Source organism: Salmo salar, chromosome 09, assembly GCF_965601325.2.
Source record: "Salmo salar chromosome 09, fSalSal1, whole genome shotgun sequence".
NCBI classification, from domain to species: Eukaryota; Metazoa; Chordata; class Actinopteri; order Salmoniformes; family Salmonidae; genus Salmo; species Salmo salar.
Window position 1 is genome coordinate 123,277,989 of NC_138299.1, and position 72,089 is coordinate 123,350,077.

At 43.0% G+C, this 72,089-nt stretch overlaps 2 protein-coding genes across 4 annotated transcripts in view; both read right to left on the bottom strand.

The window, feature by feature from the left end:
• Positions 1–2,844: 2,844 nt before the first annotated feature.
• Positions 2,845–27,573, bottom strand: LOC106612694 (G-protein coupled receptor 4). Its single transcript, XM_014214112.3, has 2 exons — positions 27,176–27,573; positions 2,845–5,054 (listed from the first exon to the last, which is right to left on the bottom strand). Exon 2 carries the CDS (start codon positions 4,542–4,544, stop codon positions 3,399–3,401), a length of 1,146 nt encoding a protein of 381 aa, XP_014069587.1. The 5' UTR covers positions 4,545–5,054; positions 27,176–27,573; the 3' UTR covers positions 2,845–3,398.
• A 19,056-nt stretch (positions 27,574–46,629) lies between these two features.
• LOC106612693 (echinoderm microtubule-associated protein-like 2) overlaps positions 46,630–72,089 on the bottom strand; it is a 35,435-nt gene continuing 9,975 nt past the window's right edge. Inside the window, exons 1-22 of one of the 3 annotated variants that reach the window (XM_045724393.2) lie at positions 68,546–68,704; positions 66,330–66,536; positions 63,901–64,033; positions 63,539–63,643; positions 57,701–57,723; positions 54,892–55,021; positions 54,292–54,441; positions 53,386–53,455; positions 52,979–53,089; positions 51,307–51,402; positions 50,943–51,077; positions 50,712–50,811; positions 50,372–50,526; positions 49,419–49,544; positions 49,082–49,213; positions 48,778–48,845; positions 48,486–48,574; positions 48,220–48,317; positions 48,029–48,116; positions 47,838–47,933; positions 47,350–47,480; positions 46,630–47,121 (exon numbers count right to left, since the gene is read on the bottom strand). In XM_045724393.2, coding sequence (XP_045580349.1) covers positions 46,996–47,121; positions 47,350–47,480; positions 47,838–47,933; positions 48,029–48,116; positions 48,220–48,317; positions 48,486–48,574; positions 48,778–48,845; positions 49,082–49,213; positions 49,419–49,544; positions 50,372–50,526; positions 50,712–50,811; positions 50,943–51,077; positions 51,307–51,402; positions 52,979–53,089; positions 53,386–53,455; positions 54,292–54,441; positions 54,892–55,021; positions 57,701–57,723; positions 63,539–63,643; positions 63,901–64,033; positions 66,330–66,536; positions 68,546–68,552 — 2,376 coding nt within the window. In that variant the 5' untranslated portion in view covers positions 68,553–68,704 and the 3' untranslated portion in view covers positions 46,630–46,995. Of the gene's footprint in view, positions 47,122–47,349; positions 47,481–47,837; positions 47,934–48,028; positions 48,117–48,219; positions 48,318–48,485; positions 48,575–48,777; positions 48,846–49,081; positions 49,214–49,418; positions 49,545–50,371; positions 50,527–50,711; positions 50,812–50,942; positions 51,078–51,306; positions 51,403–52,978; positions 53,090–53,385; positions 53,456–54,291; positions 54,442–54,891; positions 55,022–57,700; positions 57,724–62,096; positions 62,332–63,538; positions 63,644–63,900; positions 64,034–66,329; positions 66,537–68,545; positions 68,705–72,089 lie in introns of those variants that run through there. The other 2 variants (XM_014214108.3, XM_014214111.3) reach the window with 2 other exon arrangements.

The following is a 72,089-nucleotide window of genomic DNA, read 5'->3' on the forward strand; positions in this document are numbered from 1 at the left end:
AGATGAGACCAAAATGGAGCTCTTTGGCATCTTCTCAACTCGCCGTGTTTGGTGGAGGAGGAATGCTGCCTATGACCCCAAGAACACCATCCCCACCGTCAAACATGGAGGTGGAAACATTATGCTTTGGGGGTGATTTTCTGCTAAGGGGACAGGACAACTTCACCGCATCAAAGGAACGATGGACGGGGCCATGTACCGTCAAATCTTGGGTGAGAACCTCCGTCCCTCAGCCAGGGCATTGAAAATGGGTCGTGGATGGGTATTCCAGCATGACAATGACCCAAAACACATGGCCAAGGCAACAAAGGAGTGGCTCAAGAAGAAGCACATTAAGGTCCTGGAGTGGCCTAGCCAGTCTCCAGACCTTTATCCCATAGAAAATCTGTGGAGGGAGCTGAAGGTTCGAGTTGCCAAACATCAGCCTCGAAACCTTAATGACTTGGAGAAGATCTGCAAAGAGGAGTGGGACAAAATCCCTCCCAAGATGTGTGCAAACCTGGTGGCCAACTACAAGAAACATCTGACCTCTGTGATTGCCAACAAGGGTTTTGCCACCAAGTACTAAGTCATGTTTGCAGAGGGGTCAAATACTTATTTCCCTCATTAAAATGCAAATCAATTTATAACATTTTTGACATGCGTTTTTCTGGATTTTTGTTGTTGTTATTCTGTCTCTCACTGTTCAAATAAACCTACCATTAAAATTATAGACTGATCATTTCTTTGTCAGTGGGCAAACATACAAAATCAGCAGGGGATCAAATACTTTTTTCCCTCACTGTACTATTCGTATGATATGTTATGAACTGCAATTCGTGCAATATGTTACAAATTTGAAATACATATTATATGTTATGAATTCCCATTTGTTGTGGCTAACGTTAGCTAGGCTAGGGGTTTGTGTTAAGGTTAGGAGTTAGGTTAAAGGGTTAAGGTTAGGGTTAGCTAACATGCTAAGTTGTTGCAAAGTAGCTAAAATATACTAGGTGGTTGTTGCTAATTAGCTTAAATACCCAAGTTGTCCGTGATGAGATTCGAACATGCAACCTTTGGTTTGCTAGACGGTCACATTATATGGCAACCCATCCACATCAACCAACCACCCTCCTTTTGTTTGCGGGCTCTATTTCTTTTATGCCAACTTTTATTCTTTGGCCTTGCACCCCACTAAAGGATGTGCGTTTGATGACACTTTAATACCATACCAAACATAAAATATTATACTAATTTGAGTGGCAAGCATTTTCATTTACTATGTTATGACTAGTCTATGAGACCAGGCTGCTCTGACAGTGTGTCCTACTGTACCATACAAATGAATGGGTTAATTTGGGTAAAAACGTACAGTAATTTCAAGCTTGGGTTCCTCAGAGAGTAATATAGTATACCACTTATCATATGCATGACAATCCCAAATACAGTAGCAATACACTACAAAGATCAGTATTCACATGGGTTTATGATGCCAATGAATTAGCAATGGAAGACCTTGTTTCTGCAGTTTGTGTTTTATCTGTAGGTTGGCAGGACGCATTGGAGAGACCTGTTTGTGGTAAAATGAGTTGAAAGCAATACAGCGTGATTTGTTCCGCCGATTCTAAGCGGTGCTCACTAAAGCAAGTGGTGGGCTGTCATGCTAAGATTACACAAGTGTAATAATACAGAAATGACTGTTTCGGTTACAGCATGGCCATTATTAAATCTGATTAAGAGGCCTAAGCCAATAACAACAACAAACATCAGTGGAATGGAATAGTCTAAGGCTGTGATATTTTACTGGTCGTTCGTTCTCTGAGTATTTTTGTGACGAGAGCTCCTTTAGAAATAACATTTTGTACATACTCCAGACAAACCTAGTGTATGTCACTTGCTTACACCTCCTCCTGAATTTTCCACAGTTAGGTGATTCAAAATCAATTTTAAGACATAGCTTAATCTAATCTAAACACTCATTCGTATTTCCATATTGACTTAACAAAGTAGGTCACCAGGCTCGCTTTAAACCCAGTAATATCAAATAAAACATAACCTGCCTCTCGGAGATAAGACGCCCATTGTATTTGGACTAATGACCTTAATCATTTCCATGTCATTGAGCAAAACCATTAAAACCATGGAGGCAGAGTGAAAGGCTGCAGATGGCCTCAATCTGATCTGGGAAACATTTGACTGGCAGAGCTGTGATCGCATCTGATTAGGAATCTCACTGGTTCATTAGCAGGTAAGCGGTGATGATGAGGGTGATAACTGCCTTGCCCTGCTTACTTTAAATAGGCACATCATGCAGGTCTTGCAATGCCAATGTAGTGTAGACCTGGATCTATTTATTTGTATTTTATTTCACCTTTATTGAACTTGCTCTGTACTGTCACCATTAGGAGTTAAGTCTCCCTGATATCTCAAGAACACCCACCCTCCGCGTGCAACAATGTGACAGTCCGATCGACGGTCCATCAGGCACAGGGCGGGGGAACAGTGGAATTACCCATCATCCTCATTCTCACATCAGGGAATGGTGTGATATTGCAGTGTGAATGTCATTACGTGTGATTTTCAGATATGACTGACAAGACACAAGAAATGTCAATGGTGACATTAATCTTAAGTGTTTGTTATTCTAGCTATTCAAATAGGCACCAACTGCAAGACAATATACAGTAGCCTTAAGTGTATGACAATGAACATTGAAGAAAGACACAGAGACAACACTGTTATCAGGCCCATGGTCAACACTCTAATGCTTTTACGGCAACACATCAACCGTACAGTTGACCCTCCGACTTCGGTTTCCTGACATGATATTTGTTCAATGTACCATTACAGCAGACACAACACAGTTGAAACGATGATATACTTAATTTATTTCCCAGTGAAATTGTCGCACAAAGACACATAGCATTGTGCTTCACTCTCTGGCTGACAGAACACATTTAGGATTTTTGGAGCTGTTACAAGGCATCTGGAGGCTCATTGAAAGAGAAATGTAAACATGTCAAATCCATTGTTAGATAACCTTGTCCCACCCAGAACACATACCTACTATAGATGATGAGGTGGAGAAAGAAACCGTTTGATGGCAAACATCCTTAGTTTCACTTTGCATCACATCTATGCGACTGAACTTACTGTGGTCTTTCTTACGGTCGTCACAATGTACTCGTGGTCAATCTTGATTTGATTATTTTCATCTGTATCAAACACATTTCAATCACAGTTTACCATTTGAGGTACATAATATGAGGTGTCATCCCCAAAACTGATAAAACAGCTCAAAGATTTCACATGAGAATTCTAAAATCTCTCCCACATTCTATTCTACATAAACTCAATCATCCCCCACTTCCACATAGTCTTGTGTTTTCTCATGTCCGCCCATTGCGGATCAGGATGGCTGTTCATTTCTTAACACTGAGTATGGTCATCTGAAGACAGTCCTCTTTGAGGGCCACCAGCTCTGTCTTGTAGGTGCTGGCCTTGACCTCGCTGTACAGGCCCATCTGCTTTTTAGTGGACAGTGGTGTCTCCAAGGTGACAGATCCAGCTGTCAGTGCGTCAGCTGGCGAGGACGAGTTCCGCTTGAAGACCCCCAGCAGGGTGGTGAGCGCGTGACCAACGTCATGGCGTGCGCCCTCGTTAACAAAACAATAGAGGATGGGGTCAGCCACACAGTTCAGGCTGGTGAGCGCCAGCGCCACGTGATAGGCTGCAAACAGGTCCTCCTCTGCGCCACAGTCGCAGGGCTTCTGGAGGAAGAGGATGCTGCGACACAGGAGGAGCACGTGGTATGGCCCGAAGCATAGCAATACGATCAGGATTAGGCTCAGAGCCAGGCGCTTGATCTTGGCCTTCTCGTGGCACTCCGTGGACACATTGCCGCGCACCGCCCGCAGAATGCCCCGGTAAGCACCCAGCATGAGCAGCCAGGGAACCAGGAAACCCAGAAAGGTCCGGTAAAGGTTCATGCCCGCCACCCAGTCTTGCATGGGGTACTTCTCGAAGCAGAAGGTGTGGTTGAAACGGTCCTGGAAGAGCTCGTCGTGGAAGAGGGGTGCAGAGTTGGCCACTATTTCGATGGTCCACACCACGGAACTGACCAGCACGGCGGTTTTGACCCGCCGGACCTTGGCGAATTTGAGCGGGTAGGCCACGGCCAGGTATCGGTCGATGGAGATGCAGCAGAGGAAGGCGATGCTGACGTAGATGTTGGTGTAGAAGATGAAGCCGAAGAGCTTGCAGGAATTCTGGCCGTGAATCCAGTCGTCGTGCTGGAGGAAGTAGTCGATCCATAGGGGCAGGGTGCCGATGTAGAGGAGGTCAGCCACGGAGAGGTTGATCAAGTAGATGCCCAGCTCGTTTTTCTGCTTCACCTGCAAGTAAGCAGCCCACAGAGCCATGCAGTTGGTGGGCAGGCCCAGGACGATGACAATGATGTACAGCGTAGGCTGGAAGTACTGGTCGATCTTCGAGTCCACATTGCAGAAGGAAATGTTGCACATTGTCCTCATATTCTGTAGGTGCATTGTTATTTTGACACTAAGCATTTGCAGGGTCAGGACAATCCGACATGTTGTTGTTAATGAGAAGGAAAGAGGGAAAACGACATTCCGTACAGTGACATTTCCTTCTTGTTGTTGAGTAATTCCTTATATCCAGGCCTGAAAGCAGACGTTTTCTCCAGGCGGGCTTCACATGTCAAACAGCCGTCTCCCATTTCACAGTTGGGTCCCACACCTTTTTCAGAGGAAGAAGACAAGAAGAGAAAAAAAGGAGAAGGGTGAAATAAAACCCCTCTTATTGACAAAGAGCCAGGCCCCCACAAGGACCTCATAAATCTTGGAGAGACTATTGTCCGGGGTCTGTCGCTAGCTGTGGAGAGGGGGGTGGGGAGGTTGATGGGGTGGAGGGGGAGGACCGGGCCACTCTGTGCTGGATGAGACCTCTTCAAAGGCCAACCAACACACACACTTCCTCCAAGAGAGTCAGTGACGATCCATGCCACGCACACAGCCGCAGCAGGAGATCTGTTAACTCAGGCCTCAGGCTCTGCCCACCTGAAACAGAAGAAAGGAGAGCGTGTGAGATAGTGTGTCTTGCTAATTCCAATTCGTTTCAGTTTTCCAACCCAGTCAGTTTTTCACATACAGTTCAGGTTTATGCACTTGAATTGAATTGTCAGATCCATTCAATTCTCAAGTTACTCTATATCAGCTTTCTGCTGCCTATTGTTTCTGGTATGTAGTCTAACGTTGAACTTCCAATACTCCTCACCTCTCTGCTTGTTTTCATGTTGAAGCCATTACTATTTATTCTTAGATCATTCCGGTCTTTCTCAGTTTCTAATATTTTTACTCATAGCGTATGCTTTACACAAGAGTATAATTACATACTTGATACGAAAGTGTTTACTTTTCTATTGAAAACACAGCAATCACCACAGCCACATTCCAAGGTCCTCCTTCTTGAACAGAAATACAGACAAGGGACAGCCCTGTCTTATCCACCTGTCATGATTGGTCCAATTAGTCACAATTCTGATGGAAACTACACCAATCACTAGTAGCATAATATTCAGTAGTGAACAGTGAACAGTAGTTACAGTATGGCCCTGAAAGATACCATGCTAGTCTTTGTAGTGAAAGGAAGGATGGACCACTCCTATGGTGACCTTGTCAAATACAGTTCAATGGGAACACTCCTATTGATATACAGCAGAATAACTGGGTCACAAAACACGTAGTCAGCAAGCCATAGCAAGCCATAGCGTTACGGCTTCTGTAAGTACCCACAATAGGACAGATAAAATGACACAGTCATGGTGACGAGGGACCAATAATGTAAATCATTCTCGTCAGTTTGCAAGTACGTCCGTGTGTGCGTGTGTGTGAGTGTGTTTGCGTGTATGGTCTACGGGTACATTTATCCCTGGGAATACCCCCTAATGACTAGGATACGGAAAAGTAAAAGACAGGGCATGTTAATAATTCAACATAATTCTAGTGTATCCAGGTCACAACATGGTGTAATTCCACTATGTGTTGTATCAAGGTGTCATTTTCCTATCACCATTCAATTACAGGCACATTTGTTAGTTTTCATGGGGATTTACACAGCATGCTTATAGCTATTACACCCTAACCGTCATACTTGCATTGTAAAATAATGTCAAGACTTTTCCCTCTGTTTATTGATTTATCTACCACGGGGAGGAGCAGTGGAGAGGTGCTGAGTAGCAGAGACAGGCTAGAGTAATGCTGTAAGGAAAGATAATGCAAGTAGGCTTCAATTCATCCTCCGAAATGTCTAATGACACTTGCATACATCAGTGCCAGCACTAATATTATGATGGCAGGATTTTACATTCTATGCTGTTGGGGTTATTTTGGTTTTCCCAGATTTAAAGCTTATGTGGATCTGGTTTCTTTCCAGGAAAAAAAATGATGAACACTGACACTGAAGAATGTGGTTTGTGCCTACTGTCAATTTCAGACGCTTATCTCCGAGTGTTTGCATGTGAAGGAGGAATCTTAACACTGCAATGTCAACTACAATATAATGTAGTTGTGATCTTTACCTGACCCTGAGACACAACTGGACTTAACATGCTTGATATTGGGTTGACTTTGAAGTTAATCATGCACAGGTTTTTCTATTAATGCTCACCCTGTTGATTTTACATTTTTACATTATTTGCCTGGGTATATACATTTTCTATACTTAGACCGTGTTGATAACTCTTCCTTCATGGCTCAGTGACCACACTGATGTTATCATCATACCTGCGCTAGTCTTTTGAAGGTTGTAGGCGTACTGACAACATTCATCAGGTTCAACGTCTTCCAACCGTTTGCCTTGGCTTACAAGCCTCAGCCTGTATGATATAACTCATCAGAAGGGTTTTTGTCCCGTGTCCTCCTACCTCGTCAGTCGAGCCCAGGCCTGCTTGGCTGGATGACCCTTGGAATTGTGCTCCGTCTAAACCTGTGCCATATTGGACGTTATACTAGCCAGTGGTTTGTGAGGGCTTGACATTGTTGGCCACACAGCCTATAGATTCCAGTGGGAGCAGCAGGGAGAACTAGGGGAGCCTGTGCTAACCTGGAACACATTGTGCAACAAAGCGTGGCGTTTGATCAGCTGCCATCTAGGATTATCGAAGCCCCGCCACACAAAGCCCGCCACGTTGGCTGTCGCGCCCAGCACCCCCGCACAATGCATTCGCCCTTCACTCCCATAAATGTGCTTAGCCCACACGTTTTGCTCACTCCTACAAATGTCATTTCCGTTCAACTGATTTTGGTCTGTAGGTCTTTTGTTTACTTTTGTTTCAGAAATTTCCATTGTCAAGGGGGTATATACGTTGGATGTCTTTCCCCGGGTATATTCAGCTATAGCGTGCATGAGAATGTGCTCTTATGCCATAATACAGTGGGTAACTGAAACTAATTGAAAACGTTGATGAATGATGGATCCCAATTTAACTCAGTCTAATTTCACAAAGTCATTGTGAGCCCTACCACGATCTTGGCGCCACCTTTGTGTAGAAGTTATCATGATGTCCTAACTCACACAAGAGTGCTGTTGGTCTGTGCCATTGTACTCTGGTAATTGGGGCACATGTAGGTCACCCTCTATAATCAATGAACAATAGACAAGACTTTTCCATAGAACCACAGCATAACGGGTCTCAAAGCGTGATTAAGTACAAGTGCTCTAACAAGGAGCTCTAATATTACAGGAAGCTCCCAGTGAGCATTTCTGGATGTCTAGCGGTTTAACCATGAGCAAAAGCTGATGGACCTAACATTGTGAGAAAGCTCTCACTCAGACACAAGACGACGGTGTGTTCAGGAGAATCGGAAACTAGCTGGCGGTTTAGCCAAACACTCACATGGACAATGAAACACTGGAGTAAAAGTACTACGGCTAACAATTCAATGCATAACACAACAACACAGGTATATCCAGGACGAAGGAGCCTAGACATGGTCTTCTTAATCTTAGCCCATTAGACTCTATACTGTACCATCATGAACTAGTGATTCTGATATATACAGCCACAGGAAAAACACTAGGATACGGTCTATTGAGATTATTTGGTCAGCTTTGTTGAACTAATCCTAATGCCAATGAAAACAGAGCTTGCACAGTATTGAACTCACTAAACACATAGGCCTTGGTTTGTGTCTTTGTTAAATTTAGGTTAGTGGACCATTAGCTTCAGGTTAGTCAGGAGTCACACAGCTGAAGAACCTCCATCCCCCTGGGTGTTATTTCTTTGAAACATATCAGATAACTGTGATTTATTGTTCACAGTTATATCTACTTGACCAACCTTCGTAGGTTTCATAATGGTGACTTGCGCTCTTTAGATCCAACGACAGTCACCATTTTACTGCACATGAATAAGTGCATTTGTTCAACTGAATTAGCAGTGTTCCCTGGCCAATGTTCAAACGGCACGTAATACTTAAAAACTGACACTGTTCTGAAAACCATTTACCATAATATAATCATTTCATCTATTTTCAGCTCGGGAGAAATTGTCAGTGTTGCTTGGGTTGGGACAGAAAACACAAGGATGTGAGTCTCATTCGGACAGTTCTATCTAACCTTGGCGATGGCTGTCCAAGCCGCACAGCAACCACTCAAAACTATTCAAACTATTCCTTTTCTGATAGAAAAGTAACCCTTTTGGTGAACCCTATGATGAACGGACAATTGAGAAGCTAGGGCCACAACAGACAGTTCATAATCGGTTTACATTCATTTAGCCTATGACATTTTCATAGGGAAACTTTGAGATTGTAATAAACTTCTAAAGTAGAATTTCTTTGACACAAGTGACATAGTAAATACACTCCAGGTAATATATGCTTCAAAGCACAGATCTAAGATCAGTTTTTCCTACTCCTCACCTCAATAGTAGTGACGACCTCACTCCAGATCAGTGCGGATAAGCAATCTATACCATCACCATACTGACCCAACATTACTTAATATTAGCAATGGTAAGGATGGTTGTTCACTCCCTGTAACAGAACCAGTTGGACAAGTGACATTACCAGTTGGACAGTGTCTCATGCATTCACAAGTCTGTGTTTTGGATAGGTCGTCCCAGTAGACGGCCCAGTTTAATAATGAGTGTAAACACATAGGCTTCCTGATGGCCTCGGCGAGGACCCCTCTCTGAGGTCGGGTGGGAAAGACCCTGAATTATCGAATCAGCTGCACAACAATAAACACAGTAGGGGTGGTGAGCACGAACCTGGCAGTGTTTCAATAAACCACCAACAATGCCAGGGAGAGAGAGAGAGAGAGAGGCGCTTCTGTTTCCCCCTCACTTAACACGAGAGAGAGAGAGAGAGAGAGAGAGAGAGAATGATGGGTCTAAAATTGAGCTGCATGATTATTCATTCATTAGGGCAGATCGGTGAGAGGATACTACGAGAGGGTTTGGCAGGTCTCCTAAACAGACAACAAACAGAGGGGTCAGCCAAGGGTTATTTGTGTTCGACTGAATGCATAGAGCACAGGGAAAGGTCAAAGGGATCATGTCGTCTGCAACTCTCTGACTCTGGTCTCTGAAGAACTTGGACTTTGTATTCTAATGGGAATGCATTCATCAGCAGTTCCACAAGTGTGAATAACAAATGGGCTCATCAGATAGTCATGATTGTGAGATGATAATTATTCAAATAATCAATCAAAGCACAAAAAATATAAATGTTAAAAACAATGTAAAAAAAATCAGAATAAATGTACATCATTCTGGTATGTGTAATTTCATCCCCAAATACATACTTGATTACCCATTGGTTGGGCAGGGGGTCTAGAGGACCTACAAGGTTTGCCACAAAAAAATTATATTGAAACAGTGTTTTAAGGACTAAATTACTAATCTACTCCCTTTCCTGAAAATCCCACCCCCAATAATTAATTGACAGGTCTGAAACCCTATCAACTCTGTGACTCACATATATCCTGCTCCTCCCCTGACTATCCCACCCACAGTGGTAGATGTGGCCACTGTCTGTGACTTATTCAGAATTCAAGGCACACTTAACTTGTCTCAGCAGCATACACATTTGACGCAACAAGAGTAGAAATGGCTTAATTGGTCGATATTACTTACCAAGCTAAGCAGAGTTGTTTCATTGAGATACAAATATCAAAAACCAAATCAAACATTTCCCATGCATTTTTATTTTGCACAAAGGCGCATACAGGCACAGCTACTGGGCACGCAGTTTTTTGCAAAGGTGCAACCTTTGGTAGGCTGATGGAAGGGCCAGCCACAGAGTCAGAGGCTGCGATACAGAAAAGCAGACATGATGGTTCATACAGGCAACGTGAAAGGATCCAATGAATTTGCTTGTGGCGCACGCAGCTAAAATGATATGTGACAACACCCTGAGTGCATCGGACATTAAACAACGATACAAATGTAACAACGGCACCAGAAAATAGATAAACAATGTTATTTTTCAGGTGCCTTTTCATTTTAAAACAACAGCGGTGCAGCACACGAGTGCTTTCTAACTGCACTGAAGCAAAACTTTAGAGTGGTCAAAACCATTCATCTTGAGGCGACGGGGGAGGGAGTGCAAAATGCAATCTGTTAATTATTATATCATATATAAAATTGGCATATCTATTTTAATACATACTAGCTCAAAACATTACTAATCATTGAAAATGACAAATTACCCAATGGATCATGTTCATTTTCTGGTAAAAAGAGGGTGTAACAAAAACCCAATTTTTCACCCCTATTTTGAAAGTGGGGGTGCAGCTGCTCCATTTGCTCCATTGCTCAACGTTGTTTAAAAGTAATTTGTCAACCTGATGTGGACCCAACACGGAAAATACATTGAATTTTAAGTAAGTCATCAACCAGTACTGTTTTCATCTCATGTCAACCAGCGTTGTAAACATTGAAATTAGGGTAAAACTTCAACTTAAATACATTGACTTAACCGGTTGTTACATCAATCTAATTTCAACATAATCATCAGAATTATGTATACATTTGAATTTCAATGAAAATTCCACAGAAACATACAAAATATGTCTTATCAAATATGATATTCTACATACTGTCAACCACCCCAATACACACTGAGTATACCAAACATTCAGAAAACCTTTCTAATATTGCCCCCCCTACCCTTTTGCTCTCAGAACAGCCTAAATTCGTCGGGGCATGGGACTCTACAAGGTGTCGAAAGCGTTCCACAGGGATGCTGGCCCCTGTTGACTCCAATGCTTCTAACAGTTGGCTGGATGTCCGTTGGGTGGTGGACCATTTTTGATACACACGGGAAACTCGAGTGTGAAAAACCCAGCAGCGTTGCAGTTCTTGACAATGTTTTTAAGTTGACGTTTTAACCTAATTTCAATGTTTACAACGCTGGTTGACATGAGATGAAAACAGTGCTGGATGATGGCTTTTTTCAAATCCAATGTATTTTCCACATCGATTCCACGTCACAATACGTCGACAAATTACGTTGAAACAACGTTAATTCAACCAGTGTGTGCCGTGTGGGTAGGAAATGATATGACATAACTCAAGCTAGCAGCTGCCGCTGACATCATAACTGGTGGAGTGGAAAAATAATATCTAACCAACATAATGCAGATGCTGCCACTCATACGTCTAGCTATGAATCACACATCGTTTTCATCAAAAGAAATGAAAGTCGTAAGAAAGTCGTAAGATTTTCCAACTGCCATTGGAAATAGTACAAGATGAAACCCTGATGAGGGCAGCATAGCTGTCAAACTGTTGGTATCTTTTACATGTACTGCATAAGAGCCATAAGAGTACGTGGGTGTTATTTTCTTAATGTACTGTACCATAACACAGCAATGCTATCTACCGAATGTGGATAAGAGTTGAGAGCTTCTTTAGGTTCAACACATTCGAGCTCATATGTTGTTGTGCTCTCCGGGGAATCCTGCTCTTCCAGCTGGTGGAGAGGCCACACTGTGCTGAGTCTCTGGTGTCACACAACGTCCTGTACCGAACTCAACTGAACCAGAGCTAGCTGACTGCTGAGGGCATCTGTTTTCAAAAACCTCTGTCACCACTGTTTGGAGTATGTTTGCCAGAGGCCAAACTCAGATGTGAAGATACAGGCACTTTGTGTGGCCGCACTGGCCTGGTGATGGCTTTGAAGTGATCTAATGTTCTCCTTTTTGCAACGGTCAACACAACATCTGTTCAAATGAAGAACTGCACGTAGTTTGGTTTGTCACAAGGAAGCCGAGCAGGGTACAACTCTACAAGACCCACAATGAATAGATGTTCACATTCAAATGATTCATATAATGACAAATTCGACATGGCCTTTATCAGGGCTGTGTAAGGTGACTAGGTAACAGGAAGTATATTATAGAAAGTGCCATGTTCAGATTTTCAAAAGAAATCCTTTAAAAGGCCCAGTGCAGTCAAAAAACGTTATTTCCTTGTATATTTATTCACACTACGGAGGTTGGAATAATACTGTGAAATTGCGAAAATTATGATAATGCCCCTTTAGTGTAAAAGCTGTTTGAAAAGACAACCTGAAATTTCAACCTGTTTAGGTGGGACGGAGTTTTGGCCTGCCTGGTGACATCCCCAGGGCGTAAACTATAACATTTGATTTGATTTGAAATGAGTTAATAGACCAATAAGAGTTCCAAACCTCTCTGCCAATAACAGATAGTTTTCACTTTCCCCTCCCCACTCAGACCACTCCCAGACAGTCCTAGCAAAATTCTTGCTTTAGAAATTGCTCTTTGCTAAGAAGCTATTTCAGTTTCTTTTTGAAAAACATTTTAATTGAAAACAATCACAGTAAAGTACTTAATTGTTAGCCAGAATGTTTTGTATATTTCATTGTTTTTTAGACAGTGATAGTCAGAAATGAAGGTTACATTTTAATTTTATTTAACCAGGCAAGTCAGTTTAGAACAAATTCTTATTTACAATGACGGGGAAACATATACAGAGAGGAAGGACTGAGACGGGATTGGTACCCACGTCGCCAGTGGTATATGGTCTAGAGGGCTAACCACTAGGGCAGACTCCGGCACAAAAGCATTCCTTTCTTAACGCATAGGTGACTTATCAATGGTTCCCATCTAGTCTAACTGGATACCAGAGTTGACCATGAATATACTTCAAATGTTAGGCTACTCCTTTTACAGATGAGTCATGGTTATATTCTTTACATTAGATTACTGATAACTAGGTGTTTGGATGCTCCTACCAGCTGTGCTTGTATCTGTATTGTACACTAGCTGGAACTGAAAAATGTACTCATAAGAGTACATTACACGGCCAAACAAAACCGCAAGGGTGGCAACAGAGTCATGACCAACATATAGGTGGCACAACAAGAAATCCAAACTTAGTACGGTGGGCAAGAGATAGTTACCATAATTATCGTCACTCACTCTGACCGTACTGTCTTTAAGTATGAGTCGTTGAATGTCATAAGACCAAAGCTTTGTGTGTGTGTGTGTGTGTGTGTGTGTGTGTGTGTGTGTGTGTGTGTGTGTGTGTGTGTGTGTGTGTGTTTGTCCTTTCTATCAAAGATGAGGCGGTTGGTGAAAATATCAAGATAAAAAGTGCCCCAAACCCAACCAGGAGCAAGAAAATTCTATTTAGCGAGGAACAGCGAGAGGGAGATGGATAAGAGGCGCTAAAATCAGGTCAGGAACACATTCATTACACAGTCTCTACTCTTCTGACAAAAACAATGCTCTACTTTACAGAGGCTGGCTTTTGATCATGGTCTCATCTGTTTCATCCGACTCACTGATCAGCTGAAACGTGGGCTCGATAGGGTCAGCAAATACGTCTTTCATGGGAATGAGATCCTGTTTCTATTATAAGATCATAGGAAGCAACGTGTTTGCTGCTCAATAGACACCCTGGTTTCAGTTCCTATTTCATAGATGTAAACCAGCTCAGAATGGGCGCTGGAGGCATGACGACACAGTAGACTGTTACAGCCTTGCTAACCATAGGGATAGTCTAGGTGTCAGGGCAGTTATCACCGTCTAGATTATGTGGTGTGCTCAGTCATCAACATGCACTTAGCCCCCTAATTAGGATTATGTCAGGATTTTGTCTTGGTAAAGGTCTTAAGAGCAAACATACACATCTCCCATGCAGAGCGCACACACACACACACACACACACACACACACACACACACACACACACACACACACACACACACACACACACACACACACACACCACACACACACACACACACACACACACAAACTTAGTTCATCATATGTCACACTTTGGCTCATCTAGGTTACTACAGTACCTATGAAACAGAATGATATATATATATATACTGCTCAAAAAAATAAAGGGAACACTTAAACAACACAATGTAACTCCAAGTCAATCACACTTCTGTGAAATCAAACTGTCCACTTAGGAAGCAACACTGATTGACAATAAATTTCACATGCTGTTGTGCAAATGGAATAGACAAGAGGTGGAAATTATAGGCAATTAGCAAGACACCCCCAATAAAGGAGTGGTTATGCAGGTGGAGACCACAGACCACTTCTCAGTTCCTATGCTTCCTGGCTGATGTTTTGGTCACTTTTGAATGCTGGCGGTGCTTTCACTCTAGTGGTAGCATGAGACGGAGTCTACAACCCACACAAGTGGCTCAGGTAGTGCAGCTCATCCAGGATGGCACATCAATGTGAGCTGTGTCAAGAAGGTTTGCTGTGTCTGTCAGCGTAGTGTCCAGAGCATGGACGCGCTACCAGGAGACAGGCCAGTACATCAGGAGACGTGGAGGAGGCCGTAGGAGGGCAACAACCCAGCAGCAGGACCGCTACCACCTCCTTTGTGCAAGGAGGAGCACTGCCAGAGCCCTGCAAAATGACCTCCAGCAGGCCACAAATGTGCATGTGTCTGCTCAAACGGTCAGAAACAGACTCCATAAGGGTGGTATGAGGGCCCGACGTCCACAGGTGGGGGTTGTGCTTACAGCCCAACACCGTGCAGGACGTTTGGCATTTGCCAGAGAACACCAAGATTGGCAAATTCGCCACTGGCGCCATGTTCTCTTCACAGATGAAAGCAGGTTCACACTGAGCACGTGACAGACGTGACAGAGTCTGGAGACGCCGTGGAGAACGTTCTGCTGCCTGCAACATCCTCCAGCATGACCGGTTTGGCGGTGGGTCAGTCATGGTGTGGGGTGGCATTTCTTTGGGGGGCCGCACAGCCCTCTATGTGCTCGCCAGAGGTAGCCTGACTGCCATTAGGTACCGAGATGAGATCCTCAGACCCCCTGTGAGACCATATGCTGGTGCGGTTGGCCCTGGGTTCCTCCTAATGCAAGACAATGCTAGACCTCATGTGGCTGGAGTGTGTCAGCAGTTCCTGCAAGAGGAAGGCATTGATGCTATGGACTGGCCCGCCCGTTCCCCAGACCTGAATCCAATTGAGCACATCTGGGACATCATGTCTCGCTCCATCCACCAACGCCACGTTGCACCACAGACTGTCCAGGAGTTGGCGGATGCTTTAGTCCAGGTCTGGGAGGAGATCCTTCAGGAGACCATCCGCCACCTCATCAGGAGCATTCCCAGGCGTTGTAGGGAGGTCATACAGGCACGTGGAGGCCACACACACTACTGAGCCTCATTTTGACTTGTTTTAAGGACATTACATCAAAGTTGGATCAGCCTGTAGTGTGGTTTTCCACTTTAATTTTGAGTGTGACTCCAAATCCAGACCTCCATGAGTTGATAAATTGGATTTCCATTGATTATTTTTGTGTGATTTTGTTGTCAGCACACTCAACTATGTAAAGAAAAAAGTATTTAATAAGATTTTTTATTTCATTCAGATCTAGGATGTGTTGTTTAAGTGTTCCCTTTATTTTTTTGAGCAGTGTATATATATACACACATATTGTTATTATTATTTATTTTTCTGCCCAATTTCATGATATCCAAGTGGTAGTTACGATCTAGTCTAATCGCTGCAACTCCCCAACGGAGTCGGGCGAGGCGAAGGTCGAGAGTCATGCGTCCTCCGAAACATGACCTGCCAAGCTGCGCTGCTTATTAAAACACTGCTTGCTTAACCCGCAAGCTGGCCACACCAATGTGTCGGAGGAAACCCGTCCAACTGACAACTGAAGTCTGCTTGCAGGCACCCGGTCCGCCACAAGAAGTCGCTAGAGCACGATGAGCCAAGGAAATCCCCCCCGGCCAAACCTTCCCCTAACCCAAATGACGCTGGGCCAATTGTGCGCCGCCCCATGGGGCTCCTGGTCACGGCCAGCTGTGACACAGCCTGGGATCGAACCCAAACAATTTAATTTGAATGCAGCGAAACTGAAATCTGTCTTACCCAATTTCTACCAGCATGTCACCATTGCAACTAGAGGTCGACCAAAACTCTAGATCACCTTACTCCACAAACGGAAACACTTACAAAGCTCCCCCTTGCCCTCAATTTGGCAAATCTGACCATAACTCTATCCTCCTGATTCCTGCTCACATGCAAAAAATCAAACAGGAAGTACCTGCTCAATAGGGAAATGGTCCGATGAAGCAGATGCTAAGTTACAGGAGTCACACAGCTGAAGCACAGCGGCCTCCACACCTCTGTGAGTTATTTATTTGATCATATCAGATAAAACTGTAATTTATTGTTTACAGTTACATCTACAGTATTCGACCAACCTTAATACGTGACTTGCGATTTAAATATGCTGACCCTCAACACGGGGGCGCCTCAGGGGTGCGTGCTTAGTCCCTTCCTGCACCCTATTCACCCACGACTGCAACACGATCATTAAGTTTGCTGACGACACAACGGTGGTTGGCCTGATCACCGACGACGATGAGACAGCCTATAAGAAGAAGGGCAACAACCTCTCCATCAAAGTCAGGAAGACAAAGGAGCTGATCATGCACTACAGGAAACGGAGGGCCGAGCACGCCCCCATTCACATCAACAGGGCTTTAATGGAGCGGGTTGAGAGCTTTAAGTTCCACGGTGTCCACATCACTAAGGAGCTACCATGGTCCACACAAGGTGGTACAGAGGGTAGTGTGTATGGCCCAGTACATCAATGGGGCTGAGCTTCCTGGCATCCAGGACCTCTATAGCACTAAGGAGCTACCATGGTCCACACAAACCAACACAGTCATGAAGAAGGTACGACAACACCTCTCCCCCTTAGGAGGCTGAAAAGATTTGTCATGAGACCTCAGATCCTCAAAAAGTTGTACAGCAGCACCATTAAGGGCATTTTCACTGGATGTATCTTCGCTTGGTATGACAACTGATCAACTGATGTCAGAGGAAGGCCCTAAGAATTGTCAAAGACTCCAGCCACTCAAGTCATAGATTTTTCTCTCTGCTACCGCACGGCAAGCGGTACCAATGCACCAAGTCTGGAACCAACAGGACCCTGAACAGCTTTACCCCGAAGCCATAAGACTGCTAAATAATTAGTTGAATAGTTAACCAAATAGCTACCTGGACTATCTGCATTGACCCTTTTTGCAGTAACTTTTTTGACTCATCACATAAGCTGATGCTACTGTTTATTATCTATCCTGTTGACTGTACTTATCTACCTCGATTACCTCGTACCCCTGCACATCAACTTGGTACTGGTACCCTGTGTATACCGCCAAGTTATCATTACTCATTGAGTATTTACATTTGAAGTTGGAAGTTTACATACACTTATGTTGGAGTCATTAAAACTCGTTTTTCAACCACTCCACAAATGTATTGTTAACAAACTATCATTTGACAAGTCGGTTAGGACAACTACTTTGTGCATGACACAAGTAGTTTTTCCAAAAATTGCTTACAGAGAGATTATTTCACTTATAATTCATTGTATCACAATTCCAGTGGGTCAAAAGTTTACATACATTAAGTTGACTGTGCCTTTAAACAACTTGGAAAATTCCAGAAAATTTTGTCATGGCTTTAGAAGATTCTGATAGGCTAATTGACATAATTTGAGTCAATTGGAGGTGTACCTGTGGCTGTATTTCAAGGCCTACCTTCAAACTCAGTGCCTCTTTGCTTGACATCATGGGAAAATCAAAAGAAATCAGCCAAGACCTCAGAAAAGAAATTGTCGATCTCCACAAGTCTGGTTCATCATTGGGAGCAATTTCCAAACGCCTGAAGGTACCCGTTCATCTGTACAAGCAATAGTACGCAAGTATAAACACCATGGGACCACGCAGCCATCATACCGCTCAGGAAGGAGACGCATTCTGTCTCCTAGAGATGAATGTACTTTGATGCGAAAAGTGCAAATCAATCCCAGAACAACAGCAAAGGACCTTGAAAAGATGCTGGAGGAAACAGGTACAAAAGTATCTATATTCACAGTAAAACGAGTCCTATATCGACATAACCTGAAAGGCCGCTCAGCAAGGAAGAAGCCACTGCTCTGAAACCGCCATAAAAAAGCCAGACTACGGTTTGCAACTGCACATGGGGACAAAGATTTTTTGGGAGAAATGTCCTCTGGTCTGATTAAACATAAATAGAACTATAAATTATGTGGATATATTGATGCAACATCTCAAGACATCAGTCAGGAAGTTAAAGCTTGGTCGCAAATGGGTCTTCCAAATGGACAATGACCCCAAGCATACTTCCAAAGTTGTGGCAAAACGGCTTAAGGACAACAAAGTCAAGGTATTGGAGTGGCGATCACAAATTCACCCAACTTATTGTGGGAAGCTCATAGAAGGGTAGCCGAAATGTTTGACACACATTAAACAATTAAGGCAATGCTGCCAAATACTAATTGAGTGTATGTAAACTTCTGACCCACTGGGAATGTGATGAAGGAAATAAAAGCTAAAATAAATCACTCTCTCCTATTATTCTGACATTTCACATTCTTAAAATAAAGTGGTGGTCCTAACTGACCTAAGACAGGGAATTTTTACTAGGATTAAATGTCAGGAATTGTGAAAAACTGAGTTGAAATGTATTTGGCTAAGGTGTATGTAAACTTCCGACTTCAACTGTATTATTACGTGTTTTTACTTTTCTATCATTTCTCTATCTTGAACGCTGACCTGTATTTGGATGGTGGCCATCTGTTCTTTGACAAAGTCTGTCAATTTAAAGTGACGGACACATTGTTAAATAAAGGTTAAATAAGAGGTCAGCTACCCATTCATCCCATTCCACAGACATTATGATCTGAAATACTGTACTGTCCATGAGATGAAGGGCAAGTTCAGCTGCCATCGCCCTTGGCCCCCATGTTTGCAGTGCAAACCATTGCAGCACAGTGTCCTTAGCTCCCTGCATCACCCCTGTGACTTAATACAGCCTGTGACTGATGAGAGGGAGCCCAGCCCGTGTGCGGTGTCGGCTACAGCAACCTTCACTTGGCCCTAAGCAGAGAGCAGGTATTTAATCCTGGCCTAGCAGGCTGCTCATTTCACGCTTGGCTGGAGAGCCAACGTTGGGTCTCTATAAAGCCCTGGGCAGGCTTCCTGCAGGGAAAATTAATGACTTCAATAAAAGTGCCACATTTTCCATCCAAATTCCCACCGGTGGGTTTTATTGGCTGAGCCTTAATTTGGCCCAATCAGCTTGTTGTGCCGGAAATGAATTATTGCGTGTTGGACTGTGGCCACACTCTGGGCCGAAAACCCTTTGAGGTTCTTACAAGACATCTGACATATCACCCTTTCCTCTCTCTCTCTGAGGTAGGATGCTGAAGTACCAGTCAGCTCCAGGGACACACCGGGGCATTCAAGTTGCCACAGATCAACAAGGTCTGTGGGATTTTTGTAAACGCCAGCACTTTATGAGTCTGAGTAATCACAGCTGAAAGCTGCTTTTGTTTGAGTCTGAATTCAGGCTTTGAAATCCTCCCTGAGCCAAAGTCCCACAAGTAACTGTTATCAGCCTGCTGGTTGACAGGCTTGAAATGGCAGCAGACCCAGAGTACACAGTGGAAGAATGCCACTGACACTTCCTAGACAAAGAAAACAGCTGCCCGCAAGAGGAAATGCACGGTGGTACTACAAGGCGAATGCCAGAGTGCAAATAGATCACTTCAATGAAGAGAGGTCTGGCTCTGGGGTGGAGGAGGTATGGGTGCAGCTGGGGATTTGTCAGTCCCTGTGTACCTTCCTGTTCTGTCCAACTTAGTTTAGTTTAGTTAATTAGTACTGTCCTGGGGGACACAAGCAGCGTGTCATGAGGACATAAAAGCTCAAACCAAACTAAATTATTGCAGATCAAAGCTCTAATTCATACCGTTTGTGTGAAGTCCTTTCTTATAATGCTGGTGACCAGGGCCAGGCATTCAGGCGCCTGGATAGAGAATGAAACCTAATGAGACATGACCGTAATACACAGACTATGGTGCTGTTGTGGGTTGATGAGCACGGTGCTCCCTAGTTCATGTGTGTGTGTTGTCTGTGTGTGCATTAGTAACCAGCTGTGTGATCCCCATGGGAGCTCAGAACCAGAATGAGCTTTATATTACCAAAAAGGAAGTACGGGACGGGTGCCCAAATGAACCATACATTACTTGATTAACGGTCAAGAATACAAGTCCCCAACAAGCTTTCCTCTGTCCTCACAGTGAGAAAGGACACATTATTTTTTATTTTTAAAAAGGTGGAAAGAGGCCTAGCCGACCATAAAAGGTTTTTGTGAAGCGCCAGAGAATCTGAGGCAGTACTAACTCAAATTGGCATGTTTTGCTATGTGTGTTTTTCCCATCTTTTGTTTAAAACACCACTCAAAGTTAGGAAATCCTACAGTTTACAAGCAGCATTCCCCATGCCAGTGAATATGAAAGAAAAACAACCTCTGACAGGAAGGATGGTCCTCGGCCCCTTTAGAAATGGTCCCTCAATTCGATTTTTGGATAGATTAGTTATTTCCACCATCATTTTTCACCAAAACTAAACCAACCCTTTTGCTATGCCAATCCATTGCCCCTCACATTCACAATACAAATCATGTTTGTCACAACAGCACTCATGGATAAAGTACCCTGGATCTATGACTGCACTTTCCACCCACGGAAGAAGAAGTCTTCCTCCTCTAACCCAGAGGCTTTCTACCTATATGATATTTCATCCACATGCACTTACATTTTCAGAGTGCTGTGTAATCGATGGCCTGCAGATTAGGCAAAGTGCTGGTAGCAGGTGCACACAGAGTGCAGACCACTCGGAGGCTTGTATTCCCTCTCTGATGTCTTTGTGAAAGTGCTGACAACCTGACGCCATCTCGAAATGCTTGTTGTCCATGAGGTCATCATCCGTGTCTCTGTAAACACACTATTCTGCCACAGCGTTCCTCTCTTGGGAGGCTGCTTCTTTGTTCTAGCGGGACATTGGAGACACGTGTTTAAATCTTTACACAAAGGTGTACAGAGACACGGTCAAAGAGGTTTTCAAATATCTGTTAGTATTACTTCTTACATGGTAATCCCGTTTACATAACACATCTGAGACACTGAGACAGACCGTACAGTTGATCAATCCCAACTAGGGATGCACATTTCAGTCAACTAGCCAACCCTCATTAAACGGTCAACAAACGGTAAACATCTTCCCAAACAGTAAAATGATGTGACCAACAGAAAATACTATGCATCCTTTCAGGCCCACGGGGAAGAGGTGGTATGGGGAGGGTTTTCTCTGGTTCGCCAGGAGGGAGGGAGGGAGGGAGGGAGGATGTAAAAACATTCACGGTTAACAAGCAACCTTGAATGTTTATGGGGGTGGGGGTGTCTTAGGGGATAAGTGGTGGGGGGGGGGGGGGGGGGTGAGCAGATAGAGATATGGGGGAGTGGGGAATGACAACCAACTTGTGTTGCTAGGCAGGGTGGAAAGGGGTGCAAAACATGGTTTCTGGGGGGGAGGGGATAGCAAGCCTATCGTCTTAAAGTCAAAAGGCTATAAGGTTATTATTGAACAAGCAACTCAAGTAATGAAGCAGCTAATAAAACGTAATTTTCAAACATTTGACAAAATGCAATTCACAGGAAAACACAGTTTAAACAGTGAGATGAAAATCTCAGTTTGAAACTTAGAAAGATGGGGAATCTAATAGCAACAACTAACATGGCTAGGATTGTGCCTTTGGCTTCTGGACAATGAAAGAAAGTTGATATGAAAACCAATAGAACCGTAGAGAAATTATGGTTAATGGAATGAAGGTTGGATTTTCACTAGGCTACTATGAAGCAAGGTAAGACATGCCTCATTATTTGAAGTAAAGTAAAACGTTCAGGTTTCAAACAATTATACTGCGTCAAGCTCATGTTGCAAAGTGGTGGGTGACGCGCTGATAGCTGCCTACTGTTGACTATAGCCTATCGAATGGGATGCGTGCTTAAATTACAAGCACCTCTATTTAATCGTGGCCATCAAAACAGTTTTTAACACGCAATTGCATTTAGAATAGTTATTTGTTGCGCAATGCACAATGGCTGGGCTTATAAAAGCACATGTGTTACTCCAATACCAGCTGACAGGTAATAGCCTATTCCTCTCCTCAAACTAGGCTCTGTACAGTATGTATGCTGTATGTATGCTGTGTGCATGTGATAAATAAGATACATGACGACTAACTAAAATACCATTTAGTGGCCAATTTAATGCCACTAAATTATGCAAATGCACCAATAAATCAATATGCATGACCGGTCAAATGTATTTCTGGGCCGATTAACGGTTAACCGTTAACATCCCTAATCCCAATGTTAATAGAGTCAGTTCAGTATGAATTACTTTTCTGAATAGAGCAAGCTGAAATGGAATTGACCCCGACCAAGGTGCTAAACCTGGGATGTCAGAAACAGCAGCAAAGGTCATCAAGCCTGAAAACCAGAATGAAACCTTTGAAATTCTATAATATGAAAAATCTGACTTAAAAATGTAAAATAAGGCATGGTATTGGTCACAGCTGTCATAAAGCAAAAATGAAGAAAAAAAACAGATGGGCATAAGTCCTTTAATATTTGAATATACAAATATTTTCTTTGTTGCTTTACCAATAGAACACAAACAAGCATGGGAGATGTAACTAGATGGATTGTTGCAATGTAAATTCCAGTTAGCTTCATGAGGGTACAGCAAATCTAGGGATATGCCTGAACAATGGGGAGATGTGTCCCTTGAAAGCATTTGGAGCTTTTACAGTAGCATATGTGACTCACCACCTGGATTCGGTCTTATGTAGCAACATTGGAAATTGTGTTTTTTACATTGGATAAAAGTAGAGACTCAGCATTACAAAACAGTATATCATACACTATATTTTTGAGGAACAATGGGAAAGCAATTCTGCTTTGAAAGTTGATGAACTTGTAAACTCACTTTTGAGAAAATGGCCTTTGAATGTTTTGGTATCTAGTGAAGAGCGGGTGTTGTGAACTAAACAATGAACCTAGCTAGATAAACAACGTGTAAGATCACAAACATCATTAGCTAACGAGCCAGCCAGCTGACGTTAGCTAGTTAAACAACAATTAACATAGTACCAAATCATGTTGTTACTACCCTGCATGAATTTGCTGGGACCTAACCAACCAGGTTCAATGTTAGCTAGCTAACCTTAGGTGCTAACTAGCAATTCAAACGGCTCTGGGATACGAATAATAATGTCAGCTAGGGAGCCAGCCAGCTAAAGTTAGCTAGCTAGCTAACCGTACACTTTAGCTTGAAATGAAACAACTTTCTGTCAAAATTAGAAACATGTAATATCTGAAAATGTAGCTAGCTAACGCTAGACTATCTTACCCATGTACATCATCATGCATGATGGACGCGTCTCCCTGTCACGGATGCCATGCCACGGTTGCCCTTAGTTTGAAGATGTAATCCGGAGACAGGTGTTTTCTCCATCTCTTTAGCTATCATAATCTAATTCCACTGATTTCGTATTTACAGATGGCATACAATTGTATTATTAAGGCACATGAAAGTTCACATGTTCCAGTAGGCATTTCTTAAAAATAAAAAAAACATTTTGATAAAAAAAATTAAAAACGTTAAAATGGCTCTCCTGGGTAGTCGTGACTTGCGACATACACCTACTTTCCTAAAACGGGTCACATATGAGCTCATACTTTGTGTGTGGATTTGATGTAGAGTTAGGATGAAAAGTAGGTATGTTGATTGAAAAGTTTCAATGCATCATCATTAAGCTGAAAATCCAACTCCTTCAACAAGAGACTTGAAAACATGTCAAAAGTATTTTCATGGCATATTCTCAGTGGACCTCAGTGGCCTTCACAACAAATTAGAGACTACAGTCCAATGACAACACCTAAGCAGGCAATCCAGCTCTGCCTGGAAAACAATATCCAATTAGACCAAGCTGTGGTTGGGCCGGCTGAGGCTCCCCGCTCGTTATTTGACGATAACCACTTCACTTGTCAGGCTATTAAAGGTGCACTGTGCAGAAATCATTCCGTCTTTTCCTGGTTTCTAAAATTCGAATAGTTCACCTAATATCAGTTCATGTGACAAAACAAAAAAGTATAGTGTAGAGAAGAATCATTGTCTATCTAAACCGCTGTGAAATATATTTTCCACAACTACAAATATTGTATTTTCAGCTGTTTGAAGCTGGTGTACAAAACCTAAAGTAAAACTCACAAAAAACGAAAGCATAGAAATAGCACACATAGAACAGCTCTACCAGTTCTTAGACTTACTTTCTATGATAATGACAGATCTATTACATATATTTCTATCTGAATTTGGTCAGGTCGCCCAAAAAGTTACATATTGCAGCTTTAAGTGTCCATGCTTATCACACGTCCCCCGTGTGAGACTGTGAGCAATCAAGTGGCTCTAGCTCGGCTAGATTAAATGTGTGAGTGCTTCCCCCTTCAGTGACCTTGGATACTGAGGACCCAGCCCCAGAGAGAAAGGCCTGCAAGCAGGCAGGCAGAGGCAGGAGGACTAGCTACTGAATGAACCCTCATGAGTGGTTGACCTGGAAGAGATCAACCACCAGTCATTGTGTGTGGACATGATTTAATATGATACCATGAAAACACAGTCAATGAGGCAGTAAAACCCTCCCCAGCTCCGTTTCAGTGGGGTACAGTACACTACAGTAGGTACAGTGCCAGCATACAACCCAATACACAGTGAGTGCATAAGAAGAGTACTGTACTATAACTCACCAAGTTAAAGGGATATCATTTTTATATATTTTGATATTTGTTTCCAGTCTATGGACCAGGAGTGACTGTAACATTGATCCCACAATGCTCATGCTGCTAATTGTTTGCAGTGGCAAGTGTAACTAAACCAAAGTGTGGATTGCAGACATTCGTTGTCCATACACCACTTTCAAGGTAAGGAAACTAATGTAAAAAAAAAGAAAATCTAAATTGCTGATCTATCCCTTTTTAAGCTAGGATTTGAAAGGATGTACCCGATTAAACGTATGAGGTATTGTGGAGAGTATCAGTGGCGTGTATTCATGGTTGCCAAGGGAAGCCAGGCTTCCCCCAAAAATGTACCAATAATTTGTTTTATTAAATAATTTAGCGTTCATCTCTCTGTGTTTCATAATTGTCCTTCAATTTGCAAGAGGCTGAATGTATCTCACTGGAGAAAGCATCTGAGCGAGCGAAACTGCGCCCCTCTGTCTCTGCAGCCCATCTATCTGATGCTGTCTGTTCAAAACTAGTATAATATTGTTGCCGCCTGTAGCACTGAATGCAAGGGATGCCAGCAAGCATTTGGCCTCCCTTGATAAGAAAATGATACAATAATAGCCAATCAGCGTTGAGCTAAACTGAGTGAGCTCAACTCTGAATGGTCCTGTTGCATCAATCAAAAGCCAAACGTTATTGACATCTCGTTATGTTGTTGTCTTCCAGTGGGCATATACACATCTAGCAAACCAAATGTTGTGAGTTTGAATGTTATAACGGCCAAATTTTGCATTGTAGCTAATTAGCAACTTTTCAACAACTTGCTACTTTTTAGCTACATATAATACAAATTGTAATTCGTAACATATCATACGAAATGGGTCATGGACATCCACAAACTAATACATACCATACGAAATGTAACATATCATACTAAATAATACGAAATGCTCTGAGACCAGTTTGCAGCCAGCGTCAGTCTTTGTGGACTCCACCAGACAGATGTTGCTCTCTGGTTTTGTGATGAAACAAAGGTGTGGCTTATGAACTAACAGGTTCTCGAGCAAAGAACGCACATATCACAACACGTAGGGTTGGTGTAATATGGCTTTTTTTATGGCTTGGCTTCCCCACTGATTTTACCCACGCATCGCTACTGGAGAGTATAAACCTGTAAAGGCCTACAATGTTTGAATAAATGGCTTATAAAAGCACGGAAAGTGAGCAGTAGCAGTTAATTGCAGCGCTTTGGTAAGACGACACCGTCTATAAGCCAGTGTAAATCATTCCAGAGCTTTTAGCAAACCACACTGTTATATGTGAGTCTTGAAGGTCAGTAGCTCAACCCGTTAAAGGGTAATCGTTTCTCCTTGTTCAGAAATGGGAATTAGTTGAATACAATACAGAGTTTTTAAAGGGTGAGATTCTGCTGTAAATACTACAACCATCAATGCAGCCAATGATCATTTTGAAGAAGGAACAAGACGTTACATTGTGCTGAATGTTTACAGAAAAGACCCCCAATGTGCATTGGACTTGACACCATTAATACTCAATTGAATATGTTTTTGTATAGCAGGAGAGCAATTCTCTTAAGGACGTGCTTTCAATTAACTGTTTTTGCTACTGTTAAATAAGTAGAGATAGTAAAACCTTTAAATAAAGTTACTATAAATGCTGCCAATATAGTACTTTCATTTTCACGTTTCACTAGACCCATCAACAATTGCAAATGTTATCTTATCAGGAATTCACACTATTACGTTACTTTCGATAGGCCTACCCTAAATAGATATAGATAGATAGAAAACAGAGAGATCTATTAAAATAAAAAGGCAATGATACATGTAATTACGGTACAAAACATATGCCTAAAATAAATGCCCATCCTTTCTCAAGCAGGTGATAACAGGAGCGCGCACTTCTAAAGTCTAGATTGGCATTTATAGTTTACATTAAATACACGGTGGAACACTTACATTCAGGTAGGTTCGGTGTCAATTTACCTCCACTACATTGTCTATAGTACAACTGATTCGTTGAGTTAACTGTGTATTCCTCCGAAAATACACTCCTTATTCCTCCGAGAGAGAGTCCGGCGATGTGTCGACTTCTTCTTTGCTCACCTTGTAGATGGCGCCACTGGGACACTGCACTCGCGGTACGCGTCTGCAATCTGCACATTGTAGTCTATCTGGCAGAATGCTTCATATTTGCCATCAGTTGTTTATCGGACATTGCATTTCTTTAACTTCTGTGGAAAACCCCAACAAGTAATTGAGAGGGAAAATAGAGAGTAAGAGCGAGAGAGTGAGAGAAAAAGTGCGTGCTTATATGAGAGGGCGTGCCTTCGTGTGTGAGACAGAAAGATAGATAGAGAGATTCAATTGCTGCCATGAACAGGACATCAATTATTGTAAAGTAATGGTCAACACCAAAACAGGGATCCAGTGTGAAATGAAACCTGTTGAAATCATGGCCCGTCTTTCTGTACATCACACTAAAAGGCCTCCATCCTAGCAACAACTAAGTCATTACAGTCCATTGAAAGAGCTACCTTCCTCATTTTATGATGCATAGCTCCATTTCAGAAAAATTCATCGTGGGGGGGGGGGAGAGTAGGTTTACAGGAAGACTAACATTTTTGTTAACTTTTCATCCACTGATAAAGTATATTCCAGGGGTGCAATTTTCACTGGGGACAGGGGTCATGCCCCTCACACACACCTCACACATTCTGCGTTTTAGTCACCCACAGTTTTATCATTGCAATGTGATAAAAAAAAGCGGCAACTTGGGCTTTAAGACCATGCGGACGCCTCCAAGCGGTGTGGTAGGCTGTTTGGCGTGTTCAGCTGACTGGATTTGGGATGGTCCTGACACCACAGAGCGGGCTGACATGCTGGATGAAGGAAAAGCTTCTGGAAGGCTGGCTGGACCAGCATGGGAGAGTTGAGCAAAGTTCAGTGTGTATGTATTGCGCTCTTTCACGAGTTGTAAAAGAAAGCAGAGCAGAGACTGGCTACTCTTTAGTTTAATGATGTAGCTGGCAAGGTAACTTCTGTTTAACTTAACAGAAAAAAACTAAACTAGTGTTTATTCGCAGTGCTAAGCTAGTATTGTAACTGACATGTAACGTTAGCTAAGCTAGTATTGTAACTGACATGTAACGTTAGCTAATGTTTCATCCCCTCAACTGAAGTGAATGAATAAGCTACGCTAGCTAGTAGCTACCACAGCCAGGTCAGCACTAGCCTCTAATGATCTGTCAGATAGTAATAATAGCCGCCTCATATCGCTATCTAAGAGCTGTTGTTTGTACGGAAATGTTTTCTAGCCTTTATTTTGTTCCATTTCAGAAGTGAATTAACTTGGCTAGCTTTCACCAGTTGATGTAGCATTAGAGAGAGTGCTGGCCAAAAGTTGGCTAAAATGAGCTATTATTTTTCTCTCAATCACACTAAACCTGAATCAAACGATGAAACCATCGGCCAAATGATTGAAGATTGATATTCTGATGATTTTTCAGTGCAGTGTTAGTTTAATTAGTCAGTATGGCAATGTAATGTTATTGATCTGTCAGTTTCCCTAGCTAATTCCCTACTTTTCACACAGTAATAAACAGCTCTAACGTTACTGCTCCCACTGGCTGCCTGTCCAACTCCTACCTGCTACTGCAAGAACTGGTCCCAAACCCAACCACAGTCCCACAATGTTATTTTAGGCGTATGTGACGCAGCTCACTTGCCGGCCATGGACCCAGCAATTTTGCACCCATAGGCAATATCAAATGCTCAGAAATAACTTAAGAAATAGATTCAATTACCAGAGATTCTCACATGGCCCTTACATTGCTATTATTGGGCTATGTCAGCCAATATGATAGATGTAATTTGAAGAGAGAGACTTGCACTTTCTCTTGAGCTATTTTTATAGCCTACCTGTTAGGAGTGGGAAGATTTTCAGATGGAGAAATATGGGTGATCAATATTCAGTCATATTTCTAGGCAATATAGTAAACTATATCCTAATCATAGACCTATAGGAAGTACATTTCCTTGGAAAGATAACTGCCCCGTGCCTCCGCCCATGTATAGGCTATAGCCTATTATATTTAATTGAGACCACAAGCACAGGTATGACTACTGAACTGGAAGCCGCAAAAATGATGACAGCAACACTTGCTGCATTTTGCATAGGCCAATTGGATATAGCCTACCTTTAAGGAGGACGATTTGCAAGCAGAGACCAAAAAAATGGGTAATCAATTTTAATTGAAAATGAAAAGATGCAGTGGTCGCTCATCATAGTAGCCTAACCTATGTGCGCGTTGTGCCTTTTCCTTTTCAATGATGATTACATTTTTTGATTGCACTTTGACTCATATTGGTTGAGCGCCCTCCACTTCTTTCCATTATCAATATTTATTTACAGATACTGTAATAAACTAGTCTAATCATATTATTTTTCATATTTTTTATTCTATATTTTTTTATTGAATATTTAAAACATACAATATACTTGCAGTGAAGCCGCTTAACAACTACATCAGAGCGACACACAAAAGCAAACAGGGTCAACGCCCTGCTCAAGAAGCAACCAGGGTCAACGCCCTGCTCAAGAAGCAACCAGGATCAACGCCCTGCTCAAGAAGCAACCAGGGTCAACGCCCTGCTCAAGAAGCAACCAGGGTCAACACCCTGCTCAAGAAGCAACCAGGGTCAACGCCCTGCTCAAGAAGCAACCAGGGTCAATGCCCTGCTCAAAAGCAACCAGGGTCAACGCCCTGCTCAAGAAGCAACCAGGGTCAACGCCCTGCTCAAGAAGCAACCAGGGTCAACGCCCTGCTCAAGAAGCAAGCAGGATCAACGCCCTGCTCAAGAAGCAACCAGGGTCAACGCCCTGCTCAAGAAGCAACCAGGATCAACGCCCTGCTCAAGAAGCAACCAGGATCAACACCCTGCTCAAGAAGCAACCAGGGTCAACGCCCTGCTCAAGAAGCAACCAGGATCAACACCCTGCTCAAGAAGCAACCAGGGTCAACGCCCTGCTCAAGAAGCATAAGAGTGTGTGTATATTGCATGTGTACAAACACCAGCACAGCTTCAGCCTCAGGCAAACCGGCATTAACTGTAACAACACTGCCCCTCAGTGTCATTCAAACTTATGTTTTATTTTGACTTTATTTTTTTTACTTTTATCTCTGACCATCATTCTATCCCCCCCCAGCAACTCCACTCCCACTTGTCTCCAATTCCACATCCCAACCCTCAGCTTCCCTTAGCCCATCCCACCCATTTCTGCTGGCCACCCTCTTTGGATTTCTATGCACCATATAACTATGCTGTGATGTTTAACATACAATTTCAATCTACTTGAATAGAATCCACAGATTGCGAGTTGAAGATAAATACTTTTACTAAGAGTATTAGTATATTAGTCATTGACTGACCCAGTCTCTAATCATATTTAAGTTAATTTAATATTCAAGTTAACTGCCACTTGGTTCTGTGCCCATGTAGGCACCCACACTAGAGAGACCACACATACTAGGCACACTTGAACTCTCATGCCCAGCTAGGAGATGTTGGCTACTGATGTTGAAGCAGTGAATCACTGTGTAAATAATGTGAAAAATGTGCTTTTAATACAATAGGTAGGCTAACACATACAAAGCAGAAAGAGGACCGTTTCCAAATAATCTGTGGGACAACAAAAATATTTTCATCCCAAAGTCGTCTGTCTGATCGCCCGATCTCTGTCGAGACCTGCAGGCATCCCGCGGGAATGCAACCCTCTAGTGCAGTCAGTACACAACACTATGCTCATGTCTTAGCAGGATCAGATGTTGACAGTGGTCCCAGCAGGGTCAGACAGCCAGGGAAGACCAGTCCACGGAGCTCAGGTGAATTTTGCAGTATGCCTGTATTAACAATATCAGTGAATGATACAAAGTTCCATTTTGAATTGATGGGTAGACCTACAGAAGCTACAAATCAAATAAAATTATATTAGTCACGTGCCGAATACAACAGATGTAGACCTTACAGTGAAATGCTTACTTATGAGCCCCTAACCAACAATGCAGTTTCAAAAAAATACAGAGAAGAACAAGAGATAAAAGTAACAAGTAATTAAAGAGCAGCAGTGAACTAACAATAGCGAGACTATATACAGGGGGGTACTGATACAGAGTCAATGTGCGGGGGCACCAGTTATTTGCGGTAGTATGTACATGTTGGTAAAGTTATTAAAGTGACTATGCATAGATGACAACAGAGAGTAGCAGTGTAAGGAGGGGGCGGGAGGGGCACTGCAAATAGTCTGGGTAGCCATTTGATTAGATGTTCAAGAGTCTTATGGCTTGGGGGTAGAAGCTGTTTAGAAGCCTCTTGGACCTGGATTTGGCACTCCGGTACCTATGACTAGGGTGGCTGGAGTCTTTGACAATTTTTAGGGCCTTCCTCTGACACCGCCTGATATAAAGGTCCTGGATGGCAGGAAGCTTGGCCCCAGTGATGTACTGGGCCGTTCGCACCATCCTCTGTAGTGCCTTGCGGTCGGAGGCCGAGCAGTTGCCATACCAGGCAGTGATGCAACCAGTCAGGATGCTCTCGATGGTGTAGCTGTAGAACCTTTTTAGGGATCTGAGGACCCATGCCAAATCTTTTCAGTCTCCTGAGGGGGAATAGGTATTGTCGTGCCCTCTTCACGACTGTCTTGGTGTGCTTGGACCATGTTAGTTTGTTGGTGATGTGGACACCAAGGAACTTGAAGCTCTCAACCTGCTCCCCTGCAGCTCTGTCGATGAGAATGGGGGCGTGCTCGGTCTTCTTTTTATAATAATAATCACAATAGTTGTCGAGGGTGCAACAGGTCAGCACCTCTGGAGTAAATGTCAGTTGGCTTTTCATAGCCAATCATTGAGATTATCTCTACCGCTCCTGCTGTCTCTAGAGAGTTGAAAACAGCAGGTCTGGGACAGGTAGCACGTCCGGTGAACAGGTTCCATAGACGCAGGCAGAACCGTTGAAACTGGAGCAGAAGCACGGCCAGGTGGACTGGGGACAGCAAGGAGTCATCATGCCAGGTAGTCCTGAGGCATGGTCCTAGGGCTCAGGTCCTCTGAGAGAAAGAAAGAAAAGAAAGGAAAGAAAGGAAGAAAGGAAATAAAGAAAAGAAAGAAAGGAAATAAAGAAAAGAAAGAAAAGAAAGAAAGAAAGGAAAGAAAGAAAGAAAGAATTAGAGAGAGCATACTTAAATTCACACAGGACACCGGATAAGACAGGAGAAATACTCCAGATATAACAGACTAACCCTAGCCCCCCGACACAAACTACTGCAGCATAAATAATGGAGGCTGAGACAGGAGGGGTCAGGAGACACTATGGCCCCATCCGATGATACCCCCGGACAGGGCCAGGAGGGGAGGGGACTGAGCCCGCAATGAATAGCATTCTCACATAGGTGTTCCTTTTGTCTAGGTGTGAAAGGGCAGTGTGGAGTGCAATGGAGATTGCATCATTTGTGGATCTGTACAGGACAGCAGCTTAAGCTTAAAGCTACAGTCTGGGATCTGAAAATAATGGATATTTAAATTATTGAACCATTATATTATACAAGAATAGAATCAATGTCTAAAAGTACACCAAGGTAATTCTTTATCATGCCTCGTTTTAGGAGGATCAGATGGAGACAGGTGTCTCAGCAGGGTCAGGCAGCCAGGGAATGCCATGGAGGGAAATTACGTTTTGAAGATACAACACTTTATTCTCTCTGTGCAGCAAACACTGGACAAGCCAGATCATGTTTTAATAAGGCAGTCTGACAAACCTCCACAGTTGATATCCAAACTGTATCAAGGTTTGATAGAGGCTTTTCACGATGACACAAAACCAAAAAAACAACCAAACATGTAAAACAAAAATGTGAGGAGACCTGGTAGAAGCTATGGATGATGATGATGAATGTATACAGATATGTTTGAATGCCCAGTCATGTTCATATCATCTCAGACATAAATGACTGCCGTTTAAGGCCATCCATAGAACGTACTGTATGCCAGTGAAACTGAATTACATGCAGTCATGTCATTCCTCTACTGGAGGTGTACAACCCCAAAGGGACATATTTGCATATGTTATGCATGTGTTCTTTTATCTCAGCATGTCCACAGATATGCCCTTCTCTCTGTTTTTGTTTGCTTGGAAACGTTGATACTGGAAACTGTTATCGGAGGAGACTGCATAACCAAGCATTTATAGCAGCTAAGAAGTGCATTGCCATTAATTGGAAGGTTGGTTATCTTCCCACAATGTCAAGTTATGCATCACTAGATTTGATTTATTACAAGATTAAGGGTAACTGGGCAACTTTCATAAGGTCTGGATGCCTTATATGCAATACAGTAAAACGAAAGAAGTCTGTGTTGAAAACATGCCCACGTCAGGGGAGATACCTATTTAGGCAATCCCTAGCTGCTGTGCTGCTCAGTGCTGGCCCTGGTGGTCTGCCGTCCTGTGGGTTGTCAGTCTGGCCTTGGCCTAACACACCCGAAGCCAATATTGGATGTTTCACTAAGATCCTAAAGCTGAGTGGGGTGTGTTGGGATGGTGCGCTGCAGGGTGGTGGTACCCGTAGTGATAGGACGGGGTGACCCAGCTATACGGGGTGACCCAGCTATATTGTGTAAAAAGAGCTCTACAGTACTATTAGTCCTATGAGATTAATTATATGGAGGATTTTGCTGTTTCTGTGTGTTAATGTATATTTGAGATGAATGTGTTTTTTTTTTTTTCCCAACCTTTCCCAAAATTCAAGCTGTGAACAGGGAAGGAAACTGTGTTGAGAGAGAGTTGAGTTATTGAGTAGACTGGTGGGGGTCGTGCGTGCAGGCGGCTTGGGCTGGCTGGTCGGTCTGTCTGAAATTTGATCTAGAGGATGTCTTAATAAAGACAATCAAACATTTTTCAAGAGTTGTTCATTTATTATTTGTTGAAGGTACAACACAATATTTATTATTGAATTACCTTTGATATAGTTCAGTCTAATGAATCACTTAAACATATTTAATACTGACCTCTTGCCTAGTTTGATGACTGTGGGCATTTTTGCTTACGTTTTGTTCTAAACGGAGACCGCATATTGGATTCTGTAAAAATGCAGGAAATGAGCTTTAGATGCCCCAAAATATTATGGGGGAAGACCTCCCACCAGGTTGTCTCCCCCACTTCTAAAACTAAAGTGGTGCCCCTGGTATATTCTGTAATAATCTTGGATAGCAGTGGAGCTGAAAAATAACACTCACTTGTGATTTTTTTTTAGAGGGATGGAAATACCTTTTAGCTTTTATTTCTAACACTATAAAGTGTTTGGGTTGATTTTAAGACTCAATATGGCAAAACATATTGCCATTGATTGTTTCAGTTCTTAATGTTCCCATAACAAAATCCTCAAATGAAAGATAATTTAAAAAACTAAACATGGATATACAGCGCATTCGGAAAGTATTCAGACCCCTTGACTTTTTCCACATTTTGTTATGTTACAGCCTTATTGTAAAATTGATTAAATTCTTCCCCCCTCATCAATCTACGAACAATACCGCATAAGCAAAAAAAGGTTTAGAATTTTTAGAAAATGTACAGTATTACAAATAAAAAACTTAAATATTACATTTACATAAGTATTCAGACCCTTTACTCAGTACTTTGTTGAAGCACCTTTGGTAGCGATTACAGCCTCAAGTCTTCTTGGGTATTACACTACAAGATTGGGAGAAACTCCCAAAATACAGGTGTGCCATTCTTCTCTGCAGATCCTCTCAAGCTCTGTCAGGTTGGATGGGGAGTGTCGTTGCACAGTTATTTTCAGGTCTCTCCAGAGATGTTCGATTGGGTTCAAGTCAGGGCTCTGGCTGGGCCACTCAAGGACATTCAGAGACTTGACCCGAAGTCACTGCTGCGTTGTCTTGGCTGTGTGCTTAGGGTCGTTGTCCTGTTGGAAGGTGAACCTTCGCCCCAGTCTAAGGTCCTGAGCGCTCTGGAGCAGGTTTTCATCAAGGATCTCTGTACTTTTCTCTGTTCCTCTTTTCCTTGGTCCTGAGTTGTCTCCCACTCCCTGCCACTAAAGGTTTCCTCCAGACGTGATGCTTGGCATTCAGGCCAAAGAGTTCAATCTTGGTTTCATCAGACTAGAGAATCTGTTTCTCATGGTCAGAGTCCTTTAGGTGGCTTTTGGCAAACTCCAAGCGGCCTGTCATGTGTCTTTTACTGAGGAGTGGCTTCCGTCTGTCCACTCTACCATAAAGGCCTGATTAGTGGAGTGCTGCAGAGATGGTTGTCATTCTGGAAGGTTCTCCCATCTACACAGAGGAACTCTGGAGCTCTTTCAGAGTGACCATTGGGTTCTTGGTCACCTCCCTGACCAAGGTCCTTCTCCCCCAATTGCTCAGCTTTAGGAAGAGCCTTGGTGGTTCCAAACTTCTTCCATTTAAGAATGATTGAGGCCACTGTCTTCTTGGGGACTTTCAATTCTGCAGAAATGTTTTGGCACTCTTCCCCAGATCTGTGTCTCGACACAATCCTGTCTCGTAGCTCTACGGACAATTCCTTCGACCTCATGCCTTGGTTTTTGCTCTGACATGCGTTGTCAACTGTGGAACCTTATATAGACAGGTGTGTACCTTTCTAAATCATGTCCAATCAATTGAATTTACCACAGGTGGACTCCAATCAAGTTGTAGAAACAGCTCAAGGATGATCAAAGGAAACAGGATGCGCCTGAGGTCAATTTCAAGTGACATAGCAAAGGGTCTGAACACTTATGTAAAAAAGGTGTTTCATTTTTTTATTTTTAACACATTTGCAAACATTTCTAAAAAACATTTTTTCACTTCACCATTATGGGGTATTGTGTGTAGATTGATGAGAAAAACAAATATTTTCATCAATATTAGAATAAGGCTGTAGTGTAACAAAATGTGGAAATAGTCAAGGGGTCTGAATACTTTCCGAATGCACTGCACCTCAGAAAAGATTTAAGTGCCGTTACCGTGACAGCCAAGATGGGGTTTTGGGCTGGATCCCGGGGCAGAGTTTTGAATGAAAACAGTACTTCATACTCATAATATTGGAACATTTACAGGTTCACCTCAACAGTGGGATACTTCAAATAAACTGTTATACCAGCACTGTATGTAATGAGGTGGTGGAGAGAGAAAGATAGAGAGAGAGTGAGAGTGATTCAATTGCAGCCATGAACAAGACCTTAAATGATTGGAAAGTAATGGTCAACACAAAAAGAGGGATTCGATGTGAAATGAAATCAAGGCCCATCTTTCTGTACATCACACTAAAGGGTCTCAATCCTAGCAACAACAGAGTCATTCCAGTCCATTAAAAGAGCTACCTTCCTTATTTTACGGTGCATAGCTCCATTTCAGAGAAATTCATCATGTGTTACACCAGATGAACTCAAGAGATAAAGAGAGAGAGAATGAGAGAGTAAGAGAGAATGAGAGAGTGTACCGCACTGTACCGAATGAGAGAGTGTACCGCACTATGCCTTGCCGACCCACTACTGTGGCAAATGGAATGTGTCAAATGCACAGCACAAACAGCTCTGATCAAACCAAACCTCCAAAGAGACACGGAGATAGATAGCCTTGGGCGATTAGAATCTACAGGAGCGATAACGGCAAGGGGTTTGTCAAATGCAGGTCTGGAGTCATAGTAACCTACCTACAGTAGCCTATGGAGCAATGCATTGTTGCTTATACAGATTTCCACGTCAGATCAAATGCTTATTTGCTAGATGCAAGTTTTTCCACCATAAAAAAACACATTATTTTCTATATTCTATGAGCTCCTCCCACCAAGTACCCCAGTATGTTCTGAACACGAGTCAACACCGTGACAGGAGGAGGACATTGTGTCCATGATAAAAATAAACAAAATAATCCACTTACCGGTATCCATTTTTAGTTCACACACACACACAATACAACAGTGTAGCCTACATTAATTACTACATTACTCAGAGCCCATCTCAGCTATCTGGTTCGCTCTCATCAGAGTTCAGAATGCGCAGCCATTCAATCCTGTAAAAGCCTGAACTTTCTACTGTTACAAGCACTGGGCCAAGCAGTAAACAAATGTCGGGGACTGCAAAGCTTCAAGGCACTGCAGGATATATACACTGAGAGTACAAAATATTAAGAACTCCTGCTCTTTCCATGACATCGACTGATTAGCTGAATCCAGGTGAAAGTTATGATCCCTTATTGATGTCCCTGTTAATTCCACTTCAAATCAGTGTATATGAAAGGCAGGAGTCAGGATAATGAAGGTTTGATATCCCTTGAGACATGGATTGTGTATGTGTGCCATTCAGAGGGTGAATGGGCAAGACAAAATATTTAAGTGCCTTTGAACAGGGTATGGTAGTATGTGCCAGGCACACCGGTTTGCGTCAAGAACTGTAACGCTGCTGGGCTTTTCAACAGTTTCCCGTGTGTATCAAGAATGGTTTACCACCCAAAGGACACCCAGACTATGGGAAGCATTGGAGTCAACATTCCCAACAAATTGAGGCTGTTCTGAGGGCAAAGGTGGGTGCAACTCAATATTAGGAAAATGTTCCTAATGTTTTGTATACTCAGTGTACATCATGCACCAGTTAGCAGCCATTCAATACAGAAACATCAACATTCCACTTCAAAAGCACAGTGTATGGATCCCTTGTAGTGTCAATTAATTATTGTTATGGACATACATTCCTAGCTGTGTCTTTTTGTCTTGGCTTGGGGTTTGACCCAGGCCAAACCCAGGCTCTTTTTTTGAGTACAATTTTCCAGTAACACATATTGTAAACAAATTGTTGGACAGAACACTGCTGCATCACCATGCTTTAATGATTCTGTAGTCTCTTGTAAAGAGATATTAGCCTTTACTGACCATGACTTCATAACATAGGCCGACTGCTATGATTGATTAATAAAAAGTTAGCATAATTAAAAAAGTAGTATCTGGATATGTGAAATATTCCCAGAGAGGAGACTGGTACATGTATTCTGGAGAGAAATTACCCTCTGTTCCCTGTCCTTTTGTACTGGGCAGAGCTCACCAGATAGAGGATATCAATGGCGAAATAACTGAGCTATCAAACAGATTTGGAAATTCTGATATAACCCAGACTATAGTATTGATAGAAGGTCTATTGAAGAGGTCATAAATACTATATCCAGTCTACACAGGGAGAATGTGAAACAGAGGTCACAGTGAGAATGAATTACACATACATTTGGTAATGATTTACATTAACTGTATAAGGAATCATTCATTAGGCATCTATAAGCACACCATAAATATGTCATTAATGAAGCCTAAACCTTTCCACATTTAAAGAAGGGACTTTTTCACCCAGGCAGGTTTCTACAAACTGTCACACCCTGATCTGTTTCACCTGTCCTTGTGCTTGTCTCCACCCCCCCTCCAGGTGTCGCCCATCTTCCCCTGGGTACTTATACCTGTGTTCTCTGTTTGTCTGTTGCCAGTTCGTCTTGTTTGTCAAGTCAACCAGCGGTTTGTCTCAGCTCCAGTTTTTCCCCAGTCTCTTTTTCTCACTCCCCTGGTTTTTACCTTTGCCTGTCCTGACTCTGAGCCCGCCTGCCTGACCACTCTGCCTGCCCCTGCCCCTGAGCCTGCCATCCTGTGTCTTTGCACCTACTCTGGATTACTGACCACTGCCTGACCCTGAGCCTGCCTGCCGTCCTATGCCTTCGCCACTACTCTTGATTATCGACCCCTGCCTGCCTTGACCTGTCATTTGCCTGCCCCTGTTGCTGTAATAAACATTGTTACTTCAACACAGTCTGCATTTGGGTCTTACCTGAAACGTGATAAACATTACCAAAGGATTTACAAATATTTCCTACCTGTATATCCTGAAGCATACATTACACATCTATATACTACATATAAACATTCAATTATTGTTACATGGAGGATTAAAGCCTGAAACATAGATAAGGGGATTTTTCACCCAGGGCAGGTATCTATTACAATTTTTCACCCAGGTATCTTTCCCACATGATGACAACAACATTCCTGCTCACAGTATATGATGTGGAAATACGGTGGGCTCTGAAATCTGTCAAAGATCATACCACCAAACATGCTAACCTCACCATTACAAATAATAGGGGAGGTTAGCATGTCTTGGGGGTATGATCTTTGACCCCCTGTAACTTTCTCACTCATCATTATTCACGATTCATTCAGGATTATTCATAATCATGGTGGCATCCACATTTATGTAAAAGTGTTTAGTAACAAATTATATTCTTATTTACAATAAAAAGGACTCCAAAATGACACAATCGATTATTTACTATTAATTTCTATTGGGCATAAAATAATCTGAAACACAACCAAAACAAACTGCAAATGCATCCAACAAGTTTGTAGAGTCAAGATCTTGATGTAGTCATTGTGTGCTAGGAATATGGGACAAAATACTAAACAATCAATAATTTTGACCCCTACCTTGTTAAACAAAATGTCTTTCTCTGCGCAATTGTATTAGTATCAAATAATATCATTTCCCAATTTTTGGGAGCGTACAATATAGCTCAGTATTTGAATAATTTACTTTATACAGTCATTATTGCTCATCTTTATCAAGGCTGTCAATTTTGGACCCCACTGTAGACTTTTCATCTCAGTGGTCACTCGGGTGTTGTAAAAACTGCATCACTGCATCTGTCCACATGACCTGTGAGTCTACGTTGTGATGGTGTGAGATCCAATTAGTCTTTCATCCAGTCTGCTGGGATGTCAGGGCTATAAAGTAGAAGAGAGAACGTTTATGGGCACATCTATAATTCACAAGCGAGCCACAAATGGAAAAGGAATCCCAGTGTATCTCTTCTGCATATCCAGCTGGAGATTGATTCATAATGGCCGACATAAATACTGCACACAAGACCAGAGAGAAAGACATGCCGTATCAGCTTTCCCAGGCTTGTGTACTGGAAGGTGATCAATTAAACGGTCCTCGTTGAGAGTGAAAGGGAGATGGCTTCTCTCCAGTGGGGTAGGCTATGGGAACACAGTGGGTTCAGAAGCATGGTAAACAGACTCAGCACAGGCTAGACGTGTGTCAAAGAGTCAAATAGATGTCAAGCATCATTTTATGTTTTGTGGGAGACCCAAGTCAAACTCTTCCACCCACTGCGGTTTTACTTGGAATCTGTTTTGGCCTATCTGCTTATTTTCTGTCCTGAATCACCATCTCTAAGGGGTAAACATCCAACAGTTATTCCCACTTTCCTACTAAAAATATGTACTTTGTTTTAAGAGGATTCATTCCATTCTAATTATATTTATACACAGAGATCCAAAAATGTATATGGAGACATAAATCAGAAATATTCTGCTCTTGAATGGTTCAAGAGATAACCCGATTAATGATTCCACCGAATTGGCTATTGACTTGAATTACTACTGGGCATCCAATGGGCACCACACTTCATAGATCTTGATATTGGACAGAGGCCATAACCCCCTTGTGGCCATTCTTAGGTCTACAAATGTTAACCCATCAGACAGGCACCTTGCGGTGAGATCTAAAAGAAACTTATTCAAAAGAAACACAGATAAGCCAATTGCAGTGAATTGAGACAGGTGTAGCATTTCATTTGTATTGTTATATTTGTATTTCTCCATTTCTAGATTTGGAATCTTGCCTAAACCTGTAATATTTTATGTTTATCTGAGACTTAAGTATTAGGGCTAAATATGGATAAATATGTTGGTAATGAGTCTGAGACATCAATCTGTCTTTGAGCCCATGGTCCTGACAGAAAAAAAGCAGCTCAGATTTATTTACACTGCAAAAAGTTGAAATGTAAGCAATCTTATATTGAGTAATAAATAACTTACAATTAGTGTGTGTGTGTGGGGGGGGGGTTCTTACCATGCAAAATTATTATTTTAACCGTAAAAAGGCTTAATACGAGTAATTTATCTAATATCAAGATATTTTAAGATTTTGTACCTTATTTGTCAATGTAAAATATCTTCAAATATCATGAAATAAAATAAATTACTTGTTTTCCCTGATTTCGACATCTGATATGCAGCAGGCACTTCAAAACATTTAGACCTACTTTATGGTAACCAAATTATTCAAAATTGCCAAATCATAATTTATACCACAAAGAATGTCATTTTTGTCATCAGCCTTAGGGGGAATTTCAAGGGGGAGAGATGGGGTAAATGATCTAGACTTTCTTTTAATGAAGTTGTTCTATTTTGAGCCTGGGCTTTATGAGTGAAAACACAGTGTAATATTCATATGTGTAAACATACTGAATTATAATTGGATGCATTTTACCGCCATATCATACTGTGCTATGATTGGTTAAGACCACCCAGATGGTTAGGTCATGGTCAGTTGATCATGGTTGGAGATACGTGAACATGCAAGTTGTAGCTAGCTAATAAAGAGCTACGTTAAGAAATATCCTGTAGTACTGCATTTTATGATTTTGTACAAAGCGTGCAAAACAAGACATGGTGTCAGAGTAAAAGGTCTTAAAAGATGGATTTTGCAGGAGTTCCTTCACCTCGAATGGACTGGGAGTCTACAAACTTACCCGATGCATGGCGTAAGTACAAACAGCATGTGCAGCTAAAGTTCAAACTAGACACTGGTGCACAAGTAAACATTATTCCTCTGAATAAGTACCACAGCTTGACATTGAGTGCGAGCTACAGCCCACCATGCACAGACTGACTGGTTATGGTGATGAACAGCTCCCAGTAAAAGGCACATGCACTTTCAAATGCAAATACAATGAAAGTGACATGTTGGACTTTTACGTTGTTGACACTAGAGCACCTGCAGTGCTAGGTCTTAAAGCATGTTTAGACATGGACCTCATTAAGCTAGTTGTATCAGTGACAGCACCAGTAGAGACAGAAAATGTACTGGAGGAGTTTGCTGATGTTTTTACAGGAATAGGATTATTCCCAGGAGAATGTACCATTCACCATGACCCAGACGCAACCCATGTGGTCTACCCACCGAGAAAGATTCCCCTTGCTCTCCGTGCCCGTCTGAAGAAAGAGTTGGAGAGCATGGAGCAATCTGACATAGTCTCCAAGGTTACAGAACCGACTGACTGGGTAAACGCGTTAGTGGTGGTAGAGAAACCACGCACAGGCAAGCTCCGAGTATGCCTCGACCCAAGAGACTTGAACAAGGCTATCAAACGCCCCCATTACCCTTTACCGACGCTAGATGGCATCACACACAAGCTAGCGGGAGCACACTACTTCAGTGTCATGGACGCTAGATCAGGCTACTGGGCTATCACAGAAGAGAAGAGTCATCTAAGCTCACAACATTCAACACACCGTTTGGACGCTACAGGTCCCGTTGCCTGCCTTTTGGGATTATCTCAGCCCAAGACGAGTTTCAGCGAAAGATCGACAAAGTGTACGAAGGCCTCGACGGAGTTGTGACAATTGTGGACGACATCCTTGTCTATGGTCGAACCAAAGAGGAGCACGACCGAAACCTCCGCGCGATGCTGCAAAGGTCCCGCGAGAGAGGAGTCCGGCTCAACCCCGAGAAGAGCATAGTCGGCACTAAAGAGATCAGCTACTTCGGACATCTTCTCACTGTGAATGGAATCAAGCCAGATCCACAGAAGATCTCAGCCATAAAAGAAATGGAGCCATCAATGAACCGTGCAGAGCTGGAAACCGTGCTTGGCATGGTCAACTACTTAGCCAAGTTCGCACCCAACCTCTCCAATGCTAATTCACCCCTGCATCAACTGCTAAAGCAGTCCAGTGAGTTTCTCTGGGACAAACAACACATTGCTTTCCAGAATGTGAAAGACTTGATCACGAGAGAACCAGGACCAATCCTTGCCTACTACGACCCCAACAAAGAGCTCAGACTCCAAGTGGACGCGTCGAAGTATGGACTAGGTGCAGTGCTACTGCAAGAAGGAAAGCCCATCGGCTACGCTTCCAAATCTCACAGACTGTGAAATCAACTACGCTCAAATCGAAAAGGAGCTCTACACCATTCTGTTCGGATGTAAACGTTTCCATCAGTACGTGTATGGACGAAAAGTAATTGTGGAATCCGACCACAAGCCCCTTGAGTCAATCATGAGGAAACCACTAGCCGCAGCCCTGCCAAGGCTACAGAGAATGATCCTTCAACTACAAAAATACGACTTCACAATCACTCACCGTCCAGGCAAAGACATCCCTGTCGCAGACACACTCTCCAGGAAGTTTCTTACCTACAAGGACAGCAGCCTCAGTGAGGGCATGGACATGCAAGTGCACACTGTGTACAGAAAGTTACCAGTTAGTGACAAAACTGAAGGAGATCCAAGCAGAAACAGAAAAGGACTCACAACTCACACAGCTGAGGGAAGTCATACAGGATGGATGGCCTGAGGAGAGGAGAAAATGCCCTCAGAGCATCTCAGAATTCTGGAACCATCATGATGAACTATTACAGATCAACAGAATCATTTTCAAAGGAGAGAAAATCATTATTCCTACCAGTCTCAGAGAAGAGATTTTGACAAAGATCCATGCTGGACACGGAAAAGTGCAAACAGAGAGCACGGGAAATTTTGTTTTGGCCCGGAATGTGCAAACAAATAGAGGACATTGTTGGTAAATGCGCCATCTGTCTTGAACGACTCCCCTCAAACACCAAAGAGTCAATGTTACCTCACTGTATCCCAGACCGACCCTGGCAGGTCGTGACAACCAATCTGTTCACCTGGAACAACGAGGACTACATCGTAACAGTGGACTACTACAGCAGATACTTCGAACTCGAAAAGCTTCACAGCACCACATCTGCAGCTGTGATACACAAGCTGAAGCAGCCTTTGCCAGGCATGGCATTGTAGAGACTTTAATATCTGACAATGGGCCCTGTTACAAATCAAATGAGTTTGAATCCTTCACAAAAGCATGGGAGTTCACACGTCACCACAAGCCCACATTACCCTCAAAGTAATGGCCGTGCTGAAAAATCTGTGCAGATTGCTAAATCACTCATGGACAAAGCAAAAGCAGACAAGAGAGACCCCTACCTCAGTCTCCTTGAATACCGCAACACTCCAGTTGACAACTTCAAATCACCAGCCCAGCTGTTGATGAGCCGCAGACTTCGCTCAACCCTTCCCAGCACCTGCAACCTGAGGTCGTCAGCTACAAGGAAATGCATGAAAAACGTGCAGAGAGACAACAACAAAAGCGATACTACGACAGGTCAGCTAGACCACTGCCACCACTGATTGACGGAGAGTCAGTTAGAATCCAGGAGCATGGCCTCTGGAAGCCAGCAGTCGTCATCCAGCCAGCTGACACTGAACGTTCATATCACGTCCGCACCACAGAAGGAGCAGTGTACCGCCGCTATTGTCGTCACCTACTGAACACAAAAGAACACACTGATGAGATGAACTGTTCCCCTGAAAGAGAACGTGATGGACTAAACACACACACACAGCACAACATACACCATACATAGCTGCAACACCACAAGAGCTGTTGACTGACACAGAAGCATGCTCAGCATCATATCGCACAAGGTCAGGAAGAGAGGTCAAGCCCAGAGCTGTCCTAGACCTGTGAAATGTCAAAGGGTGTAGGCGGATCGCTGCCCTAAAAGAGTTCCAGGCTGTAAACTTGTTATTGAAAGTTCACTTGAAATGCTTTGGTACTGTATTTGTTTGAAATGTTAAGATGTCATTTCTACAGTGAAAGCTGAGTTGCTGAGAATCCCTTGTTTGAAAAGTAACAGTATGTTGGATCATTGGTTCAGAGTCTGTTGATTCAGTTGGTGTAGTATGCAATATAATTTATTACTTACCTTGAGTTCAAACTACAGAGCATGTATTCAAAAGAAACGCTTAGAATATGTAAAACATTTTTTGTTTTAAAAGAAGGGGGATGTAATATTCATATGTGTAAACATACTGAATTATAATTGGATGCATTTTACCGCCATATCATACTGTGCTATGATTGGTTAAGACCACCCAGATGGTTAGGTCATGGTCAGTTGATCATGGTTGGAGATACGTGAACATGCAAGTTGTAGCTAGCTAATAAAGAGCTACGTTAAGAAATATCCTGTAGTACTGCATTTTATTATTTTGTACAAAGCGTGCAAAACAAGACACACAGCAAAAGCCACTCAACAAGCGGCTGCTCGGCCCTGCTGCTGGGAGTCTCATCCGCCTAATTCCACTCGAGAAATGTTAGCAATATGGTTTCATATCCCTCAAGAAGTCAATATTATTACCCCCACCCCCCCAACCTCAGTGACTGAGGACCAGGGAGGGAGCCGCTTGAGGCGGCCCGGAAAGAGGCAGAATAGTGTTCCCACACACCAGGGCTTCGACACAACCACAGCAGCATCAAAGATATGCACTTTCTCTTTGAAGATTAAAATCTACTAACCTTCCTGCTTGAGCTTGGGTTTGGAGAGATCCGGTTCACATAATACAGTACAGCAGGGTTTGGTATATGTAGACAGTCAACACACAATGCCCCACAATTTTCCTGTTTGTTTTCAGGAAAACATGGGAATGTTTTCAAAACGATGAGTGAGGTATTCTGAATAGTTGACAGATTAAAATTTGAAATGGGACAGCAATTACTTTGATGCACAAATAGGACTGCAGAGGTTTTTGATGCAAAGCACTTGAAAGTGCATTTGCCAACTATGACCTTTAAGTGTTTTGAAGTACTGAGTAAAATAGGATTCCAAATAGTCAGTGATCAAAAACATTGTCTGTTTACCTAGGGGTTACAGGAAAAAAACATGACTTCATCCATACGATTGAAGCACAGAGGGCAAAACAAATAGGATCCTGAGGAGACATGAATACTGTTTCGGAGGTTTACTATGACCTTCTTCCTCCTTGCTAATCAGGCACGTGTTGACAGTTCACCACCACATCCGCCTCACTACCAATAACAACAGGTTAGGCCTTCACCCTTCAAACAAATAGGTTAAAAAGGGATGTTATTGTTGTCAGCATGTTGACTGTCTAAAGAGAACATCAGAAATACACAGCAGGGGTCGCTTCTGAAAATACAATGAAGTACGTATCCTCTAGGCATGTGGAAAAAGCCTAGGGTGTAAATTGGAAACTTCTGTATGTTTCATTGGTAGGAAGTGATACGAGTATACTGTAGTAGATGATTGACTACATAACGGTAGCGCCAAAGCAAGTCAGAAGACCAGAAATGGTTTGCAATTGTACATTAAACATCATTATTTTAGCGTTACCTTTTAAAGTTGCTGTTCACCGTTTGTATCACTGCCTCTGGTAAACAGCTCAGTATCAGAGTATCAGAGTATTCAAACATGATTGGGTTAGAAACTTTATTAACAAAACGAAGGCAAAGCACAGCTTAAGCTTACTCCTAAATATGTATTAAGTGCTAGGTGTCACACCACCACATTACAGTTAATATTAGAATACCACAGCCACTCAGATATACCTTTATAGACCTTTGCAACATAAATAGCAGCTACAACTGTGTTTAAATAGCCTTAAAATAGTCTCGACATGCTTATTCTCTGAAGTCAGTGCCCACCTAGTGGCACCTCAGGACAGTACCATCAAACGTATGTGCAGAGAGGAGAGGGTTAAAGGTGGGTGTTTTTATAGGCACAGCATTGCTGCCCCCTGGTGGGCAGGAGGCGACGGTGGAGACTGATGCAGCGGGGTTGTCTAAGCGACCACCCACTGGAGGATGCTGGTGTCCTTCCCTCCGGTGGAGATCAGGTGACTGTCGTCGTGGAGAAAGGCAACGTTGGTCACATGGCTGCTGTGGCCACCATAGGTATGGCTTGGGGCCTGCATGTCGTGACAAGGAGGGAGAAGGGAGATGGACACATAAGTAAACAATTAATCCACTGAGGGAAAAATCCTAATTTCCACTTTAATAAAAAAAATGTTTTATTGGAAGTTAGGATTTCCCCCTGAATGATTAACTTACATATGTTTAGATGCAAACAGGTTAACTTAGGTGGATGAGAAAACACTCAAATAAAGTGTATAAGATGTAAATGATGACAAGCGTACCCTTGGCTGGGAGCAGGGGTTGGAGAACAAGTGCACTTTGCCAAAGTCATCAGCAGAGGCCAGCAGGGAGGAGTCATGTGACCTGCACACGGCGTTGATGTCCGTGCCGTCAGCACCGTCAGGCCAAACACCTAGATAGAACCAGTGATATAGCAGTAAAACAAAATAGGTGGGTAAACTTTTTTTTCCCACCGGTCGCGGTGGTAATGCTTAAGTTCCTATACTTTCAATGCATACTTCCGCAAAAGGTGGGTAGACTGTTTACTTGCGAACCAAACCAGCCCAGAGGCAGGAAACAAGAGACTTCCACTTGATACAACTGCAAAAACTAACAGCTCCATTTTAAAGTGATTGGACTGCTGTCACAATCTGCAATTGCTAGAGTGACCTGAACTGACTGTAAAGAACTCAGTGAGTTACAGTTGAAGCATATAAGTTTCGTTTCTTGGATTTGCCATCATTACCCCAAACAGGAAGTGGTAACTCACCAAAGACGCTGAAGCCTAGAACACAAGTGGAGGTTGCCCACTCCACATTACGAACTAGATCCATGCTCGTCACATGTTTGCCGCTTGAAGCTTCCCCTTTACCAGAAACAGAAGACGAGCTTGAATGTACCACAACACTACATAGACTACAGTTATAGACAGAGTTATCCATTTGGACAAAAGAGGCTCACAGAATAGGATCTCGTAGTCTCCTGAGTTGGTTACAATGTATTGGCTGTCGACGGACCAATCCAGGTGGGTGACAAAACTGGAGTGACCCTACGGAGGAAAAAAAGTAAAGAAAGCACAAAAATGTTAGTGTAATAGTAAAGAAAATAGAGGGATTTAATTTTCCATTAAAGGGATTGCCTTTCTTACTTACAGTGCATTTCCCCACACGGCTGTACTTCTTGCCATTCTCCATCACAGCATAGATGTAAACAAAGTTGTCATGGGAACCTACGGCTAGGAAGTTTCCGTCTAAGAGCAGGAGAGTTATTTTTTTGAGATTGGGGATGTAGGAGGTGGATAAGAATACTGTATAATCCTGTACCGTTTTGTTCAGACTTATTGGAGCCATTAAAAATGTGTATATTTAAGGTGGGATACACAGTATTATATTGTAAATGACAGTGTCTTGTACAGTACCTGGGGAGTACTTGATATTAGAGATTATCTCGTTGCCATCAGTGTGCATGAACACCAGGTCTCGGGTGTCAGCGTCCAGCACCAACCACCTACAGACACACAGACAGGATGAGGAAGTATACTGTAGGTGAGACCATTTGATAGTATCAGGGGAATGACACCATGTACTCAAATTCCATACCAAATCCTTCATCCTGTCTAAATGAATTGGGGACATGTGCCGTTAGCGTTTCATTGTCCAATAAGAGACGATTGGTAAGCCAATGTGTGAGGGTCTGAGGATGTACAGTACCTTCCTGTCATGGTGCCCACTGCCAGCACAGCTCCACTGGGGTGGAACCCTGCAGAGCGCCCTGGGTCCTGGGGAATGGAGGGAGACATGCAGGATCAGCAGGGCTGCATGGTGCACCATCACATACAAGACACTAAGTCTGGACACTTACTATGGACTGATGTAAATTCACTAAACAGCTAGATGTTGTTTCAGGTGCCTTTGTCATTTCAGCAGGACCAACTATGTCAAACTACAACTCTCTTCTTGAAGCTGGTGTATATTCAAGAGACTAGCTACAGAGAAGAGTCGGAAGATTGAGAACCTCGATGGTCTTGCTCCAGAGAGGCTGATGGGAGTTGGCGTCCCATAGGTGGACCTGCTTGTCCTGGCCACAAGTCACAAACTGCTCCATGGAAGGATGGATGTCCAGACCCCACAGCTCATCTGTGTGACCCTGAGAGATTAAGAGAGAAGGCAAGAGAGGTGAGATTTTGAGAAAGGGTATTGCGTGTGCAGAAAAAGCAAAATGGAGACAGTTGAGGAAGAATGGTAAGAGAGGAAGGGAGAGAAGAGAAATATGGGGGTTATAAAACAGATATATACTTCCTACTGATGCGTAGGAAATAACTAGTTACAGTGGAAATTGAGAGGTTGTGTACCTGTACTATAGGGTTGAGTGTTTCAGGGAAGGAGCCTGTAAGGATGGTGTTCTTGGTGGTCCCCACTAACAGCTCCCCCTGCTTCCCCTCAGTCACGGCTCTCACTGGCCCAAACGCCTCAGGCACCTGAGAGAGGACATACGACAGCAACAAGCATAAAACTATACATCTCATCTGTCATTCTCAAGTTGCATTACGAGTACCCAAAAGACACCTACACTACCGCTCAAAAGTTTGGGGTCACTAAGAAATGTCCTTGTTTTTGAACAGACCCCTCACAAGTCCTCAACTGGCAGCTTCATTAAATAGTACCCGCAAAACACCAGCCTCAACGTCACCAGCGAAGAGGCGAATCCAGGATGCTGGCCTTCTAGGCAGAGTTGCAAAGAAAAAGCCACATCTCAGACTGCCCAATAAAAAGAAAAGATTAAGATGGACAAAAGAACAGCCCACATCTGTAGTCCTCATGCCTCCTTGCAGCATGCCTAAGGCACGTTCACACAGATGAGCAGGGACCCTGGGCATCTTTCTTTTGGTGTTTTTCAGAGTCAGTAGAAAGGCCACTTTAGTGTCCTAAGTTTTCACAACTGTGACCTTAATTGCCTACTGTCTGTAAGCTGCTAGTGTCTTAACGACCGTTCCACAGGTGCATGTTAATTAACTGTTTATTGTTCATTGAACAAGCATGGGAAACAGTGTTTAAACCCTTTACGATGAAGATCTGTGAAGTTACTTGGATTTTTACGAATTATCTTTGAAAGACAGGGTCCTGAAAAAGGGACATTTCTTTTTTTGCCAAGTTTAGTTAACAAACACTTGGTCTTTGTAACCGTCATGTGCTAAGGAAACAGTCAAGGGAAGTGATGACCTCAGCAGTCTGGATTTTGGCTCATATAGAGTACAGCATGTCCTTATCTGCATAAGGTTTACTCATCCACACCCTCTTCCCTCACCTCCATCTCACTCTGCTTGTTATAGTCGTGGTCCCAGAGCACCATCCTGCGGTCCTTCCCTCCGCCGGACACCAGTGTACCATCCTTCAGCACACACAGGGAGAAGATCCCGCCCTCGTGGGCCCTCGCCACCACCTGGCTGATCCGGTTCCCACCTGTCAATCACAAACCGCTGTCAAATAATATGCTTCAAGGAGGGACGTTTGTGGACTTGTGTGATTGGTACTTTATTCTTAATAAATTGCTTTCATGAAAGTAATGAAATGGATGTGTGAATTGAATGACTGGTTGCAGAGCACTAAGTTACAGTGGCTGAAAAGGCGATTGTCTTCAAACAGACCTTTGGCCCAGACGTAGATGTTCCCACTGGAGTCTCCTGTGATGGTGTCTCCGTTCTCAGCAAAGGCCACACACAGCACGTACTTGGGCTTCTCGTTTTTCTGGGAGAAAAGGTTTAACAGTTCTGTTATAATTCAATAATTACTTTGTGTACACAATATAATATTATTTTACAGTTATCAGTTGTAACAGGAAACAGAAGTTAACAGTTGTATTTCGGTCATCCACATACCTCAAACAGCCCCTGGCGCTTGGTGAGAGTGTTTCCGTCCATGGTCCAGAAGTTCAAGTGGGACTTCCCACAGGTGACGATCAGGTTGGCGTCCATGGGGTGGAAGGTTGCGGCCAGCACTGAGTCATTGGAGCACTGAAGGGGATGAGGGGAGACAATGGTGACTGACAATGGTGACTGACCGCACCACAGACTACAACCCTTACTCATACCCAGGCCTACACTGCTGACGCCTTCACTTCTCTTTATTTATGATAAGTGATCAATCAAGACTAGTCTTTATTGCAGTGATACACCATGAAATACTAAGGAAAGCAGCTCCCCTCATGCATACTGTAGTATATGTAGTCTGAGGATTCATCACCTTCACATCCGCCAGCTGCTTCTCCTTCTGCCAGTTCCACACAGACAGGGTGTGGTCATTGGCATCGTCGACGGCACAGAGATGAGCACCACCATTCTGTTGAAGCACAGGTATTTGTCAGCACTACATACATAACATTAATACACACACACTCTCATGTAAATAAATGGCTCTATTTGTTTCAGACAATTTATGGATATTTAACATATAAAAGGTGCATTCGAAAAGTATTCAGACCTTGACTTTTCCCACATTTTTACATTAAAGCCTTATTCTAAAATTGATTAAATTATCCCCCCCCCCCCCCCCCCCCCAATCTACACACAATACCCCGTAATGACAATGTGAAACAGGTTTTTAGAAATGTGTGCAGATTTATTAAAAACAAAAATATCACATTCACATAAGTATTCAGACCCTTTGCTATGAGACTCAAAATTAAGCTCAGGTGCATCCGGTTTCCAATGATTATTCTTGAGATGTTTCGACAACTTGGAGTCCACCTGTGGTGAATACAATTGGTTGGACATGATTTAGAAAGGCACACACTTGTCTATATAAGGTCCCACAGTTGACAGTGCATGTCAGAGCAAAAACCAAGTCATGATGTTGAAGGAATTGTCCGTAGAGCTCCGAGACAGGATTGTGTCGAGGCACAGATCTGGGGAAGGGTACCAAAAAATGTCTGCAGCATTGAAGGTCCCCAAGAACACAGTGGCCACCATCATTCTTAAATGGAAGTAGTAATCAGGCCTTTATGGTAGAGTGGCCAGACGGAAGCCACTCCTCAGTAAAAGGCACATGACAGCCCACTTGGAGATTGCCAAAAGGCACCTGAAGACTCTCAGACCATGGGAAACAAGATTCTCTGGTCTGATGAAACCAAGATTGAATTATTTGGCCTTAATGCCAAGTGTCACATCTGGAGGAAACCTGGCACCATCACTACGGCAAGGCATGGTGGTGGCAGCATCATGCAGTGGGGATGTTTTTCAGGGAGTGGGAGACTAGTCAGGATCGAGGGAAAGATGAACAGAGAAAAGTACAGAGAGATCCTTGATGAAAACCTGTTCCAGTGCTCAGACAGAGGCGACGGTTCACCTTCCAACAGGACAACGACCCTAAGCACGCAGGAGTGGCTTCGGGACAAGTCTCTGAATGTCCTTGAGTGACAGCCAGAGCTCAGGTTTGAACATCTCTGGAGAGACCTGAAAATAGCTGTGCAGCGACACACCACATCCAACCTGACAGAGCTTGAGAGGATCTGCAGAGAAGAATGGAAGAAACTCGAAGCTTGTAGCGTCATACCCAAGAAGACTCAAGGCTGTAATCGGTGCCAAAGGCTCTTCAACAAAGTATTGAGTAAAGGGTCTGAATACTTATGTAAATGTGATATCAATATATCTCAATATTTTATTTTAAATTTGCTAACATTTCTAATAACCTGTTTTTTCTTTGTCATTATGGGTTTTTGTGTGTAGATTGATGAGGAAAAAACGATTGAATCCATTTTAGAATAAGGCTGTAACGTAACAAAATGTGGAAAAAGTCAAAGGGTCTGAATGCATAGTATGCTGCCCTATTGTCATGGAACATGCTTTCAAAGTAATAATGAATGAATATGAATTACTTTCTCAAAGTTAGGTCTGTAATCACGTTGTGGAGTGCTTACCGACTTGGAGAAGGCCACACAGGTGACCGCCCGGTCAAACACGCCCATCCCGATGACATGCAGGGTATTGAGACTGACCGAATCCCACACACGCACATGAGGAGGCAACAGCTGACAGAGAGAGAGTGTGGGTGTGAGAGAAGGAAATTGAATACAGTGCTGTCATGTATTACAGTGAAATATATAAGATGGTCATAAGAGGACATAACAGGTCATTTCTTCAGAATGTGTTGATTTTAAATGTACCTTGCCCTCTAACAGCTGATAATGAAATTAAGGAAAGAGAGAGAAAGAGAGTGGGTCCGAGAGAGAGAAATTGGAAACACCGCAGTCATGTACATACTACTGTGAACCACAAGATGTCATTCCTTCAGAATAGAAGAAAAATGTTGATTTTTAAAATGTACCTTGCCATCTTTGGAGGTTCCAGCGACTTGTCCAGTGGCTATGGTGACCATGTCTGGATGGATGCCTAAGCTGCCAGGGAAGACGCACAGTGACAGTGTTGTGGTCGTAAAGCTAAGCTAACCTTTCCCACTGTCCTCTGGGGACTTCTTGTTTGTTTTTCAGTCTCTGTACTCAATGGCCTGTAATGCAGTCTACGTCAACTCATATATTCCACCCTTCATTAGTAAGTTAATAATACTTCAAAAAGCAAATAATGGGCCCTACAAACAAACACACTGGTATAAAAGGCCCTTGAAGAAGTATAAGTGTTGTGACGATACATAACTTTCATGAACGCATTTGCACATTTTGAAGGTAAATTCGACGTTATTATAGCCATACTGAAAACATTAGTCTACAATACAACTGAAAAAGTATGCTGGTCAGGCATATCAAAGAGTAGGCTGTAGCCCAACATGTATGAAAATGATACTGTGCAAGTAGGATATTACCATATACAGCCCAACCTTTGTTTGCACAGGAGACACTGCCTCAAACAGGACCTAATTTAAATAGAGTTAGTTTATCCTGAATCAATGTGTCATTCAAGGAAGATCTCTTTGCACAGTAAGCCTTGGAAAATTCAAATCTACCTTGCCCCGGTTTCAATCAAATGATAGCTGATGATTATCAGATGAAACTGTGAATGCCATACAGTGAGCAATCACATTTAGCAAAATGTATTCCAAATGAAACCTCTTGCCCTTTTGCGAAGCCTATCACGTGCATTGCGGCATCACCCTCTGCAGTGAAAGCTAAGGCTAAGAAGAAAAGGTAGATTTCCTGAAGAAAAGTTGTGCTTGCGCCAGTCAACCAAAGGTTATAGTAGTGGGAGATGCTGAACCAAGCACACTAACTAGCCTTACCATTTGACATCGTCGTTGTGGCCCAGGTAATGTCTCTGCTGCTGTTCCTCCACATTGTAGAGCACCACCACGGAGGCATTGAAGTAGACTATCTCCCCTGTGGGGAGCAGGTAGAGGTTGGAGCGGCAGTCTCTGCCCCTGTACCCATACCTGGACAACCGAGGGTTAAGGACCACAACAGTAATCCTGTCTGAACAACCATAGTGCTGAACAGTAGGAGGCTAATGCCATCTCAGAACTTATGGGAGGTAAGTACAATACAAACCAAAGACGTTACTCTCCAGGGGCCATAAAGTCAAACACAAGTGATCAACTATACAAAATAGTAAAGTGGTCATATATTCTTGTGTGACATCAGTAATGAAACACTGAAATGTCCTTTCTCAAAATGTGCATTATACTTCTATAGCCATTGTCCCAAACCATCTGGGGTGTAATCATTAGTCCAACCCTAACAAACTGAAAATGTGTAACAAAAACAAGTTTATATTGGAAAAATTCAGGTAGGTCTCTTCCTGTTTTGTTCTGTTTAGTTCCTAGTGAATACACCCCTGCATGCCTAGCAGCACTACTCTCTGTTTGTCAGTCACAGAAGGATACACCCACTGCAGTTTCAGCTTGTGCTCAGGCAGCGCCCCCTTGTGGTCCAGGCTGTAGCTGTCCCTCTTCTGGTCAGGCATGTGCATGGTGACTGGCCGACCCCTCAGGAACATCCTCACATAGCCATCCTCTGACACAGGAGAGGGGGCGAGATAAGAACATGAAGGTGAGGGATTTTTTAAATATTTATTTTTATGGTGAAACACTCTATACCGTTCCTTGCAAGCATGATAGCGTGTATGGTAGGTAGTGAAATGTAACAGCCTTTTGAACATAAGCACTCAAAGAAATTCTGTTCCCCCACCCATGTAAGAGGCAGGACTTGTGCATTGAATCACTGAAGCAAAACACAGTGAATTCAGAAAGTATTCAGACCCCTTAACTTTTCCCACGTTTTGTTATGGGTGGCAGGTAGCCTAGTGTTTAGAGCATTGGGCCAGTAGCCGAAAGGATGGTAGATTGAATCCCCGAGCTGACAAGGTAAAACTCTGTTGTTCTGCCCCTGAACAAGGCAGTTAACCCACTGTTCCTGGCTGTCATTGTAAATAAGAATTTGTTCTTAACTGACTTGCCTAGTTAAACAATATTAATTACGTCACAGCCTTATTCAAAATGGATTAAGAACAAAAAAAAACTCAATTTACACACAAAATACCCCATAAATGACAAAGCGAAAACAGGTTTAGAAATTGTTGCAAATGTATTGCAAATTTAAAAAGTATTTCAGACCCTTTATTCAGTACTTTGTTGAAGCACCTTTGGCAGCGAATACAGACTTGAGACTTCTTAGGTATGACACTACAAGCTTGGCACACCTGTATTTGGGGAGTTTCCCCCATTCTTCTCTACAGATACTCTCAAGCTCTGTCAGGTTGGATGGGGAGCGCCTGTCAGGTTGGATGGGGAGCGCCTGGTCTCTCCAGAGCTGTTCGATCGGGTTCCATTCCGGGGTCTGGATGGGCCAATCAAGGACATTCAGACACTTGTCCCAAAGCCTATCCTGCTTTGTCTTGGCAGTGTGCTTAGAGTCGTTGTCCTGTTGGAAGGTGAACCGTTGCCCCAGTCTGAGGTCCTAAGCAAGTTTTCATCAAGGATCTCGCTGTACTTTACTCCGTTCATCTTTCCCTCGATCGTGACTAGTCTCCCAGTCCCTGCCACTGAAAAACATCCCACAGCATAATGCTGCCACCACCATGTTTCACCGTAGGGATGGTGCCAGGTTGCCTCCAGACGTGACTCTTGGCATTCAGGCCAAAGAGTTCAATCTTGGTTTCATCAGACCAGAGAATCTTGTTTCTCATGGTCTGAGAGTCCTCTAGTTGCCTTTTGGCAAACTCCAAGCGGGCTGTAATGTGCCTTTACTGAGAAGTGGCTTCCATGTGGCCACCAGCATAAAGGCTTGATTGGTGGAGTGCTGCAGAGATGGTTGTCCTTCTGGAAGGTTCTCCCATCTCTACAGAAGAACTCTGGAGCTCTGTCACCTCCCTGACCAAGGCCCTTCTCCCCCAATGGCTCAGTTTGGCCGGGCGGCCAGCTCTAGGAAGAGTCTTGGTGGTTCCAAACAACTTCCATTTTAGAATGATGGAGGCCACTGTGTTCTTGGTGACCTTCAATGCGGCAGACATTTTTGGTACCCTTCCCCAGATTTGTGTCTCGACACAATCCTGTCTTGGAGCTCTACGGACAATTCCTTCGACCCCATGGCTTGGATTTTGCGCAGACATGCACTGTCAACTGTGGGGCCTTATATAGACAAGTGTGTGCCTTTCCAAATCATGTCCAATCAATTGAATTTACCACAGGTGGACTCTAAGTTGTCGAAACATCTCAAGGATGATGAATGGAAACAGAATGCACCTGAGCTCAATTTCAAGTCTCATTGCAAAGGGCCTGAATACTTATGTAAACATAGCTAAGATTTCTAAAAACCTGTTTTCGCTTTGTTATGATGAGGTATTGTGTGTAGATGGATAAAAAAAAGTGGAAACGGTCAAGTGGTCTGAATACTTTCCGAATGCACCGTATATAGCTTTAGTGCATGTCATTTCAAACTGTTCTAAAGCTTTGCAGATTTTTTTTTATTTCAGGCACTACAATTACTCAGGGTACCCCATAATACCGTCTCTCTTGGCTGACATGACATATAAAAACTAATTGCGGTTATGGTTTGCATTATAGTGCTGCGGCTGCTGTGAGTCAATTGAGCTCATTATCGGAGCAGTGTGCTGTCCTCTCTGGCTCTGACCATGCAGCTCTGCGGTCCCTAATCATTTACCCAAGCACTCAGAGGACAAGGGAAAATGCAGGTAATTGGCTTGTTAAAAATGAATACAGCCCCCAACAATAACAGACAGGCTATTGGTTGTTGTTTATTGGACATGTTCATTCTTTACTTCAGTGCTCCTGTTTCATGGATTTCCGTGTAGTAACCTGGGCAATGCTTATTTGTTATGGGGCGGCAGGTAGCCTAGTGGTTAGAGCGTTGGACTAGTAACCGAAAGGTTGCTAGATCGAATCCCCGAGCTGACAAGGTAAAAATCTGTCGTTCTGCCCCTGAACAAGGCAGTTAACCTACTCCTAGGCCGTCATTGTAAATAAGAATTTGTTCTTAAGTGACTTGCCTAGTTAAATTAAAGTTACATAAAAAATTAAAATGCTCAGTGCCTGGAAATTATGTTTTTGTTTGCATATAATGAATTATCTTGCTAGGTACACTGTATTCTTTAGTCAAACTGTGAGGTATAAAAAGGGTGCCGAGTATGGTAAAGGAATCACTCACACGCACGCCTGTGGCTGTGCTAAGACGTACCTGCATTGACAGCGCATTCTTTGCTGAAACAGAAAAAAAGAGAAAAGAACAGATATCAGTGGATTGTTATACACATCAAGGTGACTGTTAAAACAGTGTGAGCAGTCGACGTTCCTGAGATGCAGTTTAACTCATGGTGTTGCTGCAATGGACTAAATTATTCAGTGACCTCATCCTTTATTCCTGACCGCCTACTTTTTATTTATCTACATTAGAATTACAGTAGAGCCCATTTACCAGCTCCACAATGCACGTTTAGCATTATTCAAATAGAGCTGCAAGATTAAAAGCAATAGTTCATACCGTAGCGCATATAGACAACATAACCATATTACATATAGTATTCACAGGCGCAAACAATGCGGAAGGGAAATTACTGTATTCATGATGTGTTAGGGGTAGCCGTAAATACAACTGGTGCCATGCCGAGAAATGAAAAACAAGGAGAGTTATTGTGAGAGAGAGAGAGTGGTAGAGAATTAAATACAGAGCAAGAGAGATACAGAGACGACACGACAGTCAATATCCTATAGAGTGGCCTCTCCAGCACCACCCTACAGCAGCTGAAAAGTAATGAGTTTCTGTCAAGGCCACTGACAGATTGCCGAGGTAGGACAGTTTGAGAGTACCATGGCAACACAGTCACAGGAGTGATGATAAGCAAGATAAGAGAGACTCTAGGAGAAACAATCCCTCTCAGTTTGTAGGGAACATGAATTGCATGAAATAGCCATGAAGGCCATCTTAACCATCTGAAAGTATAGTGCAGTAGGTTTTTCAGTATGGAGGGAGACTGTGTATACAATTACAATACTACTGAAGATTGTTCTTTGACAGCTTGCTTTATTCATTCTTGCTATTCAAACTGAAAATGTATTGTAGTACATTCGGGACAATAAAAAAAAGTTTGGATACTCGCAAGGCACAACACACAACAGGGACCAAATTTGGTCAACAGACTGAGGACATAAAAGGGTGAAGTAAACAGTGAGGATTTTATATTTCTGTCCTTGGCAGAGCATTCATCCACTACAGTGTATTACATCTGGAGACTGGTTGTTTGTGGGGCAACCAGAGACAGCCGGGGAAGGGCTCTCTTTAAAGTGGCCAAGAAAATACCTGTTTGTCTCCCTGCCTGCTGCTTTCAAAAAGAGGAGAGGCCCTGTTGTGTCCAATGAGAGACACTGAAAGATCCAAAGCCACAAAGGCATTTACTTCGGAATTATTCATGATCCGTGTGTTTCTTTTCAAATCATTAAAACAAGTAGCAATCTGCAGCATTTTGTACAAGATAGTTACTTATTATGTTGAATTCTTTGAAGTAAGTACCAGAAAATACTCTATCGCCTAGCATCATTATCGAGTAAATTCCAGGTGCTACTGCAACACAGAGAACACATCCAGAACGGCCTTCTGTACAGATTGTTGTAGCGTTACATCATTTTGAATAGACTTCACAAAGAGCAAGACTACATTCCGCATGGAAAACGAGAGGACATGGAACGTGTGATACGATTGTGTTGTCTCAATTAGTAAAATACATGCATGTTGGAGTCTGTACTGATGTGGCCCTGTCCGGGGGTATCATCGGATGGGGCCACAGTGTCTTCTGATCCCTCCTGTCTCAGCCTCCAGTATTTATGCTGCAGTAGTTTATGTGTCGGGGGGCTAGGGTCAGTCTGTTACATCTGGAGCATTTCTCTTGTCTTATCCGGTGTCCTGTGTGAATTTAAATATGCTCTCTCTAATTCTCTCTTTCTGTCTTTCTCTCGGAGGACCTGAGCCCTAGGACCATGCCTCAGGACTACCTGGTATGATGACTCCTTGCTGTCCCCAGTCCACCTGGCCGTGCTGCTGCTCCAGTTTCAACTGTTCTGCCTGCGGCTATGGAACCCTGACCTGTGCACCGGACGTGCTTGTTGCACCCTCGACAACTACTATGATTATTATTATTTGACCATGCTGGTCATTTATGAACATTTTAACATTTTAACATCTTGACCATGTTCTGTTATAATATCCACCCTGCACAGCCAGAAGAGGACTGGCCACCCCTCATAGCCTGGTTCCTCTCTAGGTTTCTTCCTAGGTTTTTGGCCTTTCTAGGGAGTTTTTCCTAGGGAGTTTTTCCTAGCCACCGTGCTTCTTTCACACGCTTTGCTTGCTGTTTGGGGTTTTAGGCTGGGTTTCTGTACAGCACTTTGAGATATCAGCTGATGTACGAAGGGCTATATAAAAATTTATTTGATTTGAACAGTTGTCTAGCATAAAGCAAACAGAAATTGTGGCCAATAATGTAGTGGTCTTGCAGTTTGAGTCTTTCAGGCAATTACTGGATGGTGTTGCAGCAGCGGGGAGAGTGGTTTTAGTCAAGATCCTGTGCACTCAGACAATACGGCTGAGATTTTCAGAGCAAATTAATGCTAGGCACTCAGTGAGCTGTGTTATCCCAGCAGCGAAGTGATTGAGAGCCTACTGTATCAAACACTGTATGACAAGTCAGCATAGAGAGATAGAAAAGTGGTCAAACAGGATATCATGAGCTCTTCCTCAACCAGTATTTGCATGCGTTCAGACCCCTGAATCAAATTTGCCATTCAAATACATTCAATCTGTTCCTCGTCCTCAGGCTCAGCTATACCATCGAGCCAGTCTGCAATCAGGGTGCGTCAGTCGATATGTTTAATGCACGTGGATGAGCAAAAGTGCTAATCAATAGTCATTCTGCAGAGCAAGAGGAATCAGTAATCCAAACCAGCCACACACGATCACAATGAAACTGAAACATTGCAACAGCGAGGGGGGAATGTTAAAAGTAAGCCCCTCTCTGTCATAGAAAATCAAGCCCATGTGGGAAAAACGCCCATTCTTTTTGGTTTGTTGACTCACACACCCGTAATGTAATTAGGATCTGCCCAAAACTGGAACGGGACAGCGCTCCCACTAGCCTATTCATAGACGCCAACTCTAGTGTCTATTCACAAAGGTATCTTCCGATCAGGGGGTTTAGTTAAGAGCCCTGATCCTCTGTCAACGTTGACACGCATCGCTTGCGATACAGTTTTGGTAACAAAAGGACCTTATATATGCTATATCAGCGAAAAAATAATAATTTTTAAAAAAGGTCGAATTACTACACACTTTTATAGGGTCACCACGCACCCATACTTCCATGTTACAGCACTCGTTTACAGAAAACAGAGGGAAGACACCTGTGCTAAATCAACTATCTGCGTCTCTGAACACCTGTGTGTAAACAGAAGACAGACAAAACGTGTTGTCACTGAAAAATACTGTCAGCTGCAACTGTGTTAAAACCGGTTCAAACAGTGTACAGTGAGTGTTTTGTGAAATAATTTTGAGGTTATATTAAAGTAGAGGTATTTATGATTCTAGAACCGTAACGCAATTGAGAATCGATTCACGTCTAGATGGAGTATTTGGTTGTTTTGGCTTCGAGCCAATTCACCCTTTAAACAGAACATGTAAGGTCCTTGGACTAAGGAGTACTGTTAGGCTCCTTTAGTCCAATATTAAGCTAACCTGGGACCATGTGAACTACAATCCCTACACTGTTAATGTTTAGTAACGTTAATAATCCTCGCTTGCAATACGGTTTTGGAAACATAAAGCCCTCTACTTTCACATCACATTAAAATAATTTCACAAATGCAAAATATATACTTATTGTACACTGTTTTAACACAGTTGCAGCCTATAGTATTTTTCAGTTACAACCCTTTTCTGGCGTACTTTTTCCGTTACACACAGGTGTTCGGAGCGTGCTAGAAAGCAAATTAGCACAGGTGGTCGCCTCTTTCTTCCGTTTGTCTTCAGTAATCAGCGCTGTAACATGGAAATATGGTAACCATAACCCTAACCTTATAAAAGGTGTGTATCAATTTAACTTTAAGCTTTTTTGAAAATAATTTGTTGCCGATATGAAAGATAAGGTACTTTATGCTTCCAAAACCATACCGCAACAATATGCATTTAGACCAAACGTTGTGGCTCTTAAAGCGCCAATATGTTACTTTTTGGGTGACCTGACCAAATTCCTATAGAAATGTGAGTTATAGATCCTTCACTCATTGAAAGCAAGTCTAAGAAGATATGTTCTCTGTGCAAACTATTCGTTTTTTTTCTACCAGGAAATGGCAGAGTGATTTCTGCATATTGCACCTTTAACAGTTTGTTGTAAATCACAATTGACCTTTGTTCTGTGCTGCCCCTCCCAAACCCCACTGAAAATAAAACCATCAAAAGGTCTGCATGACCACAATTTAAAAAAAAGTTACTGCTTCCTGTTGGAAAAAACGATCCATCCACTCAAAATGGCTTTTTAAACAATCTCCTTCCTAACTGAAGACTGTTTAAGTATAAAGCATTCCTTTACCTGGGTGATCTCTTCATGGTAACTTTTCCGTTAGGTAACAGCACAGTGTTGGCAAGGTGGTTCACAAAACAGAACCCTGTCGACAACTAACAGGCTTCCTTGTTGATTCAGTTAACTTTACTGGGCACTTTTTCCACCAATGGGGAGGCACTTCCTTACTCTGCTGGACCTCCCCTCTGCTCGGTAACCACACCTCCTTTACCTACACCCCTGAAATTTGACACCCTCAGCAGAGCGAGCTCATTGAGGGAGGAGGGAGTGGACGAGTGACTGTATCCATCTGTCTTTCAAAGCTTAATAGCACCTCTATAAAACCAATCAGATATTGTTATCTACTATTCAAACAATGAGCAGGTGTGGGGTGTTTATGTTCGGTACAAGCAACCAACCATGCATTTGACTGTGAATACACTGTTCCATCTTCCTTTATTAATCGACTGCTGTGTTCACCATTACTTAGATGTATGTCAATAATGATGCTGTTAAATACAGTAACCTACATAACACTGGACTAAAATGATGGAAGTACATGTTAAAACACATCAGCAGATCTGTATTTCTATACGTATGTTGTCAACATAGAGAGATCATATCACCTCCCTCCCTGGCTGTCTCCTCTCCTCCCTAGACATTACACATACACGAGTCTAAATGATTCAAGCCAGTCTAACATACAGCGTGCATTCACATGCTCTCTCCACAGAAATACAACACCACGGTGTTACACAGCAATGCATCCGTGGTGCATTCCCACAAGTGTTTAATGATCCTTTGTCATCTGATCTGAACAGCGAGAGGTTAAAAACAACGATCGGTCTACTGATCAGAGTGTCCTAAATTGGACAACAACAAAACCACACCGAGACCTTGGGACCTCTACTGTCAGAATACAATGTCAGCCCGAGGAAGAGCTGGGAAGAACACAGACACACACCATATGTCACCTGTCTGATCAAAAAGGGAGAAAGAAAGGGTATTTACAGTATATCTGGCAAGGGAGGCAGATATGGCTGCTCAGTATGTGGCAAGCGGTCTTGATATTTTCCCCTGAGATCAGAGATGAGCTGTACACCCATTCTCAGATGTCGGGTCGACTGTACAGATGTATATGAGGTATGCACAGATGTATATTAGCACCGACGTAAGCTACGGCTACAGATGCCTTGTGGATAAAAGAGGGACATAGTTAAGTGTAACACTGAGCGGCCTAAGCATAAACGTACAGTATGTGAGAATGCAGTGCTAAGGTGCTCCCTGCTTTGGTCTTCTCTAGCCAATGACTACATCATTGTCAGTCAGAGGGGTTGCTTGGCTGCACACCATGATCTCTCATTTAGCCAGAAAGAGCAGGAGTGATTGCTGTGTCAGTGTTTCGAGGTTTAGCTGAGTCAGTGTCTGTGTTGAGAGGGTTAGCGGTGTCTGTGCTTGTTTCAAACTGTCACCTGCTCCTGCCACATGCGGAGCTGCTGGATGAGGTGGTTCTGCTTCTGCTGTCAGACACCGTCTCTCTCCTGGCCGTGGAGAGGCGCTCCGTCGACATGCTCTTCCTGGTGGGGGAGGATAGGTGAGAGGGGGAAGAAGGAAGAGGAAAAAGATGAGGTGGAAAGAGGGGGAGGGTGAAGAGTGAACCAGGGTATTGAGAGGGATATGAAAGGCAAGAAATGTCCCCAGTCATTAGTTTGCAGTGCCTACTCTACAGTAGATGCAATGCCACACTGCCACCCTAAGGTTGAGTTTGGAAATGCACATTAGAAGTATACCAAGAAAAACAGTATTAGATCCACACATTCGGACAATGTCTTACCTTTTGATTGACAGCGACACTTCCTTTTTGGGAGAAGAGGGGGAGGAAGGGTATCCCCCCATACGTTTCTGCTGGACATAACCATTGCTGAGAGTGAGAGGCTTGGATGGTAAGGCTTGCAGGAGTTGGCGCACTGGCATCAAGAGGGAGAGAAGAATGGTTCAGTAAACAGATGTATGTTATTGAAGTTTTTCAATCAACACTGCAAATTCTTACCAAAGACTAAATACAGTACATGGTTTATCTCCATTGCAAGTCTCATCTTTAAATACATGTAAAAAATATATATAGTTTCCTGATCTTTCTTATATCAAACTTCCTTTAGATTTAAAAAATAATTTTTATTATCTGTTTATCCATGTATGAAGCTGTTATTCAATGCGTTTCTATGGGCCAAATTAAATGCTTAAATCAACAAATGTTTATATATATTTTTTGATACCTTAAGCTGATTCCAAATCACATAGCCAAATGATCCTTGGTATGACCATCTAAAAACAATTCCCCCTGGCTGGCAACCAACACTCTCCACGCCTTGTGCATCAGGTTTATAATGCAACATCCTCAGTAGAAGTAGCCTCACATATCAAGCTTCTAGACTCTCCTATTACAGCTAATACAGTTGAAATCGGAAGTTTACATACACCTTAGCCAAACACTTTTAAACTCAGTTTTTCACAATTCCTGACATTTAATCCAAGTAAAAATACCCTGACTTAGGTCAGTTAGGATCACCACTTTATTTTAAGAATGTGAAATGTCAGAATAATAGTACAGAGAATGATTTATTTCAGCTTTTATTTCTTTCATCACATTCCTAGTGGGTCAGAAGTTTACATACACTCAATTAGTATTTGGTAGCATTGCCTTTAAATGGTTTAACTTGGGTCAAACGTTTCAGGTAGCCTTCCACAAGCTTCCCACAATAAGTTGGGTGAATTTTGGCCCATTCCTCCTGACAGAGCTGGTGTAACTGAGTCAGGTTTGTAGACCTCCTTGCTCGCACACACTTTTTCAGTTCTGCCCACAAATTTTCATTAGGATTGAGGTCAGGGCTTTGTGATGGCCACTCCAATACCTTGACTTTGTTGTCCTTAAGCCATTTTGCCACAACTTTGGAAGTATGCTTGGGGTCATTATCCATTTGGAAGGCCCCATTTGCGACCAAGCTTTAACTTCCTGACTGATGTCTTGAGATCATGTTGTTTCAATATATCCACATAATTTTCCTTCCTCATGATGCCATCCATTTTGTGAAGTGCACCAGTCCCTCCTGCAGCAAAGCACCCCCACAACATGATGCTGCCACCCCCGTGCTTCACGGTTGGGATGGTGTTCTTAGGCTTGCAAGTCTCCACCAAAAAGGAACTTTGACTATACAACTTTGACTATACAAGAAAGAATATATCACATATGGAAAGTGAAAAAATAAACAGCATTTGTAGTTGGTCCCTTTAATTTAACAATTTCTCCACAGAGGGTTAGTTTTCATTATGACCAAACAGTTCTATTTTTGTTTCATCAGACCAGGGGACATTTCTCCAAAAAGTACTATCTTTGTCCCCATGTGCAGTTGCAAACCGTAGTCTGGCTATTTTATGGTGGTTTTGGAGCAGTGGCTTCTTCCTTGCTGAGCGGCCTTTCAGGTTATGTCGATATAGGACTCGTTTTACTGTGGATATAGATACTTCTGTACCCGTTTCCTCCAGCATCTTCACAAGGTCCTTTGCTGTTGTTCTGGGATTGATTTGCACTTTTCGCACCAAAGTACATTCATCTCTAGGAGACAGAACCCGTCTCCTTCCTGAGCGGTATGACAGCTGCGTGGTCCCATGATGTTTATACTTGCGTAGTATTGTTTGTACAGATGAACATGGTACCTTCAGGCATTTGGAAATTGCTGCCAAGGATGAACCAGACATGTGGAGGTCTACAATTGTTTTTCTGAGGTCTTGGCTGATTTCTTTTGATTTTCCCATGATGTCAAGCAAAGAGGCACTGAGTTTGAAGGTAGGCCTTGAAATACATCCACAGGTACACCTCCAATTGACTCAAATTATGTCAATTAGCCTATCAGAAGCTTCTAAAGCCATGACATCATTTTCTGGAATGTTCCAAGCTGGTTTAAGGCACAGTCAACTTAGTGTATGTAAACTTCTTACCCACTGGAATTGTGATACAGTGAATTATAAGTGAAATAATCTGTCTGTAAACAATTGTTGGAAAAACGACTTGTGTCATGCGCAAAGTAGATGTCCTAACCGACATGCCAAAACTATAGTTTGTTAACAAGAAATGTGTGGAGTGATTGCAAAACAAGTTTTAATGACTCCAACCTAAGTGTATGTAAACTTCTGACTTCAACTGTATGTCGACGAGACTACGATGGTCTAACGTGGTCCCAGCCTCCTAGCTCCCCAGCCCCTCACTCTTGGTGGGTGCGGCCACGGTAGGCCTCCTCCCCCCAGCTCCGGCCACAGGCTGGGTCAGCTCCTCACAGTAACCCAGTCTGCGCAGCGCATCGGCTAGTTCAGCCTTCAGCAACTGGAGCTCATCCTCCTGCAACTGGACACGCTGCTCCAGGTGGGACAGGCGGTCGTCCACGTCCATGGTGCTGCCCGAAGACACGTTGTCATCTGGGAGATAGGGAGAGAGAGTGGGGGAAATGGGGAGGGAGAGAGAGAGAGCGGGAGAAGGAAAAACGGACAGAATGACAGATAAGAGATGGTGTCAGGAACATGGAACAAAGGTGTTTTGTTGTTCACCTAGTGCAGTAGCAGGAATTTGCATAATTCTCCAAACTTTGTGTTTGTTTTTGCTAATAAAGATTACACTAGGCTACTTCCTTGACAAACAATATGTTGGTCTTAGATTCCTACACCAAAAATGACAGTGCTGGGGTTTCTGACAGAGATGAAAAGCTGTATTTGCTTGAAACAAAATTGAGGCCAACCCCGTTTTGAAGATTTTTTCTCTACATCACTGAAGAATAGCGGAGGTGCATAAAGATGATGGCCCCCATGCACTTAACACAAATGCCTCGGTTGCTAAGTTAACTGTATTGTACATTGGCCTCCTTTACTCTTTTGTGTGTTGTCATTAGCACATTATACCTGGGTACCCCAGTTGTAGCTCCAAGACACCGGCAATTTGAAAAAGTATATTGTGCTGATTCATTAGCGCGTTGAACCATGTCGCGCACCGTACTTTAAAATCTAATTGAATAGTGGTAAAACAATGACGTCATTTCTGAATTACTACATCTTCATGCACCTTCGCCATTGTGTGATGCTAGATAGACCCTAACCCCTCGTCCTTCACTGGGATGACATTGTTTGGCTGTCCAATTTAATCCTCTGTTTCAGCTCCAATGCTTAACTGTGCAATATCAGATAGGATGCCCTGTAACTGAAAGGTCTGACAATGTTTTCAAATGTCTTTCAACAAAACAATGCTGTTAAATCAGATTTTGTGACAATGCAACAGCATGCTGTACATACAGTATAATGCTGAGTTGACGACTGTTTGTTAGTTGATAACATTCCCGTATTCGTTATCATCATATGCCATTCAAATGACCAAGAGCCATTTATTTGCATACGACAATTCTACCTGGACTAATATGCATCTCTATCATGCAGTACTACCAACATGATTTCTGAGTATAATGCAAACTCTGACTGACATGCCTATTTACTCTGCCTGTCAGACCCAGTGGAACCAATGATCTCATCTCTCAGTCAGAAATATTGTGGAACAACACACATATTCAAAATTGGGCAGAGTGGAGAGTTTGACTTTAAAAATCCCAACATCTGTAAGAGGTTTTTATTCAGCAGGAGGGGAAATGAAAGAACATGTCAAACTGGATACTCCGACATGACAAATACCTATTGGATTTTATGGGGACTTAGGTATCGTTTTTCATTAGGGAAATAACCAGCAAGATTCTTTTCCCAAATTGAATTACTTGGCTGATGCTGTCAATTAACCATGGCGTGCTTTATAACCTTGGTCACAATTTGAAATCTGCTGAATAAAGCATTGATAAGATTTCAAATCGCCTCTGCAGCAAATGTAAATAACACTGCAAGTTACAAAACAACCACAGCTATGGAGCTTTACTCCACCCATCCCCATGTCACAAACTAAAAACACCTAATTGAAACGTTTCTGGTAATGAATTAAGTGTGATCATTCATTCATTTAAACCTACCTAATTATTCAACAATGAGTCCACATCAACACCATCACATTACTTTGTTAATGAAACAGCCTTCCCCCCCTCGCACTTTACACACAGTAGCTGTCCGACAGACTGCAGGCTTATGATGCATACTCAATAACTTTCTCTTTACTGCCTCCACCAGATGACACAGCACAGGCAAAGGACAGCTACAGCTAGCACAGTTAAAGCAGGTGGCCTCAGTGTTACAAATGCATGGCTACTAATGATATAATATGAAAATGAGGAAATGGGGAGAGGAGAGAGGGAATGGGAGGGGAAGAGGGAAGATTAGCAATATGGCATAAGGTGGAGAGGGATGAGACCCTGTGTGATGCGAGAGGACAATGGAGGTCGGGGGCGAAACCAAAGCCTGCTGAAATATTCATAGGGCTCTGGGCTCTGCTTGCTTTCCCTTACCTGTCATGCTCAGTCACTCAGCCAGCCAGCCAGTCACTCCGTCAGACAGCCTGCTCTCCTCTCCTTAGCTCTCTTGGGGGCTCCCAGGATGCCAAGTCTGGGCTTCTTTCTTATGTAGGGTTTTCCCCTCCTCTCCTCTACAGCCAGTGCCTGTTCTGCCTCCCTCTTCCTGGACCAACACTCCCCCCCCTTATTCTCCTCCTCCTCCCTAGTGGTACGTGCAGCTCACAAAGAGACAGGCGAGTCACAGTTTGTAACAGGACACTGCTCCCTGCAGCCCTGCCTCCACAGCGGCAGCAGCAGTGGGATGCAGCCGGAGGCTGGCTTGGCTGGGGGCCAGACCTATACTCTGCTGCAGAAACAGCCAGGCACTACCAGGAAGTGAGACTGCAGTGGGTGGGATCCGAGTCTCCTCCATTCATGACTGTTACGCACGCCTCTAGAAAGAGGGAACGCAACACCCTGCTACAACTCAACTCTCCTTGTTGTGAATAAGGTAGGGAAGTGTAGGTGTGAACAAGTATGACGAATAGGCAGAGAATACCGTTAACAGGGAATTTATTCCTTCACGTGGTAAGGTTTGGGAAAAAGGGGCTTCTTTCTTCCGCTTCCAGTTGAAACTGTATAGAACGGACATCCCTTCTGGCATCACCAGTTGACAGTGGGGAGAGCGGATCAAAACGGGGCAATGTGGCTGGAGCTTTAGCCTCGCCTTCGGTCTCAGAAACCGACGGGCTTACAGGAGCAGCAACATCCCCTACACGGGTAGTAGGTTCAGGCAGCGGTAACACAAGCACCTCCTCTTCTAACAATACATTTAACACTAGTTTCTTAACCTCCGCCTTAACTAAATTGTGCGAAATAGACAATGAATAATGGTCAGCCAAGGTCATTAAATCCCTTTTACGACACTTATTAAACACCTCCCACGACGGGTTATCCAAAAAGGATTGTACATCAAAAGTAGCCATTGTAAACTACTACACCAAACACAAGAGCCAACAAATAGCTAATGCTATGACGCTCAACACTGAACTAACCACAAACTAAACTAGTCACCCATACTCACAAATCACAGAAAGCTCAGTGCAGCAGGGTCCGGGGGGTTTTAATGGGATCCCGGATGAGCCCCCATTATGTTACGCACGCCTCTAGAAAGAGGGAACGCAACACCCTGCTACAACTCAACTCTCCTTGTTGTGAATAAGGTAGGGAAGTGTAGGTGTGAACAAGTATGACGAATAGGCAGAGAATACCGTTAACAGGGAATTTATTCCTTCACGTGGTAAGGTTTGGGAAAAAGGGGCTGGACGGAACCAAAGCAAAGAAAGTAAATATCAAAGCCCCCTCTCCTACCTTACCTGACTACCCACTACTTACCTATCTAGCACCACCTGGTGCACTAACCAAAATACAGGGGAGGGTCCGCCCAGGTCTTTCCTAGTGTGCATAGACAGCAAACTACTACGGGTATATGTATGCCCGCGGGCCTCTTGCCTAAGCACTCCCTAGGTGCCTTCCCCTTCCCCCCTGGGAACAAATGAAACAGAATTACACAAATGTAAGTCAATAATCAAAACACTGCATCCTATTGACACACACAACCAATCAGCTCCCTCAGCAACAACGGACACAGTACATACCAAAATTCTTGGAAACAACCTACATGCTATAACCCTCAGCCATTAGCCTCGTCTCTCAGCAATCATCTCCCTTCTGAGCAACAGAACTGGGGCTTATATAGCTTCAGAAGAAGTTAGTAATTGGAGACAGCTGCGTCCTGATGAGGGGGCGGGGTCAGCTCTCCAAACAATCAATGTTGATTGCCCAATCAGCTGCTCGTTGAGAACTTCAGGAATCCATCTCCTGAAATACATACATGATAATACACAAACCACAACAGAAACTGGGGAACGTAACAATGACACACAAACACACTCACTCACTAACACACAGATACATGTGTATGTGCTCACATCAGCCACACCATGGCATGGCTGGAATCATACTGTACATAATATCAATGACAGAATGAGAGACACAATTTAGCCCCCTGCCTTCATCTCCAAGGAAGTCACTGAGGTCTTCTCTATCAATAACACACACACACACCACTGGGACCAACATCTACATGAGTAACAATGTGAGTGAACCCTAGAGAGGGGATCCCACTACCAGCTGTCACACCATGAAAGTGGTTAAGACACCTGAACGCTGACCTGCTGACCTGTCTGAGATTTCCAAATATATGAGCCATTGTTGTGGCACGCCATCTGAGTCAGTCAATAAGACAAATGGGCCAGATGGTCACAAGTTAAAAGTACATTTACCTTTGCAAGCCTTTTTACCTTCTATTGTTCGCATTCATAATAAATCAATAGCTTGTTGCGGGATAAAATACACCTGTACACTCAATTGCTATCTCAGCTGTTGAAGTGCTTAACCTCTAGTGACACTACGAGCTAAATCGTCAGCACCAGACCATTCAGAGTCCAGACTCGAGCTTTGGTCACACACACACACACACACACACACACACACACACACACACACACACACACACACACACACACACACACACACACACACACACACACACACACACACACACACACACACACACACACACACACACACACACACACAGCAACCAGTAAAGAAGCTGGTCAACCCTGACCAAGATGGCTCCAAAGCCAATTCAACCTCCTTTTGGCAGAGGAGCTGAGCTGCTCCCCTCTGTATTCCACCGTCTGGGGTGATCCGCAGCCTGGAACAGATCCTAAGTCTGCAGCACATCCAGGCTACCCAAATAGCACATTAGCACAAGTTGTGGGAACATGCGTTTTTGGTTTCACATTGGTTGTAGGAACGAAGCCATACGTTTCATAACCTGGTAAAACTAAACTTTTAAAAATGTTCTGAGAACAGAAGTGATCATTTTGAATGTTTTGGGAACGTTCATTTTTAGGTTGCAGTGAGGTTCTGACAACGTTTTACTCTGGATCCTTCATTTCACTGCACCTATGTGACAATAAAACATAATGTATGTGACACTGTTTTGAAATTTTTTTTGGGGGGGGGGGGGTTATTAATGATTATTTTGAGGTTTTTGAATAACTTCTTTAAAACTTTCACTGAATGTTTTAATAAGAGACTTTAAATAACATTTACAGCTTATTTTTGGTAAACTTTTTGGAACTTCGAGCACAAATAGGACACATGGAAATTGGAGATATAACTTTGAAAGCATCATAACGGCTGTATTTCTGTATGTTGAAAGTTACATATCTTGAAAACTTGATTGCCAACATGCAAAACATTTTGGGACTATATCAACAATGGACTAACCCTAGCCACAACCAGATTCAAAGTCTAAGAGCTTTCCACACCTGGATTGTGTAACATTTGCCCATTATCCTTTTCAAAATTCTTCAGCCTCTGCCAAATTGGTCGTTGATCATTGCTTGACAACAATTTTCAAGTGGCGCCATAGATTTTCAACCAGATTTAAGTCAAAACTGTAACTCGACCACTCAGGAACATT

Coding starts and splice junctions, on each gene's coding strand:
- LOC106612694 (XM_014214112.3), bottom strand. CDS start 4,544: ATGCTTAGTGTCAAAATAACAATGCACCTACAGAATATGAGGACAATG.